The sequence below is a fragment of the Periplaneta americana genome, chromosome 9 (assembly GCF_040183065.1).
Source record: "Periplaneta americana isolate PAMFEO1 chromosome 9, P.americana_PAMFEO1_priV1, whole genome shotgun sequence".
In the NCBI taxonomy this organism is placed as follows: Eukaryota; Metazoa; Arthropoda; class Insecta; order Blattodea; family Blattidae; genus Periplaneta; species Periplaneta americana.
Window position 1 is genome coordinate 95,832,963 of NC_091125.1, and position 72,089 is coordinate 95,905,051.

Genomic DNA, 72,089 nt, shown 5'->3' on the forward strand with positions numbered 1-72,089 from the left:
AATGGTTCTTTTACTTATCTCCAGAGATGAAAATTTCTTCAATGGCACGAGGTTGCCTGCGCTTCAACCATACAGTGTGGGTGTGTGTGATCTCTGCACATGGTCAGATGTAAAGAAGAGCAGATTTCAGACATGCAAAGTATAGTATACTTTGGTGGAACATGAAAAGTGCACACTACCTGTTGGGAACATTTGGAGTGAAATATAATCAATGTAAAGTTGTTACTCTTGGTAGTCCTCTATGGAGTGTACAATTCAACTAAAGCCTACTAGAATGACTATATATAAAGTAGTGACAACACTGCACTATAGGTTAGAAATCGACTTGCTCACTTACTACCGCACTGGACATGTAGCCCCATAGTTCAGCACTGTTGCTGTAACCAGACAGTACAGAAAACTATTCTAAACCCTCTCTCTCTGATGTTATGTACAATACTCAAGTCACATATATGCTGGTATCGTGTCAACGAAGGAATAGTTTCATCTATGGCTTCATTGCCAGATGCAAGGCACTAGACAACAACTTTTCTTCCATGAAACCATGATGTTGATATTGCCCTTCAAATTCTTGGCTTTGTTTGGATTTGAACTCGCGAATCTCATCCAACAGTTAAAATGGTATCATTGGACCACTGAGAATGTAATTGATCTGCTGGAGATATTTCAGAGATATGAAACTAAGACTATGCCATTGGAAAATTATTTTCGAAGTGAAATTTTTGTGAAGTATGGCTCATTTGGTAAGGAACTGCAATTGTTTTCAATATGTGGACTTCAGTATATGATTTATTGGGAACTACTAGGTCATCCATATATCATTGCACCGGAGCTGAGGTGGGTTCCACTCGGCCGATAAGCTATTGTTTCCCATCATCTAGCTGGGTAATACAAGACCCTGATGTTTAGCAAGCTGGATTGACTGCCTAATCAGTTCTAATGCACTTTAAAAGTTATGTACTCACCCATGTCACTAAAGGAGATTCTGGAACTGCCTGTTTTCTTCATTTTCAACACATTTCTGGCATCTTATGAAATTGCCCATTACTTTTCTGATCTCTTGGCGAATGTTATCCTTAAGCCCGTATGAAGTGTGTGGATTCGTTTTATACGCTTCATCTTTTAATGATCCCCCAGAGATGTCACAGGCAGTTAAATCAGGGGATCTTGAGGTTAATATGTTATTGCTGATAACTATTGTCAAACACTTGTCGAATTGCCTGCAATGAAACATTGGCTGTATGAGCTAACCCCGAGTCCTGAAAAAAGGCGAAACTACGTTCCCTCTCAGTTGATTCAACAAAAAGGGGTTGCAAAATGTTCTTCACATATCTATCACTGTTATTGTGTTCTCGAAAAGAATTGGACGTATTCTCTCACCGGAAACTGTGCTGTACACCCCAAATTTCTCGTCCTGAAGTTCCTTATGAAGCAGATAAGGTTTTTCAGCACTCCAATGTCGGCAGTTTTGAGAATTTACATATCCACGTAAATGAAACATTATCTGAATAGAGAACGAGATTAGGATCAACTTCATCATGAATTTTATTCAAAATCTATTCACAAAATCTAATCCTACATACAGGATCACCCTGTTTAAATTATTGCACCACTGTACAGACAGATTTAGTCCTGACAGCTCAGCGACGCGAAAGAGGGGAAGTAATAGGAGTAGTGGGGAGAGTTCTGGAGTAGAGATAAGGACGAGCGGTCAGTAAAGGAATGCAGTACAGCTTAACTGTACTGGAAACAACGCTATACCGCATGCGTGATATCCGATCGCTCTGACTTCAGGCAACAGACTAACCTGAACATCGCTTGGCATAACTTAATGGACTCTCCTGACCCATGTGCAGATTGCTGGCGACTATCAGGACTAAATAATCGTTCTGTACGTTTATAGGGTTTTAACTTGAGTAACTTCGTAGCCCTTTGTACGGAATTGTAATAAAGTCCCGTTTGGTGATAAAGATTGCGAAGAGATTTGTTAGGGGAATTTTCCAAGCATTGTCCAATATCAAGAGTTTCTTCTGTGAGCATTGTACATAGCCTTCTTTGTTTCTTATCAAGAACACTTCCCGTTTCACGAAATTTCTTATCTATGAATGGTCCCACTTCGAATACCTGGGAAATTCTCTTCAAATCTCCTCACATCACAAGCGGATTCTGTATGGACATACAAATCGTAAATAAACACCCGATGTGGAATATAATAATTAGGCCTATTATTTGCCATTACTCTCACTTCACGTGTTGCTCCCACTGAAATACAGAACAAACTGCGTTGCGAGACCTCGGATAAACCAGCCCTCACAAACGTCTTGCTGTTTTCGGCTGAGCTGCTTCACACAGCTCCGGTTCCAAGATGCATGGATGACTCAGTAGTAAGAAAGCAGTAAAGGATTGAAGTTGTACAGATCAACTGTTTGTATGGTAAGTATGAAGATAATATCTGCGCCTGAGAGGTATTGTATAAGCCCCTTCTGTCATCTTTAGGATATAGGGAAGAAAATTTAAAGTTCTCATATTTGGTACCTAGTTACAAACTTTTGTGGGGGGGGGGGGTGTACAGTGGAACCATGGTATACCTAGAAAATTATGACAGACACAGAAGTAAATAGTTATGTAGGATGTATCGTAGTGTCCATAATATATTTTTTTTTATCTTTAAAAAAAACTACATGAAGTACGAAATGAGTCATTCCAGGACATACCTTCAGATCTCATCTTACGGAATCCAGTAGTGCAGTGGTCAGGAAAATTTTCAGCCTGTCTACAGTGATCGCAGTAAACATAGCCGATTCATCTCGTATGCTAAACCTGTCTGCAGGTGAACTAGAGGGTGGGGGGTTGAGAAGTCGAGTTCTAAATGTACATTTTGTCGATCGTCGCAGTAGTGCAATAATCTCAGAATTGAAACCATTTGTACTCGTACTTTCACACAGCCTCTGAGGTATAGATATGATTATACTTCCTGCATGCAAATCACTTAATCAGTTAGGCAAGAAAATAAAATTGGTAAAAGCAATATAACACTACGTGACAATAGGAAAGATTGCTGAATTTACTCCACACGAATGGCATCTAGGTGATTATTGTACATTTCAATATTAAGAAAAATTGTATCCAGAAATTGTGTCGATGAAAATAGAAATAAATTAGAGTCTTGGAAAAGACTGACTTTAGTTAGAAGTAGAGGGAACAAATGAATACGGATTCTTTTGCAAAGAATATTATTCTGGTAAAGATTGAAATATTTTTGGAATTTGGAGTTGAAAAAAAAAGTTTTTCTTTCGAAAAGAACTTCATTTGAGGAATATTGTGCATGACTTCTGGAAACTTGTTTCCCTCTGATTTTATTATATATTTCTTGTCAACATTAAAAGTGAGGTATTAATTTGTTTAGCGATGTGTGAATGCATTGAAATAGTATACCGTATCTGCATAAAATCTCGTAACATCAAATCAACCGCGACATCAAGCACCAATGTGACAAGTATCGATACGTACATAATGTCTAGGAAGCGGTGTTTCATCTAATTTCTTGTATTCCGAATTGGCAGAACGGGTGTGTGTAATGTTATTTCGGATGTTGAACCGGAAATATATACAACGCATATTTGTTTCATTTACGTTGGCATTTTTGCGTATACTGTAAATTATCCATAGTCTGTAATTTGAGAAAATTATTTTAGATTAAAATGACATACAGATCGGCTGTTGGTAATGTGTAACCTTTTGTTGATTTCGTAGTAGGCCTATCTGTCGAGTAGTCACCATTTTTCTTGTGAACAGGTGTATGACATCGGTCATAATATTTGTGTAAATAGTAAAACGAACACTAGCTGTGAGCAAAATGGTACGTCTTACTTACTTGTGTTCAACTTATATGTGTGCTATTTACATGGACAACTTATTTTATGTCGTACGTTTATGTATAAGATTGAAAATAATTTTCACTTTATGCAGGTTCACACCCCTTTCCTGCTTTTGGGCTTCTTTGTATTTGCAAGCATGTAGCAACGTCTAATACAATTACAAATTGCTTGTGCCTCAGCTGAATTTTGAGATATTATTGGTAACAAAGGATCATATGTGAAAATCGTAAATAGTAATTAAAGTGTTTAATAACCTTACCTGTTTAAGAGGATAGTACATAGGCCTATTTGTCAGTATGGGACTATTAATTTAGAAGGAAATGTTGATTGCTTACGTATGTGGGTATTACATATCAGGTTTTAATTACAACATTTTTCCTTGTTACATAACGAAGTGAGGAGAATGTTCCTAACAAGTTTGAGATATATGTGGTTGATAATCTCTATGTAATAATGTATTTTGTTTTTTTTTTTTTTTTTGTATCTACTGCTTCATTCTGCATAGACGGATCAACAAATGGACTGTGCGTTAGATTTGATGCGACGACTGCCACCACAACAAATAGAAAAAAATTTGAGTGACCTAATTGACCTGGTACCCAGTCTGTGTGAGGACCTCCTATCGTCAGTGGATCAACCACTAAAAATTGCCCGTGATAAAGACATGGGCAAAGACTACCTCTTATGTGACTATAACAGGGATGGAGACTCGTACAGGTGAGTCTGTGAACGGGATGCCTTTAGGCTTAAATTACAAAATTCATTATGCTTATTTTTGTTTTCTGTGAAGATTACGTATTATCTAGTAACAGAGATTAAGTGAAGTGTAAATTAGCTGCGTTTACTCGTGTGTAATGAGTGTTATTTTATGAAATGATGTATTTTTGTAACCATGATAAGCCATTCTTTGAAACAGTTGCGATAGTAAAATTGTCTGTATGTTCTTAATTAATTGTACCATATTATTCTTCTGTGAGGAGAAATTTTTGTCATGTCATTAGTGCATTTGTGGAGCGGTAGTTGATAGTTGGTTCCTTGGAACTTCTCTATGAGGATGCAGTATACAGCAGTCAGTGCCTTGTAGCCAAATGAATTGGAGGAGATGCTGATGTACATAATTTTATGTGAGACAGGATTTTGTTCGGCTTTTTCCATTGCTTGTTAAATATTGTGAAATACAGGCATTGCGATGTTTCGAAGGTTGAATCTGTTTTCGTAATCATGTGAAAAAAGAGGTGATAGAACTGTCATATTCCAGGAACTGTTGCAGTGAAGTTCAACATTCATTTAATACCCTTTAGAGACTATTTTGCGTTGGGAATGATATCATTGTAAATTGTAAGTGTTTTTTGGGTTGCTGTATTCCGTCGTTTTTGCTTTAATTTATATTGCGCAGAACCTTTAGATTTCAACTCGAGATTTAATTAGAAAGTATTGTTCATAATAAATACTGGATGAATAGATTAGCCACGGATGTAGCTGAGACATTACATTTACATGCTATTCTAGAGTTGTGCTTTGGCTGATAATCTGGTTGGAGATTTTTTCTAACTGAGCTAACTGTAAGATGAATGTCGGGTAATTCATGGCGAATCCTTGCCATCTCTCTATCAGCAATTACATTGATGCTAAATAACCTAGTAGTTGATTTAGTGTCGTTAAGCAACAAAGAAAAGAAAGAACGAATGAAAGATTTTTCTGTAGTTGGTGGAATTTATATCCTGTATCAGTTTATTTTTCAGTAGCAAGCATTTAATTTCTTGCCATTGAATGTCTCTACCATATCTCATGATAGAAGAAGAATCGATCACCTTTTTCTTTTCTTCCTTTCTTCTTGCAGAGGTTCCTATTCTCAAGCTTGGAATCAATTTGCAAATGTTCCCTATGTATTTTTGCTGTGATTGTATCGTTAACAGTAATAATAATAATAATAATAATAATAATAATAATTTATTTATTTATACTGGCAGAGTTAGGGCCATAGAGCCTTCTCTTACATTCTACCAGGTCACAAAGTATACAAGCAGTGAAAATGTAACAAAAAGTTATAGAACAGCCTTGAACAATTAAAGAATAGTTCTGGGTTGGTTAAGATTTTAATGAAGTTACTTTCTTCAGAGAGTTAATCCAAGCCATTGGTTTAATTTTTAAGCATTCTAACAGTACATGTTGGAGAGCATAGGAATTTGTTGCTGCGTTTCTCATACTTGCTCTTGACCTGTAGATTTGAATCTTTCGTTCTTTACGGTACCTGTTTTGATACAGATATCATTTGAAGATTTTTTTTGTATTATATTACGGTCTTCCAGAAATTGAATTTTGTCATGATTTTATTTATATTTGAAGGCATTTGTTTATTTTTATTCGTGGTGGATCTAAGAGTTTTATATTCATTTGAAGCTTTTACATCTTCTTTGGATATTATATAAGCAGTGTAGTCTCGTTAAAAGTGAATTTATTAACACAGTTCGAGGAGTTAAGATTATTGTCAGTTCATAGTATTCAGTAAAATAAATTTGTATCACATTGAGTACATGTCAACAAATTAGTAAAATGTAAGCAAATTTCTGCTTTTAAGGAACCAGCTGCTTGAGCACCGCATCCATTTTAATCTTCGTCATATCGGGAATCAAAATTATACATGGAATACCAGCTGGGGTGCAAGTGCACCCCAAAAGAAAAACATAACATTATAGTGTTTCTATTGTACTACACACAAACAAATCTGTTTTAATACATATAATTACATATTAGTTTGCTTATTAAGTTGCTAATTGAAAGAATTCAAACATTTTAAAATTTGAATTTTTAGTGCTTTCTATCAGTGTAATTATTGCAAAATCATAAAAGGGGTTATGGTGATCTAAACTGACACAAACCAGTTTAAATACATAGAATAAAATGAAACACAAGGATGCAAATGGAATGGAACAATACTGTTTTCATGAAAAACAATCTCAAATTTGAATTTTTTTTAAGTTCAGACAGGATAATATTATAGCAAAGCAGCATAAAAGTAGCTAATACAGAAAAGTGTTATATTATTATATTAAAACAAAGTCATGAAGCAACAAGCCTCCAGCTTTCCCTGCAACAATTGTATGGCAACATTAGTTTATTTGGGGTGCATGTGCACCTCACTTGGTATGAGGAAGATTAATCTCAAAGTTTGGTTCCTATACTGGTCACAGTGGTTAAGGTGCACAGGAGTCTCAGTTGTAGGTTCGACACTTAACTTACCTGGTGTCTACATGAAACTTTCACATTGACAACGTGATGTTCTATGTTGTGTTGGATGAAGGTCTGTCATCATGTCGAACCCATGTCCCTGAAAATCCCGCCATTTGCTCTTATAGTATTAGGTATAGAAAATTGTTGATATGAGCTACCAAACTCTTTTTAAAGCAGGAATGTTGTCCATTCTGTGTGTGTTGTCTTTTGTTGTCCTATGTAGGACTGTACCGTATAAGTGTGGTGTAATAATTTGCATGTGAATTTGCTTTTATCTGATATAAATCAGAAAAATTGTGTTCCGCAAAAGTTCCGTGTATGATTGTATTTTATCTCTCTCTACTTAATAGATACAAGTGACATTTTCATTTTTCTATTCCACAAAAGTATTAGTATTGACGCCTTACTTGTATCTTTCACACTTTATTAGCAATTAAAGGGAGGTAATATTTTAAAGTATTATGAAGTATTTACAGGAAGTAATTTAATTAAGTGGTTCATTAAAAGTAGTGAAAATTGTTGGTAAAATTAAAGAGAATTATCGTGTATTTAGAGAAAGATATGAACTTTAATTTTGGCACTGTCTGTATTTAATTACAGTTAACGTTTTAAGTTAAATTCAGTAGAATGGAAGATCTTTTGCATGACATTGAACACATGTTGGGATACCCCACAAAAGAAACGAAACATTGTTACCTAGACCTCACTAACTACACTGTATACTTAATCATAGCACAATTTGAAAGTGTTTCAGTTATCTGGAACATGAAGAAAATAATTAATTATAATGTCACATGTCGGCTGTTAACTAATCATAAAGTATTCATAAATAATATACTTATATACAAGACGTACATTATTTTGTGGAACATAAAAATACAACTTCATTCTTTACAAGAACTTCTTTATTTAACATGTAAATTATTACTCCATACTTTTTTGTAGCATGGGCTCATTGTGTCATATTACCATTATATTGAGAAGTACAACAATTAAATTAATCCAAAGAGAGGTTACATATCATAATAGTTCTCCAACAAAAACTCGCATGGAATTCACATATAAATAGGACACTGAACAAAGCAGGAATAGCATCACGGATATGCCACCCTTGCTTTGACAGAACATGGGGGACTAAAACCATAAATTATGTATTGGTCTTATTTTGCGGTGTTCAGATCCATAGTCACATGCTAGCTTGGCATGATGGTGAAAAGCAGAAGAAAAGACACTACTAGTACACTACAGAAAATACAGAGGCTTGTACGACGAAGTGTGTGTACCCGTCCTACATCAGCCATAGAGGTGATGAACTTGCTCACCCTGTATTTACAGGTCAAGAAGGAGGCTAGAATAGGGCAACGAATTTTAAATAAGGAGATATGGAGAGCCACCTTAAGGTCCTAGAGGATGTCAAAAGCAGGCAAATAATGAAGGTAATGTCTGAATGATCAAATGACATCAGCATTATTATTTGACAAATCATTTCAAATGGTACTAACTAGCCACAATTTTGGGAAACAGTTGGATCCACTTACAGAGATGGTTCACTCGTTTGATGTATGTATGAAACAATGGAGAATGTTGGAGCTGGTGTGATCATTAAAGGATCAAATTTTACCTTATCAAAAACCCAATAATTGCAGATGTACTTACAAGTCATAATCCTCTCAAGTATTGTCTTAAGAAGATGGACAAGACTGATTGTGATATCTTCCAACTGTGTCTGTGCTACAGTTATTTACTTACATTTGTGATTAGTAGAAAATAAGATTTATTCACATGGTTATGGATCCGTTAATAATAGAAGAATTAGAAATAGCACTAAAAACAAACAAAAACAAGAACAGTTAGGAATTGCTGATATAAAGTACCAACTCAAAAATGATACAATTACTTTTCTGAATATTTTACATATAAGCTGAATGACATACTATATATCAAAACAATGAAAAGTAGTCCTGATTTTGTTTTTTGTAGGAAAGGAGACCGTAATAATTGATGGGTGGGTGGGAAAAGTGCATTCACTCCATAAAATTTGATATTAATATTAGAGGAGAAAAATTCGCTCCAGCGCTGGGACTCGAACCTGGGTTCTTGATTCTACATACCAAGCACTCTAACCACTGAGCTACGCCAAAGTTTAATCCACACCACCGGATCGAATCCCTCTCCTCTAATGTTTTTCCCTTTGTGGCCTTACTCCATGTTCGATCACCAAATCACTCAATTGAGCGCGCTCCATGTATAATGGCAATTCACTTAATATAATATGTCAACATATATGTAGTCCCCCAATCGGATCTCCGGGCGGGGACTACTTTAATGATACAGAATCAACTAAACATCTTACAATGGAATGCTGGCGGTATAATGCCCATTGTGCAACTCAAACCAAGAAATGGATTCGGAACACCTCAAAATCTGTGCTTCAGTGGCTGGTCATGATAATATCTTTGAAAAATATTGGAGTGCAAGAGGTCAAATGACTTTATTGTCAAACGCCTGGCATTAGAAAGCAACAACAACAACATATATGTCGAACATGGAATAAGGCCACAAAGGGAAAGACACTAGAGGAGAGGGATTTGATCCGGTGCTGTGGATTGAACTTTGGCGTAGCTCAATGGTTAGAGCACTTGATATGTAGAACCAAGGACCCGGGTTCGATTCCCGGTGCCGGAGCGAATTTTTCTCCCTAATATCGATTATCATAACAGATAGATTCTGTAGGACAAAAAATTAATCTTTCCATAAAAGTTGTTTTCGAGAAAAATTATTTTTAAAGTTTAAATAATTCCCCAAAAATCTCGTTTCTGTATTTTTACTTCGTGATCCTCTTATAGTGTTTGCTAGAGTATTGTTAACCTTTCTTAAAAATGTCTGGTCAATTTTAATTTAAGAATTTGAGTTTAAATGAAAGAGAATGCTGTGAAAAATTGAAGTTAATGCACTTTTCCCACCCACCCACCAATTGTAATAGTTATTGAGGTGTATGTTTCCTTAATGTTCCATACAAAATATATATGTTAGTCTAAGCTATTAGCAGGATGGCCAAACTGAATATCAAAATCTTTCATAAGAGGAACAACATTGATTTGGAACAGGAAAGTTCTGTTTCCACCATGTCTTAATTCTGAAACAGATTCTGGAAAGATGAGATTTAAGTCTTCAAACTCATTTTCTATTTTCAATTATACCAAATTCAACATTATACACAGAGAAAAGCTCGGAAATTATGAAATATAAAAGATACCGACTCCACTCTTAAAAACCTTAGAAGCTGCATGTGAAATACAACAGTTAGTGTAGGCAAACTATCACAGAAGAGAGAAATTATTAACCAAAGCATTTTACAGGAATGTACACTTTAATCTCGTCTATTTCAGATACTTTTTTTTTTGTTGTTATTTTTTCAAGTTCTGAGAAAAACCTTCATATTACACAAAGTTATAATTTAAAAATTTCAACAACTAAATACAGAGTTACGGCTATCAAAGTTAACTTTCCAATTAGATAAAAAAATTGAAAAATTTTGTTGAATGATGACATTAAGATCTAGAATAGAAATTAAAATTCCAACATATTGTATAATATGTGGAACTTTTAAATGACAATAAAAAAAATAGACAGAAATTGTGCAAAGTTTAGGTGGCCACTTAGTACCTAGGATAATGAAAATTAGGTTCTGAACAGAATAAAAAGAAGAAAAATTGAATGAGCAGAGATACGGTTCTTACTAGGTATTGGATTATTTATAGTTTGGTAATTAAAATAGCTCTATAACAATTGTTGCAGCATATTTAACTTATCAGATTCTTCTGAGTACATCAGCTGTTACAATACACCACAAGTTCGACACTGTTTGAAGAACAAGATTACATTGGGAGTATAGTCTCTGAATCAGAACAAGCTAGAAGTATATCCATGTATCAGAAGAAGAAGAAGAAGCTATTGTTCCCATTCCACAGCATTTCCAAGAAAAGTAATTTAAAGTAAAATATATTATTTGTCAAATAAATCTCTGCTTTTCCAAGTTTCATTGTCATTCTCTTATATATTTTAACTCCACGTTTACTGATCTCACAAGCTCGTCAAGATGTTCTGCATGTAGCGTTACCAAACTTTCACTAACTTTCTGTGATGACGAGAATTAACAAAGTGATAACCATAGGAATGCTTGCTTCGATTCTTGATTTTGGTGCAGATTCTGAACATTTCTTAATCTCAAATACAACATCAGATAGTATTATACATCATATAGCCTATAACAACTTGTTTTCACTTACTTCAGCATCAGTGTTAGTTTGAATGTTTGTGAGGTAGTGGTGATTAGTGAGGAGGAAAATTTACAGGGAGAGAATGTACTGTTCTTTCTTTAGTTTGTGATTATGTCTCTGTTTACTTGCTGTTTGTCATGTGATGCAAATATTTTTTTTATTAGTAACATTAGTTGCAATGTGAGAGGTTCCCTTTTGTTTTGAAAAAATACAAACTTTGGAAAAAAAAATGTTGACAGTAATGACGAGGACAACGATGATAATCATCATCATCATCATCATACTCTCCGCGAAATTTATCTGGGCAGGTAAAAGAGAGACGTGCGGAGGATAGAGAGGTCCCTTCTAGCAGTAGCGAGGTAGGAGAGGAGAGGATGGTCTACGAGATGGGTTAAGTACATTTTCTTGCTTAGTGTGATCGAAGAGTTCATTGTACTTGCAATAGTTTCGCATTCTGTGAAGATATATTTATGCAATGACCAGTAGTAATATGAGATGCAACACGGTTATACACAGTAAGATGAGGGAGATAATAAGGTCAGTGGTTGTTTGTTGTGATCAAGAGACAAAAAAGAAATGTGTAATGATAATAATATTAATAAGGCAACCAAGAGAGCTGCCAGATACACAGGTGTGAGTCCAGGATCTATACTCAGAATAAGGAAAGATGCACAAGAACATCCGAACGAGAGACTAAAATCTCCTGGTGAGAAGAGGTAGGTTAGCACAATGATATTAATTTGTGTATTTTTTTAAATACTAGGGCATTCGAAAAGTAATGGCAACATAGTTACTGTTTCACACTAACGAAATATGCTGTCAAGAAGGACATGATATCATGGCTCGATAAGAAAGACATTCCTGTTTCATCGTCTAAGGGAAAATGTTATTTGATGGATCTAATTAACACACACAAACAAATAGAGAAATTATTCACAGTTGATCAGTTTCTGAAACAGCATGGCCATTGAGTACTTCGACTCCCACCATACATGTGCGATTGCATGGTCCAAGATTAAGCACTATGTTCGTGAAAACAATCCTGCTGGTGACCTGCCACTGAAGACATTACAGGAGACGACCAAAGTTGATGTTGACCAGGTGATGAGTGAAGACTGGGTAGATTTCTGCAACTACATGGTGCATCTCGAACAGGACTACTGGAAAAATGACGCAATGATGGAGGACACCATTGACGAATTTATAATACGTCTAGACGACGATTATGATAATGAAGAGGCAGAAGAGGAGGAGGAGGAAGAAGAAGAAGAATGTGAATAATAATGACTGTGTGAAAGTGAAGTTTTTTGGAAAACCAATCACTTCAGACCTATAGTGCTTCTACTTGAAAGACTTCATGTATTGCATAGGCTACCATCAGTAGATTACGGTCAGATACGAATTGTAATAATTGGAGTTTTCTCCATATACTGTATTGTACAGAGACGAAGAAAAATGTAATTTATTTATATTTTTTATTTTCTGAATTCATACACTTTCACCTAATGGAATGCACTGAAATTAAATACCGAATGATGTTTTTATAACTGCTGCAGCGACAGTCAGGTAGCTAGCAGATAGCTACAGGGCAGTGAAAGAGAGCACTAGAGAACCTAGCTGCCTAAATAAATTGCATGAACAGTAGAATGCCGCATAAAATAACTAAAAAAAATCTCATATAATTGGAAGGTATCCTATGAAATAAAAAGTTGGTAGATGAAATTATATTTATTATTTAGATTTAGTTCTATTAAAGGGTAGATTTGAAATGGAAGTTATCACTTTCGAAATAGGATTTATATTGCTGATATAGTTAAAATTAAGTTTTATTATTATTATTATGCCCAGTTAAGCTGTTTTAGTTGTGCTTGCTTGTTGACTATTCCTCATATAAGTCCAGAAGTTCTAATTTTGCGCACATATTTTCGACAGATGTTGCATTTACTCATCACTACTGTCTACTGCATTAAGACTGTGTTGTCAATAACATCAGTGATTTAAGGACCACTTGAAGAATATGGGGGATTATATTTATTGCATTAATATTGCTTGTATATTACTTACTTACTTACAAATGGCTTTTAAGGAACCCGAAGGTTCATTGCCGCCCTCACATAAGCCCGCCAGCGGTCCCTATCCTGTGCAAGATTAAGCCAGTCTCTATCATCATACCCCACCTCCCTCAAATCCATTTTAATATTATCCTCCCATCTACGTCTCGGCCTCCCTAAAGGTCTTTTTCCCTCCGGTCTCCCAACTAACACTCTATATGCATTTCTGGATTCGCCCATACGTGCTACATGCCCTGCCCATCTCAAACGTCTGGATTTCAAGTTCCTAATTATGTCAGGTGAAGAATACAATGCGTGCAGTTCTGTGTTGTGTAACTTTCTCCATTCTCCTGTAACTTCATCCCGCTTAGCCCCAAATATTTTCCTAAGCACCTTATTTTCAAACACCCTTAACCTATGTTCCTCTCTCAGAGTGAGAGTCCAAGTTTCACAGCCATATAGAAGAACCGGTAATATAACTGTTTTATAAATTCTAACTTTCAGATTTTTGGAGAGCAGACTGGATGATAAGAGCTTCTCAACCGAATAATAACACGCATTTCCCATATTTATTCTGCGTTTAATTTCCTCCCAAGTGTCATTTATATTTGTTACTGTTGCTCCAAGATATTTGAATTTTTCCACTTCTTCGAAGGATAAATCTCCAGAAGTTCTAATTTTGCGCACATATTTTCGACAGATGTTGCATGTACTCATTACTACTGTCTACTGCATTAAGACTGTGTTGTCAATAACATCAGTGATTTAAAGACCACTTGAATTTGAATTATATATTTATTGGACCAATAATGCGCTCATATTTCCGCTTTATTCCTCTTCCAACTCTTAAGTGTATTCAATATAATTAGTATTGTAAATTCTTTTCAGTGCTATTTTTTTTTTTTATTTGTATTTGAATTGTTCTTTAGGCCAGGTCACCACACACTCTACCCGCCATTAGAATAAATAAATATTTGTTGCAGATAGTACCTTGACAAGATTTGCAATTCAGTCATCATCCACAGTTGCGTAATTTTCATTGCTAAGCTAGTATAAACGACTATAATGTATGTAGTAATACATATATAGCTAGTTGGCGATGTACGCAATAGAGGGGGGAAAAGAACTGACTACATCTCTTGGCGTAGTTGTCTCATGAATGATGCCTTTTTAGTGTCATTTGTCATTTGTGACAGTTGACTAAACAAAAATGTATGTAGAATGTATGCCACTATTGAGATTTGAAAATGCAGTAACCTCAATAAGACACGCCCGCTTATTACACCATCTCGTGTAATACACTTTTTTTTTTGTCCAGTTCCTGCACATTTCATATATAACACCTTTATAAAATACGCCATTTGTTGTGCTCAAGTCCTGCATAATACACTATTTTTATGGAATATTTTCGATGTTATTGTTGTTTTCTAATCCAGGTGTTTGACAATATAGTCATTTGACCTCTTGCACTCCAATATTTTTCAAAGATATTGTTATGGCCAGCCACTGAAGCACAGATTTTGAGGTGTTCCGAATCCATTTCTTGATTAGAGTTGCATAATGGGCAGTTAGGGGACTGATATATTCCAGTGCTGTGCAGGTGCTTGGCCAAACAGTAATGGCCTGTTGCCAATCTAAATGCAGCTACAGACGATTTGTGTCGTAAATGGGGAATTAACTGTGGATTATGATGCAGAGAGTTCCATTTTTCCCTTGAGATTGTGTTATCAAATTTTGTTTGTTGAAGTCTAAGTATGTAGATTTAATAAATCTTTTCACAGAGTAATACGTAGATTTAGTAACAGGTCTGTAAGTAGCAGTGCTGCCCTTCTTTGCTAAAGCATCCGCATTCTCGTTTCCAAAGATTCCACAATGGGATGGTATCCATTGGAATATAATTCTTTTATTTTTCAGTAATGTACTGTAACAGCCACGAAACATTTTGGGCATTGAACTCACTGGTGACATTAACGGTATTCGACCCTTTACCTGCGCATTTAAACATTCATACTGTACAATACCCCACCCTCTTGTTACGCTCTCTTATTCGACTCTTTACCTGCACGCTTAAAGCCTGCATACAGTTACAATACTCCACCCTCTTGCAATAACCCTCTCTGTCAAACAACATTCCTCAGTTGGCTGTAATAAAATTCTGGAAATTTTTGCTGATCAGTTTGTTGTCCTTAGTGTATTGAAGTGTCTGTGGGTGTGATTACAATGAGTGTTAAACGAAAAGCACTTTCTGTATCGGAAAAATTGGAAATCTTTCTTAAGTATGATGAAAAGAGTACTCTTAATCAGAAACAACTCTCTGATTCATTAGGAATCCCATCATCGACATAAGGACGATGTTAATAATAAATCGCAACTCAATCATTGCAGCTGCAACGTCAGGAGAATGAAAGTGCAGGAGAGAAAAGTGTGGTAAACATGAGGACTTGGAGTACACGCACACAGCAAACAACTATAAATGACTTTTTTTCGAAAGAATTAAGTACAGTTGTTGTTTAGTCAACTGTCCGAAGACAGGTTTACATACAGTATTGTAAATGTCTTTGACGTACAGTATAGTAATTACATAATGGAATAATACTGTATTATCTTTCATGACTCGTGTATTTCAATAAAGAAAAATGCTAATAGATACTGTATATAACTCAAAATTAGTATACCTGCCTAATACATGGTTTACACGTAGTCACTTGAACAGCAGCTTATTGGGGCTTTACTGTAGTACATGTATGTATTGCTGTGTTGATTTTGGAATTCGCTAATTGTTTGGAGGCTGTGTAAGAGAATTTCCGTGAGAGGCGAGTCTTGATATGCAAATGAGCAATAATACTGTCTTTGATATCTTGTCTCTAGTTATACTTGAAAGCATTCGTGATAAAAACGGATTAGAAACTCCAATTGATAAGATTGCAAGCTGTCTGCTGTGATAATGCGTCGTCAGCAATCAGTAGAAAGTGTTTTGAGTTTGGTATCGTACAATATGTTAAATAGTCTTCAGTTTGGCAGATATTCTGTTCTTTACTTATATTTTATATACATACATAAATTGATGGCGTACCTTATTTTGTAACTCTAGCATAGTCTACACTATTTATCTAAATAGGAAATTATTATATTCACAATATTCTCTATATGATCATTTTCCAAATTAAAATTTGAAAACTTATTGGCGTTATACATATGCTTTGCATATACTGGCAAGATATTGGCGCATTAGTATTTAGATTTACGTCCCCCCCCCCCCCCGGGAACTATTACGAGATCTGCCTTCCTGTAATGCAGTTTTGTGCCAGCTGTTAACCTTCACATCAGACTTTAGAAATTGTATTGATTCAATTCAGGATAGACCTGCAGTGTGGATTAATGTAATGTAATGCATGGTGTGATAGCCCATAAAGGGCCAAGGCTGATCAGCCGACTGCTGGCCTCATGTTCACATGCCTGAGTAGAGGTGAACGATCATCCAACCAATATGGGGATAACATAAAGTAATGAATTATGTCTATTAGTAGTGGGATGTAATTGTTATGGTGACTCTTCATTGAACAAAATATGAGTCTTAAGAATGGTGAATTAAAGGAGTCGTCAACATGTCCTTTTCTTCACCATTCTTTGACAGAACTTATTTCGATCATTAAAGTTTTTCAGTGAATAACAGTTTGATGTTCCGCACATTAAAATCTTTGGCCATATTCATGCAGTTGGCAGTGTCTGCTGATTGTCATATATTATGTGAAATGATTTTGTTTTGCATTTTGTAATTCTCCGAAAAAATTAGTATCTTAGCCACACTTTGTGTGCTTACTCCAACTAAGACTTTTACCCACTCTAGAATTATTCGAAGTTACACCATCAGCCTTCCTGTTGTATTTCATGATGGTTATTGAAGACATTATTAACATTTTACCAATTTTTGGCCAAGCATCTGCATAGAATTGGAATATATCAGTCCCCTAACTGCCCATTGTGCATCTCAAATCAAGAAATGGATTCGGAATACCTCAAAGTCTGTGCTTCAGTGGCTGACCATGACAATATCTTTGAAAAATATTGGAGTGCAAGAGGTCAAATGACTTTATTGTCAAACGCCTGGCATTAGAAAACAACAACATTTTACCAATTTGAGAAATTGATTTTTCAGTCTTGATCGAAGTTTGACTTTTTAATCTTGTTTGTTCTCGTTTCATTAGAGGTATGACAACCCAAACCATTAAACATTAATAGTAAGCAATACACACTGATATGGGTATCAAGTCAGTCTGAAATGCAAAGATTTGAGTCTACATTGAATACCTAAGTATGAGCAACAAAAGTTTCTGTTATGTATTATACATTTTTGTTACATGTTTCTAATTAATAGAGTCGAGAAACTGGCCCCTCAAGATAATTTCCTCTCTTCAAATAAAAAATTGCATTCATTTTTGTAGATAGGTTACTTATTCCTTTCGACTTATGCTTACAACAAAAGCCTGTATTCTCCTCACTTTTTCGAAAGCTTTAGAAAAAATCGTACACTGACAGCTAACAGAAAATCTGAATGAATATAAACTTTTAGATATATTTCAATCTGAATTCAGATCAGCTATGACACAGCTATGGCTCTACTCAGTGTAACTGAAGACATTTGAAATGCTATGGACAGAGGTGAGGGAACAGCAGTTTGCTTCCTTGATCTGAGTGGTGCTTTTAATACAGTAGATATGGAATTGCTCTTCGCCAAATTAAAGACTTTACGCCTTTCTGGTGGTACTATATGAGCTGAATGGAATTATTCTTGTTTGGCTGCCAGCAGTGCATCTCTAATGGCAATCATTTTTCTTTGTGATCCACAAAAGGGAGTGTTCCACAAGGCACAGTCTCTGTCTGCTGCTATTATGTTTCAATGAGCATAGTACATTTTTGCTACCATCTGTATGCTGATGATCTCCAGTTTTATGTACTTATTATTTATTTATTTCATACTCTAGACACTTGGAACAAAGCCATTTGTCTTGCACGAAGTGAGTTCATACTGGCACTGATGTTGAGAACACTGCACTTGATCACATGTTCACAGTCCATGATTGAATCTGCTTTATAGAAAACACTTAGGGGATGAAAGGCTGGCTAGCTTGTGAAGATAAGCAACTAGGCAATCATGTCCAGTGATTGTCCTTACAGCTGCAATGATATCTCAGGTTTTTCTCCAATAGAAGTCTGCACAATTTCTTGTTCGAACTTCGTTGTTTGAATTCATCATAGATTTCTTCTTTGGATGTTTTATTTACCAATCCGGTTCATTCGAGGCTTATTGTGAGATTTGAAAGCAGCTATAAAATTACTGCCCAACAGGTTGCCGGCCCGAAAGGATAGAACATTATCAGAACAACTGCATAAATCATCTGCATTGCATGCGTAGAGATAGAATCCCAAAAGTCGTGCTCCACTATCATCCAAGCGGGAAGAGATCTCTTGGTTGTCCAAAGAAGCACTGGATTGAAAATTCAACTGTGAGATCGTAACAGGCCATATCGCCTAATACTTGAAGAGAAGAAGAAGAAGAAGAAGAAGAAGAAGAAGAAGAAGAAGAAGAAGAAGAAGGATGTTTTATTTATGTATAATTTAGCTGAAACCTGATATCCTTCCCCATTCTATGAAGATTTTTTTTATATATATTGAGGAATGGGTTTCAGCAATCCAAGTTGATAGTTGAAATTCAGATGTTGCCAATGCTTGTATTGCTGATGTTGAGTGGCTAAGTGTAACAGCATTATGAAAGCCATTTAGGCATTCTATGTACTTTTTCGACCTGATATATTAAATTATACTGTCCACAAATTACACAGTCTTGATATGGACGTGCAGATTCGGACTTAGATTTAATGCAACTAATACTCAGGCCATAATCATCAGAGACAGAAGGCTGCTGAACACTTTGAATGATAGTCGTATTCTGGCTATTATATTTAATTATATTGAAATTCCATCGTCCTCTATCATGAAACTTTTTTTTTACAAGAAAGTATTTTCTTTAGACTGTTTTAATTTAAGTAAATATGTGTTATATGCATGACGTTTCGAAAATTATAGTTACACGTAACAACATGTATACAGAATAAATATACAGAATAAAGAATATAATTACAAACAAGAGAAATAAAATAATACAATCAATATAAAAAAGGAGATACAGTAGTATTAACAAAATTTGAGACCGAATGAGCAGCGCTCGTGTTCGGTCGCAGTTCAGATATAATATCTAGGAATATATTTTGATAACGAACTAAGTTGTAACTATGAAGTAAAGCAAACTTGCAGTAAAATCTTCTCATCTATTCACTTGCTAAGCCAGTTCAAGTATTTCTTTCCCATGCCACTAAAATAGACATTAGTTTAAACTTTCGTAATGCAGACTTTAGCTATTGTGATGTGTTGTTCAGTGAACTTACATACCGAACTCTCGAAAAAATTATGTGTATAGGATACGTGTGCAGTGTCTGACGGTCTGAGGTCAGGGTTATTTCTGTGCATTATGAATGAAAACCGTAAGTGGGACAGTTTTACCTGTATTATACATGGAAAATTGAAAGGAAGTTCAAAATGTGACACATTCGGAAGTGCGAAAAACGTACATGTCTACAGTGTATAAAAACGGGATTTTACTCTAGTTTTATTAAAATTTTAATTTTCTTAAGACTGGCTCGAATTACACGGAACCACGAAATATCTTTAGTACTGGTACCGTATAATGGGGATACTTGCAACAGATATGTGATTCAACAGCATTTTACACAAAACTGGAAATAGTTTTAAAAAAAGTTTTCTGCCCAAAGTTTAGTCCATACCAGTAGAATAACATGATATATACAAATTTTGTTTGTTCATTTTGGTTTTTTTAGAAATAAGGGGAAAACATGAATGTTGCAAATTGCCCTGCTGGTGAGGTAACTTGCAACAGTAATTAAATAATACTGTAATGTAAAATTAGCAGCTAAATTCCTTGCAATACTTAATACCTTTTTTTTATATTTATGAAAACACACAAAATTTCACATTATTAAATACGGTAAGTTCATAGAATTTGCACAGTGAAACTGGAACTTTTTTTGTTTCCTTGACCCCTGATGTAAAACAAGAAATCATTTTCCAAATTAACGTAAGCCTTACATAAAATTAGTAACACTTCCATATCACAACATGCATTATTATAGTAAAACTCTGAATGAAATTTGTTTTGAGTATTCAGTTAATAAAACCATTTGTTGAAATACTTTCAATTATGATAAGTATAAATCTATGATTTGCTCCACAAATTTCAAACACTTAAATACTAAGAGTAGGTGTGGCAAGTTACTCCATCAGAAGCAGTAATCCATAAAATTGTAAATTTACACATTATTCAACACAACTATAGGACAAAATATTTCTTTACATCATATTTAAACCATAATTACCAGATAAATGCTCTCCAGGTGCACTCTTAAGTATCAACAGCAGAAGTTTATCATATTTTGATTTTCGCCACTTCACAGTGATAACTTTTAAGTTTATAAAATAATCTCATAAAAATCAGAATTGCCACCTGAAACAATATGTTTGAGATAGAACACACACTGCTAAAACAAGTGACAAATGAAAAAGTTGAGGTTGAAAATAATAAATGTTGACAAGCATGAGAAATTAAAAATACACCTTCATACATTGTTGCAAGTATCCCCATACTACAGTATAAATATTAATTTTCATTCATTATTTTATTGGTTTCTTTGATTCAAATTGTCATATTTAATATAAAAATTATAATAAAATTGTTTAACTCTTAGAATTACATGTGTTCTAATTTATTATTGTATTGTTTTCTGTAATGCTATTATTTGCTATGTATTTTTATACTGGTTGAGTGGAAGAGAAGGTCTTATGATCTTAACTGTGCCAGTAAAAATAAATCAAATAAATAAAAGCTTGGCCTTGTAACTGACTATTGTTCACAATATGCAGAAGTAAACACAGATGGAAATTGAGTGCTTACTGTTTCACTGCCTACCATATTCCTTTCATTGGGATGTGCATACACACAAGTGACCCACATGATAGCATGAACCACTAAAATTCAAAGATTCTGTGCAAGAAAGGGAAAGTGTAAATAGAGTATTATAGTGTGCTAGTGTACCAGAAACATTTGTTACACTGTGTAGTGTTCAATCAATTATTATTAGCTTAATTCGGCACTTAAGTCATATGCCTAGTCAGTTTTGTAGTATCAGCAATGTTATGTAGGCTAGTTTACATTACTTAAGTGAATACGAGAAAGTATGTTTACTTTTACTGCCTGATTTGTTTTATTTTTTCTTCTGATTTATTGATTAGAAATATTGATACTTAAGTCAAAACCTAATAAGGCATTAAGATCCAACAAAGAATATGACCAGAAATCACTGAAATGATCTGTTGAGAATCAAACCCCTATCATCTGACTAAGGATTGGAAATAGATTTACTCTTTCTAAGGGGTGCTAGAATGATTATTATATAAAAACAAACAATATGTGTCTTTGTTCTAGCAGTAAAGAAGTTCAATTATTGTTGGAGAAGATGTAGGTTACATGAGTGTAAAGTTAAAATATCAAGAACTATGAATTGTGCTATATTACTATATCTAAAATAATAACACCGGAAGTGGTTGTTATCAAATGGCGATTAGGTTGTGTAATTTGCATATTTTCCAAGCATCACAGTGTAACACAGTGCCTTTCCTTCTTGTTCCAATAATACTTCAAGGTTTTCTCATATTAATAGATGTTTTCATTAAGTTTATATATCATGTTTTATGGCATAATGAATAGATACTATTTATGTTTTTCGTGTCACTTTTCATATTACGTTTGACTCAATATATAGGCTTATATGGACACACACTTTCCTCTGTAATTATTCATAGAAAGGAAATAGCAATAAAATTCATATTTCCTCACCATTATCAAGAAACATTTGTTTCTGTTTTCAGTTGTATTCAATTGCATACTGGTTCTGGAAATGATGGTTGCTTACAAATACATAATTTACTGTTAGATTATTGTATTTCTTGTGATAGTTCAGAGTGGAAAATTAGTCATTTGCGACTTTCTGTGGGTATAGATTGAAATTGGAAGACTCCATGACACTTATCTTACGTGCTACAAAATGTCTAATGTAAATTTAAATCTGTTATCAGTTGTATGGAATAATGTTTTTGTAAATAGGTAAACAAGTTTTAACTCGTTATATATGCTCAAAAACCCTATGAACAAGTTACATACTGCATATCCCAAGTTAATGCAAATAATGCTCTCTTTATTTGGATATAATGTTGTTAATAATAATAATAATAATAATAATAATAATAATAATAATAATAATAATAATAATAATAAGTGCCTTGTGGAGCTTCAGTTGCAATGTTATACATTCACTTGGCATAGGTAAATGACTTCATTCTGTATTTACTTTTTTGGTGTAATAATTCGATCAGAAAGAACCCATTTCAGTAGCATTATGTCAATTCATTCTTAGTTTGATAGCACATCGTAATACAGAAGTCTGATATTAAATGCACAGGGCCCTGAATATTGAAACTTGGATTATCATACACTGCAGTGAAGGCATGTTTAAATCTTAACAAAGTTAGTAAAATAAAATCTTTCTCTACTTACTGCAGATGAAGTGGGAACTCATCAGCATCTTGTTTTGGTGAAGTATCGCCAATTGGGAGTAAATTCATAGCATTGAATCTGGCCTTTAATTTTGAAATACTGTGGACGAGTACCGGGAATCTGAGTTTTGGAATACTGAGAATGAGGCAAATTCCATAGCACTATTATAAGATCCTATGTTTAGCATGGAGTTCTTATCAGATAACATTAATTCTCTAAGTTCTTTGTTAACCCTTGTATTCTTTACAGGAAGTAAACCATTGTGGCAGCTTGATGTGAAATGGTCCACTGTTTTCTCGGCCACGAAATGTTATGCCTGTCAGTGGTCGCAAACATTGTGCATTGGACCTTAAGTATGAAGGGAAATGTCTTTTTTTTTTTTTTCTCGATTTTGTCACAGTTCTGTGTGGATAGCTTATGCATTCTATACTGGCACCATCCATTCTAAATAAAAACATACAATCATGAAAATGTTGATTCCTCGCAATTGTTATCAATGCAGCACACTGTAACAAACTTGTTTTTACTTTATTTATCGATGCCCTACCAGGCACCTGTTGGACAATCTTGGTATGCAGAAACTGATAATTTGCTAGGAGACGTCATTACACATAAGCCAGTTTTACATTAAATATAAACATCTTTAGCACGACTTGAGAGTCCTCCCAAACTCTGAGATCTTCTCCTCAGAGCGTGAGTCCTTATAAATTCGATCAGTCAAGGCCTACTGTTGTAAATAATAATTATTTATGGTACAAGTTCTTAAAGGTTTTCTTTTTGGCTCAAAAAATTCAAGCCTTCTATTTCAAAATAGTTTCCCGGCTTATATTGATATATTTGTCAGTAAATAGGAAATATCTATAGTTGGTCATGCAGCTATTTCAGCACTTATTTAATCACTCTGGTTATTTATTGCAAATGTTTTGCTTCCTAAGCTTGGGGATAAATTCAGGTTCTATGGAGAATATAGTAACACATCTTAGCCATTGTTAGTAAGAGTACCTTGACTTGCGTGATTTTTGTGCAGTGAAAATGGATTTTGTCATGGAGGATGATACCTTTAGCTCAGGAATGGAGAACTCTTGTTGTAAACAGAGCAGTAAGCATGAGTATTTACATACAACATTAACTAAGGTAGCAGGAGAAGCTGAGTTGTCTGAGAGAGGCTGTTTCCCATCACTGCTTTAGACAATTTTCATGCATTCTGTTTGCCTTTCAAAAGACTACAATACTATGCTATGTTTGTTGATCTCAGTGAAGACTGTTTTCTTATAATTTTACTTTATCCTTTTTTAGTGATGGTAAATCTCAGTGGTTCCATTCTTTGCAGTCTTGGTTTCTGGTGTTTTCATCAGTTGACACAATTTTATCCAGGAACTTAATGACCCTATTGGAGATGTTAACATCAAAGCTCAGAGCTTTCTTACTTTCTTTTCTTGGATCGGATTTCTGGGAACCTGTCTTGAGAAGTTTGGCTGTAGGTGGTTAATTTACTCAGTGCTACTAACACTGATATCTACTTTGTTGGTCATTTGACAGACACTAATTTGTTGGTTTTTCCGACTAAGGAATTCAGTGCTTTGATTTTTTTTTTTTTTTTTTGACAAGTTGCAGGAAATGCAGTATGTGACATTTTAGAGACTGTAGTACTCCTATTTTTAAAGCTTCGCACAACTCATATACTACTGAATTATACAAATAGTTTTTCCGGAATTATGCTACAGATCTTCAATAAATTTAAAAACCACCACTTCCTTCTGTATAGAGAAACTACATAATTCACTGTGCAACAGCATTTCAGTCACATATATCTTCTGTGTCTGTTTTCTCCTACATTATTGATAGAAAAATATAATAGCAATGGAAAATAAAAGCTTGTATAATAGACTAGTTGCAACTAGAATTAATATGAGTGGACATTTGTATGCATATAAAAAAAGGGGGAAAAACGAAGTCCAGATCTAATTGAACCACCTTTTTACATTTCGTCGGTTTCTTGGTAAAAGTGACCAAGTCACATTCCAAGGCTTCCAAGCATTATGAAAATATAAGACATAATTTTATACTAAAAACTGATAATATACCACATTAACCTTTAAAATGACTTATTACTAACATCTAATGAAGTACAGTTATCTTTGAATGGATAATTAAACCTTTAAATGCCTTTTCCCAACAATTTTGCATTTTGGACTTTGTCACTTTTACCAAGAAACCGACGATTTGCACTCATATTAAATATTTATTTTTGTTTATAAATTCAAGTTACAATAAAAGTCAACTGTCATTTTGTCTGTGGATTAACATAGAGCCATCTCTTTCTCATTGAGATTGAGCGGCTCTCTTGAAAATAATGCAGTGTGAAAACTCTTAAAATTGTAATTGCTTCTTGCTCATTTTCATGCAGTTTTTGATTAATTTAATGTGCTCCATAACTGGTGCACTTCATCATGATGTATTGTATTGATGCAGTATTATTGCATGAATTCATTCATACTCTGTAGATATGCAGTTCATTAATATGCATTTTCTGTTCTCAGGTCACCATGGAGTAATACATATGACCCGCCACTAGAAGATGGTTCTATGCCATCAGAACGCTTGAGAAAGTTGGAAGTAGATGCAAATCATGCCTTTGATCAGTATAGAGAAATGTATTTTGAAGGGGGAGTGTCCTCGGTATACCTTTGGGACTTGGACCATGGATTTGCAGGTATTAGGATTAGAGGAGAATAGATTGGTGTTTGGTTGTCAAATTCATTGAAAGCAACAACATTTATATTTTCACTTTGTGGAATTATGATAGCTCGAATATTATCATCTGTAAAAAGATTATCATAGCATTTGATTATTATTCATATGTATATTTAAGCAGAAGTGTTTATTATATTGTAAATTTCATATTGTAAAAGTATTATTTTTCCTGGAACATATATATATATATTTTTTTTCATTGGTGTATCACAGTGGTATTCAATCTATGGTATGCGTACTCCCAGGGGTACATGGGGTTCCAACTATGTCTGTAAAAATGTTGACATATTTATTTTATTATACTTGTTGACAATTTTATTATTACAGTTTACATATTTTCTTTTACAATATCAACTCTTGTTTTTTCTTGGTTCAATAACATTTACATAATTCATTACTATCAGTACTGCATCAATAGCTACTACTCTATACATAACAGTAATAATAATAATAATAATAATAATAATAATAATAATAATAATAATAATAATACTTCTTACAGGCTTTTAAGGAACCCGGAGGTTCATTGCCGCCCTCACATAAGCCCGCCATTGGTTCCTATCCTGAGCAAGATTAATCCAGTCTCTACCATCATATCCCACCTCCCTCAAATCCATTTTAATATTATCTTCCCACCTACGTCTCGGCCTCCCCAAAGGTCTTTTTCCCTCCGGCCTCCTAACTAACACTGTATGCATTTCTGGATTCGCCCATATGTGCTACATGTCCTGCCCATCTCAAACGTCTGGATTTTATGTTCCTAATTATGTCAGGTGAAGAATACAATACGTGAAGCTATTATTATTATTATTATTAATAATAATAATAATAATAATAATAATAATAATAATAATATTTTGCATACAACATAAACTTCAATCACAGTCCTTTTTTCTTTGTTATTTATAATTCGCGGGTGCTCGTGTAAAGGGGGTTAAGTCAAATTGCAAGGTTTGTAAACTTCTCTCCTTTGATACTGAACAAAACCCTTTTGTCGCAAAATATGGAGCACTGTAACTGCATCATAGATGGAAGAATGACTTAACCCCTTTAATACAAGAGAAAAGTAATTGTGGATAGTTCAAATCTGTACTTATTCCAATTTAGCCAAATCAACTTAACCCCCTTTACACGAGCACCCGCGAATTGCAGTGCAGTTTGGGGGTACGAAGGTGAAGAAGAATGTAGTTTGGGGGTACGCTAGCAAAAACGTTTGAATGACACTGGTGTATCACACCACTTGCAATTCAAGGCTATCATCTGTAATGCTTCTATCATGGCTCCCTTTTTAAATTATATTCAATATTATCATGATATTGCTTTCTAATAATTTTTTAGTTCTTTCATTCAAATTCTTGCTGTCACATTAAAAATGTTAGTGATGTTGCAAAGTGTACCATATTCATCTTATTGTTGAATTTATGTAATTTTTATGTTTTTAGCTTCTTTACTGCCTCATTATCATCATTCATTATATCATAGAATTATTTTTTTTGGAACCTCTCTTCTTGAACCAGGTGATGTGCCCCTCTAATCTCTAGCTTTAATTTTGAGATTGTATTTCATTCTTTACTTCTGTTCTTGTGTTGTGGCTGTTCTTTTATGGTGAATCTATTATCGGTTGTTTTAGTATTGCTTTCATTATAATTTCAATGTCCCCTGTGTCATTCATGTTCTACGCTTTTTGAATTTCTGTACTTAAGTTTTGTCTCTTCAGTTTCTTTTCTGCCCACCACCAATACAACTACTGATACAGTCGTGTCTTATTGCTAGTCACTGTTACTACTACTACTACTACTACTACTACTACTACTACTACTACTACTACTACTACTACTACTACTACTACTACTGCTGCTGCTGCTAATGCTACTACTACTTAAGTTTACTACTACTACTACTACTACTACCACCACCACCACCACCACCACCACCACCACCACTATTACTACTGATACTACTGTCATGTTTGCTGTTCGACTATCACTACCACTGTCATTGCTACCACCACCACCACACCATTACCATTACCATTACATATTGCTATGACTGCTTCTTTTCTGTTGCTATAATTGCTGCCACTATTGGAGCCCATGTGCTGCTTTTAAGATCTCCATATTTTTCATGTCTTTGTTGCCCCATTTTCATGAAAATAAATTGACATAACGTCTTTTGTGCACTGGATATTTTATAACTGTGAGGTTTGAGGATGAAGGTAGTAAAATTGTTATGAAAATTGCTTAAATGTTGGAAGGAACAAGGAACTCCAAGAAAATACAGCTTCATGTTGTCTTTATGCACTAAATATTCATACTTAAACTCTGGCACGTAAAATGCCATTGAAATTGAAACTGATGTACGATACTTAAATTTATTTTACTAAATGCTTAGTGTGTTCTGCTTGTAGGTGTGATTCTAATCAAGAAAGCGGGTGATGGCTCGAAAAAGATCAAGGGTTGCTGGGACTCGATCCATGTGGTGGAGGTGCAGGAGAAGACAAGTGGACGCAGTGCCCACTATAAGCTTACTTCCACGGCCATGCTGTGGCTGCAGACCAACAAGCCAGGATCTGGTACCATGAACCTGGGTGGCAGTCTCACCAGACAAGTTAGTTTTGCATGTCTCTATGACATTTCAACAGAAGTGAAAGATCGTCCTTGGTGGTCTACTGATTTCTGTATTTTCTTCTGGGTCCAAATATCATGATGAGTTAACCCAGCTGAGGGCGATGGATTTTTTCAACAAAGAAAATCCAAATGCAGCTTTCTTTGGGAGGGAGCTAACACTGGGTGTCCTATGCCACACTGTGTTTTAGATCTGACTTAATCATGGACATCTGCTACACTGATCAATCTTACCCTACCCATGAGGTATTCACAGTCACTATCAGTATATATACTTCTGGACAAGCCTTAACATCCTTGCCTCATCTCTCTGCCCGAAAGTAGCTTTGACACGTGCCAAACTTCAGATTTTACTGAGTTGCCACTTCTTTTACTAAATACATTATAATACTATGTTATGAACCCTTCGATTGTTACAGTCATGTTGTTTAGGAATTAAAATTTATTACAGACAAATTAAGAAAGTGCATGTGAAGATTAAAAAATGTAAACCTAAATACAAACCATTTATAGCAAAAGAATGGAAACACGACAAATAAATTAGCAGGATAATACAGATAAGTACAGTTTAAAAAATTCTGACGTTTTCAATATATGTATATATAAATGTTAACAGTATTCATAAACTGTTGTTAAATATGGCCATAAAGTCATTTAAATATGCGCTCCTGCATATATGACATATGTCTAAAATGCAGGTAGTAGGTCATGATGATACAAAAGGAGGAGAGTTCGGCCAGCACCGTGGATCATGTCCTGGCACAGCTCAGTTGGAAAAAGTACTCAGCATGCAGAGGTGAGAGGTCCCGAGTTCGATTCCCCGTGCCGGAACGAATTTTTCTCAAATTAATAGACATCTAGATTTTGTAGAATTTGTGGAGTTATTGATCAAATATGAATAATGATCCATTGTTGCAGGTGGAAAGTGACGCGAGTGTGAGTGAAGCATCACCCCACATTGCCAATATTGGGCGGATGGTGGAGGAAATGGAGAATAAGATTCGCAACACGCTCAACGAGATCTACTTTGGGAAGACCAAGGACATCGTGAATGGGCTGCGCAGCATCCAGCCACTTGCGAACCAGCAACAGCAGGATGCTCTGCGGCAAGATTTGGCGGCGGCGCTGATGAGGAGGCAAGGTAAAGGCGACGCCAACTGAAGTGTGTGCCGGCGAACTGGACGCAAACTGCCGCGTGCAACTTGGAGTGGAGTGAACCGTGCAACTAACATGTCCATACTGGCATGTACTCTGGACATATTAGTTGGCACGTCATCTGCAGCCTGACTTGCTTCTCTTTGTTCGGAACTGCTCCCTCTGTGTGCTGAACTGATCACTTTCCTCTGCCTTGAGTGTGGTTCATTTGAGAGATGCTGGAAATGCTGTCACCACATTATTTATCCATGGGAAAGTTCACTAATTCAGCGAATTTGTTTCATAGTTCTGAACAGAGAAAGAAATGTCTGATCTATCATTGTGATGGCGTTTTGTTTGGATTATTTAAATTGTTGGAAATACATGTAAAAAAAAACTTGTGATGTTTCAAAGGTTGAATCTGTCTTCATATGGAAAGAAAGGACACTTATTGTGGCCTGAAGATGACAGATGAAGTTAACTTTAACCTTCAAAACGTCTTGTGTTCTTATATGTATTTACAACAATGTGAAGTAATATAAAATAAATTTTTCCTGTCTAAAGATTTCATAGTTCTCGTTTAAGCTGAGTCATTAAAACCCTGTACTCTTCGATATTAACATTAAAAAGCTGAGATACATTATGTGAATATGACTGCTGCTGGGGAGCAGAGTGGGAGGTGGATAATTTTCTTCTAGAAAGCAGGGGCAGTCAGGGTTATATACTTAATATTACTTCATTAGTTATTTTCAGTCACAGTACTGCTCTCTTTGTTATAGGAACGTTGTTATGACATTTGAAGCAAATATTGTCTTCTGTATCCAATTCTGGAAGTATTATCACATTTTATACATACATTCTACCTACTTTTATAATAATTATTGTTATAGGTTTCAATATGAAAGGCCTTGTAATACAATCTGTCTTGACATGAATTTCTGTAATTATATACTTCTTTCAGATGAATTTCTATTTTGTATTTATATCTGAGACAAGAGAGTTTTTGTCATCCTTATTATTTGGACAGAACTGTCATCTATGTTACGTACAGTTTGTCCCAACGTTTTGTTTTCCTTATAAGTTGTAATTATGGGATTTGCTGGAAAAAGGACACACAGGTCATTTGTCATTGGTGCATATATGCATATTTGCTGGAAGAACAACATATATACACCAATAACAAATGACCTATGTGTCCTTCTTCCGGCAGATCCCTTAATTATCGTTCTTTTTTAGTGATTTGTATAGTTGCCTTGCGTGTAGCATCTTTTCATTTTGTTTTGTCTTTCATATTATTGGTGCTTGTGATATTTCTTCTTTTATATCCATATTGTGTTTGTCCTACATTAAATAACATGCAGTTCTTTAAAAAATGTCAGGTTTTGATCTTTTCTTAGTGTTCAAGATTCGCAGCCATATTGTAATAAAGGTAGACTGCAGCCATATTGTAATAAAGGTAGACTATTACTCATTACTTCAAATATTTTCATGAGTATTTTATTTCTTGCAATTTTTCTTGAGCTTCATTCTAATGTCTCATAGAATAATTGGATTTACTTTCTCTCCTAAATCTGGATTTTATTCTCTTGGGCTCTTGTGACCTATTCGTTTCAATTACTTGATATTTAATTTTGCCAGGTTGATTTTAAGTCTCTCTCCCTTACCATAACCTTTTTTAATTATCCATTAGTGTGTTTGAATCTTTTATATTACTGAAGTATTTTTTCTGTAGACATTACTAATATAAACTTCGGCAATAAAAAAAAATAAATTCATAATGCTTCAAGTAATAAGAGCACAGTAAGAAACAAATCTGCTGAAATACAGTATACGGTATGTTCGTGAAGTTGATTTGTCAAACAGGAGAAAAGCCTAATACTTATCTCGACTTTGGTCGTGTTCTCATCCTGTAAAGTTGTCAACACTTGAGAAAAGTGGCAGCATTCCAGCAACTGTTTTACTCTAGCAGTTGTGGACTTGAGTTGAAATGGGTATGTTTAGTAGGGACTGGTGAGTAAGTGTAAAGAGGCCTGAGGAATGGAGTGCAGTCTGTGGCAAGTGTTGTCTTCCGCGCCCATATTCCTGGGGAGGAGCCAAGGCTAGGTCTCTTGTACTGTTGTTGTTGAGCATTGTTAATAGCCATTTTGCTGCACTCCATTTTCTTCCGGCTCCTTTCCTCTTGCAAATCAGGAGTTTTGATAGGTGCAGTAGCATCTAATGTTATGAATAATTGTAATTTACACATATGCACAGTTGTCTGCAGGACTTGCTCAGCAAGTAGGGTGGAAGACATTCATTTTCTTTAAAATTGTTAAAAGTGTTTTTATTGGAATTGTTAGATTGTGAAAGTGCAGCAGAATTTTGGATAAATGAAGGCCACCACTGTTTTAGATACAAAAGTATTAAAAAGTTGTAAAAGACCAGTCTTGTCTAATGCACTGAAACCTGAGTATGGTTTTCAAAAAGGAAAAAAACTGAGAAGTCATTTGAGATATTCTCTTCATGTAATTACTTTGTTTGTAAGTGTGTTTAAAAAAAAGTGACTTTTGAAAGTTGTCTTGTATTTTTTACACGTAAAGAATACTCAATACCAGTGACACGTTTGAAGTTGCCATCTTGCTAAGATGGATAATCTGGAAACATACAATGTTCATTAAAAAATTTAGAGCCTGGTGAACATTCTAAGATATAAACATGAAATATTGACACATGCACAGAAGTTACGAGAAAATACCTCAATACTTCATGCTGCTTAATTCCACCTGTTGATTGTTGAAGACTCAGTATGGTTCATTGAACTTCTTGTCTCCATAGGATTTATAATTCTGTGATATGGCTTCGACATTGTTGGGCGAAATGAAACACAAATATAAAAGTACAATTCTTTGTGTGAAGTGGAAATTGTTACTGTTCCCGTAATTACAAGTCTGATACACTGAGCATCCTGATCATACAGAGTGGCAGATGACTAACTGCAGACAACAGTGCGAACACCTGGCGTGGGGGCAGATTCGTGCCTGGGGAAGTCTGTCATTTTGAGATGCAGAGAGCAAGATGTTCGTTAAATAATACGCCATTTCCTTAACATTGGCTCTTGGATTCTACTATCGCTTTCACGAACATAGACTTTCTTCTCTGAACATAACTGCAGTGTATACGTAATAGTTGAAAAGTATTGTGCTTCATTTTCCAGTGACATTGATTGGTTTTGTTCTTAAATTAGTTCTATGTTTTTGGAAGCAGTAGTAGGGAATGTTGTGGACTATCTTCGATGAAAAAGGCATTTTTTATATTTAATAACTAAAAGAAGTCCTAAACTAAGGACTACTGCTGCCGAAGCTCTGTGGGCTATGTAGATAAGATTAAAAAAGAGTTGACAGAAACCGATTGCTACATTAAAACATAACAGTTAAACAAATTGCATGAAATAATCTCCTGTGGGTTTAAATTTTTGTAGTCTGAATGCAGACAAATGAGAGAGCGAGAAAGAAGGAAAAAAAAGTGGTGATCTTGGTGATGATCTTCCTAACAGACGTCACATGATTTGCTTTCTTATTCCATAAGTTTGAATAATTTTGAAACCTCTTGGTGCTTTGACTGATGAACAGGATGTTGATTAAATATTTACATAATAAAATAATTATTTGAGAGTAACTAGATTGAAAATTTATTTGTATTGTCACAAATCACTGACCTACCTGAGGGTTTACACCCATGAACATCTGCTTCTGTGTACTGGTAAGGATAGCATTTTCATCAGTCTGCCTGCTTCAGGTAATTATTCTGCTGGTTATTTGCAGCCTTCTTTCCTGTAGGAGATCACCAGGATTCTGCAATTGTACCAATGTGCCACGAGAAGGCTCCTGAAATATAACCTTATGTTATTTATATCTGAAAGCTATAAGAACATAAAATGTTTAGTTAAAATAATCACCAACTCTTGGGGAAGAAAAATCGTGATATTTTGTTCATCCTTCACTCCTCCTCTCCCACCTAAAGCAGGGTTGCCACACGACCTCTAGGGTGTTGATGTACTACTGCTGATCTAGGGTTGGAATGATAACAATTTTTCCACACTTACCAGGTATACCAAAATTAGAATTCTGAGACCTGATACTTCATCCTAATCTATCAGAAATGAAGTGTCAGAGTCATTAAAGGTTCAAGTGAAATTATATAATATACAATTTCCTACATAGTTGCCTGTCATTACGCAAATAGTGTAATTAATAAAGTATGTAACAAAATTATAAACTGTGAAACGAAAATTAACTTGTTACATTACAAAATGAAGTTATTGCAATAAAAATATTTTGTGTGTTACTAATCAAAATTCATTTTTCTGAGCTTTCAACAGTTTCATGCCATGCCATTTATGAGTCTTGTGGCCAGTTTTACCAACGTTCAGATTTTGCTTGACAAGCATCAACTCAACAGTTACCGGTACCAATTTTTAGATGTTTCATTAAAATAATAACTGTTTCATGAACATTAGAAACAAATGCTTGATTTTTTTTATATAAATAAACTGTGAAAATTAATATGATAAAAAAGATGTACGAAGAATGTAATTTTAAACACTAAGGGTAAGCATAGATAAATTTAATTGGAATATATAGACACATTAATATAAAAGGAATGATTACAAAGCCTTAAATACAAAGAACTTGTAAGGTAAGAAGTAAGATCAGATAGAACCTTGTGCAAAGAATCGTAAAAAGTCAATTACTCTTGATGTGAACAAATAGATTACTCATTTCTGTTGCTGAATATTTTAGTTTTAGTTGGACATTGTCCAAAATTTTAAACATGATTTCATGATACAGGTTTGTCATTATCCAGCAAATTATGTCCACCGTTTTTATTTGGTAAACAATTTTTTTTTTTTATCTAATGGCAGGCACTTGACTTCTGTCATTCACCCAATCATCCCCATTGTGGATGACACACCGAAGCTGTACTTTTTTTAATCACTAGTAGGCATTGCTCTTGCTGCACCATGGAAGGCTAATTACAAAGCACCATATGATGATTATTATAAATAGAGCAATAGGGAAATGGGAGAACCCTGTAAAAACCTACCATCAAACACTGTCTTTGTCCACAACGAATTCCAGTTGGGCTGCCAGGACTTGAATGCAGGTTACCAGCGTGAAAAGTCTATGCTCTAGCCATTCAACTAATGGTATGCCACTTCAAAATTATCTTTAAAAATAAAACTTACAATATTTGTGTAATAGGTTAGAAAAAGACACTTTACTTTCATCCAGTATATACATGATGATTAACTGCATAATACTCTTTTGACAATAGTCAATTCAGATGATGGACTAAAATTCTAGCTTCAAATTTTGCCATGACTATAAGGAATATCAGAAATTTTGAACACTGATGAAGTGAACAGCTCTGTGACAGTCTGTAAACATTTTACATTTGTGAACTTTTCCTGATCCTGCTTGGTGAAACCAGCCATTGGAATGTTACAGAACTTTCTGAAATAACTGTCATTGAATGTTTGTGCAAAACATATTGCTATTGAAACGAATGCATTTATTATGGGCCAGATTCCTAAAAACAGTGATAAAAAAATAAATGAGAGTATATTTCATTCACCATTGACGATATATGTCAAGTATCAACTGTATTGAGAGAGTACCATCATCTTATGCCTATGTAAGATTAAGATTTCCACAGTGTTCGACATAATGTGAGATTTTTTGGTTTTTACACTATATCATAGATGCAGAAACTTTAAATATTTCATCATCAGGGAAGACAAGGAAAGGGGAAACTGTTTGTAGGGTATTACTGAAAGCTATTATCCAGAATAGATCCAATACAGAGTTTCTCCTTTCTTGATGTTGGAGCTGATATGTTTCTTCAAAATGTTGTGCATCTACTGAACAGTGCAAATTTCCAAAAACCTTGCATAATGAATGTCGAACACTGGAAGTCTCGAATCACAGTTCATTAAACTTTATGGGGAGGATGTTTATAATAATAAAGTACGAAGATCCGTTCCTGTAGAATAACTTTTTGTAATGGGCTCAAGAGTTAGCTTCCACTTTGCTTGCCTTCCCTGATTCTGAAACTGATATGTAGTTCTAAAATGTTGGATGTTTCTGCATCTATAACACTTGGAAAATCCCAAAAATCTTGTACCAGTTATAATTCTGCTTAAAATTTTCTTCCATGAATGTTCAAATGTTTGCTGTTGAGTGCTTCAAATTTGCAGTCATGTGCAATTGTGATTGTGTTTTGTGAGGAGTGGTACTCTTGTGAAGAAAGAAGGCTGTAGATCACATACCTGCTTGTTGCTGTATAGTTGGAGCTGTTGATTTTGTTTGATCTTTCATAAAGCTTGGAGAAATCTTTTCCTTGGTATGTAAATATGTTAGATATATTAATGTGATTTGTATGGAGGAATCATACTGTGAGCCTGTCAGCCCTTATGTTCAATTAGACAGCCACGCAATCAGCTGCAAACTTGGTATGGTGACCATCATTTGTTGCACTTACTCCAATCCCTGATATTTCCAAAGGAGAAACAAATGCTCAGCCATGGCCATCTGTTGCTAACACAATTCTGCAGAGTGTCTACGAAAGAATAGCTGAAACCAAGACTTAACCCAACGAAATAAGAAAATACGCATTTTAAATTAAATTCCATTTGAATTCACAACATCAGACTTCATTCCTATGAAAATGATCATGTTGTTTCAGGAATGAAACAAATAATGATGCTAGTTAAAGAAATAATATGTTTTTATTTTAAATGTTTGAAAGAAGTTAATGTAATATGCACAGTATTTCATTGTTCAGGAGTTTTCTTAAGAGCCTTTTTAATTGTTTCAACAAGATTTTTAACTAATTTTTCAGATATTTATGTAATTATAGCTAACTTCAGATTTTGTGAAAATCCTTTCTTTGATACATCCAGACCAATGATAGTAATGTTAGGTCATTCAAAAATGCTCGGAACTTTTCACAAATCCCTTGTCTTTTTCATGAATGGAATAACTGAAAGATCCGTGCATTAATGTATGATGTATACATGTTGGTGTAGTGAAGAAGAAATGTGTGTTTTATGCCCACTTGATGAATTCGAATAGAAAACGAAGTTTTTTTATAATGGAAAATTGTGATGACTCATAAGTTTTTATTATCAGAAATACAGATTTAAAGTACTATTAAAATCATAACGAATATCAGTCAGCCTTTAAAAATAAGATTACTCTTGCCAGATTCCCTATTAAGATTTTTATGCCATCCTTCTAACCCTCTTTCTTATTCATTGATCATCTACAGCTTAAAATACATTTTGGTTTCAAAATTGCAAATATATTTCGAAATTGAGCAGTGGATAAAGATTGCTTGCAGGTATTCTGACATTTGTATACAAATTTAGAGTCTGGACGCAATGGTGAACTTGTGTAATGTTTGTGATGTGACAAAGAGTGCAAGAAATTCCTGCCATTTTGGCTTGCAAAAGTGAGAAACTTGTTCTAGGATAGCATGAATATAATGTGCAAGGAGCTGTATTCTTTAACTGATGTTTGATGCAATAGTGCATTTTTCTCCTTAGTGTTTAAAGATAGGTAAAATGTGTTTATTTTATTCCATTGTCGCATAAAAAATCCTTATATATCTTTGTCTGTGGAGAACTTCATGATTTTCATGCCAGTTCCTCCCAAACTCAATAGATCCACTGAGCAAGATACGAATTCTGACAATTCTTTTGTAGCTGAAGTGTTTGCTGAATTTTTGCATTTGGATATCCTCCATTCCCACAGTAAACATTGTGCTTTTCATTTTATAACTAATATTTTGTTATTAATGTTTTATGTAACCACACTTTTGAATTATCACACTTATTTGAGAATAATAATTGATAATGAAGAAATGGAGTGAAAATTGCAGGAAAACAGAAGTACACAAGAGAACTTATATCTATACTTCCATTATGAATCTTATGATATCTGCCAGATGTTGTTTTCTAATGCAAGGTGTTTGACAATAAAGTCATTTGACCTCTTGCACTCCAATATTTTTCGAAGATATTATCATGGTCAGCCACTGAAGCACAGATTGCCAGATGTTGAACTCCAGTTTTTTTTAATGAAAGATCATCGTATGAATTTTATTAGTGACGTGAATAGCTCATTAATTTTCAACCCAGAACAAAGGCCTTAGGGATTTCTTCATTATTACATCCAGTGGAAACTAAGAATGGATTTTATCAATTATTGTAATTTGTATAAACTGTCAACCTGCAAGTAATGAAAAAGAAATATGTATTGGGAACACTATTTGTCTTGTCTTGTATGGGAAACAAAAGTGCTTATTTTAGGCAATAATTTTATTTTATGATTGGTTGGTTGGTTGATTACTAATGCTCGACACACTGGTACTGGAGTTCTTTTTATTTGCTTTCTTGCTTCTCAGTATCATAATGACATCTGTAGCTGTTAAATTTTTACAGTTTTGAGGTGTATCATATCCATTATAGTATTATCTTCTTTACAAAGTAAGCAATTAGATGCATTAAAAGGAAATTTAATGTAGTGAAAGAAATTATAATTGAATTATTATCCAGAAGAAAAAATAATATTGCAAGAAATCCCCCTTCAGGAAGTAAATAAAGGAAAATGTTAAGCTACCAAGAAATTTAATAAAAATTTTTAATGAAATTACTATTAAATACAAATACAGTTGTGATTATTGCTGCCAAATACGTCTCAATAGACCATTCTTGGAAACTATCTTCTTCCCTAGCCCTCAGTGATTTTATCGAAACATAAAATAACACAAAATAAATAGAAGAGATAAAATAAGCTTTTAAAATAAACAATTTCTCATTTTCCAATATTATTAACTGATATTCATCTTATAACTGAGAAGTTACACATCAGTGGAGCTTGTAGCTGTCAAATTATGGGTTGGAAAATCGAAACATAACAAATAGAACAGTAAAATTACAGAAACTATTATAACTTGTTAAATTAACTATTCCTCACTTCCAAATATATTAATAATTGATATTCAGTTTGTAGATAACACATTATGAGATGCAAAGATTTCATATAGGCACTATGCGACAGCTTTCACAATCAAGAATAGACTTTTGGATATTCCATCATGTCGTGAAACTTAATATTTCCAACATTTTGGAACTACATACAGATTCTGTCATAAGATCTCTGTTGGGCTCGTTATGTCTGGATACTCCAAACAACACAAGCCCAACAGAGTATGTGACCCATCTGGTCATACTTATCTGCCATGATGACGGAATCTGTATGTAATTAAAAAATGGATATATTGAACTCCAGTAGTCTACATATTTCTGATCACATTCACTGTGAAAGCCTAAAAACTTTTATAACCTTTATATTTATGGTTTTACAGAGGATTATTGAATCAAAACTGATATGAAAGTAGAGAAAGAAGAACCTCATAGACTAAAAATAATCTAATAGGACCTTGACTTGTAAAATCAGGAAAATATTTCGTGATAATGTGTATGCCACTAGCATCAAGTTGAGCTCATTCAGTGTCTTAAATTCTTGACTTGTCCAACAGCTTATAGATATTGAACAATAATCTTGTCAGTTTTATTGTCATAGGAGACAACAGACAGCTTCAGATCGTTGAAGGAATAATTGATTTCCTTCATGATAGCTGAATATTAGATTTGTGCTTTAGATTCACAAATTTATAATTTTTCTAACAAGTTTTCTGTATCCATTTACAATTAATATCATTGTACCATAACGAAGGTCAGAAACTTTATCTTGCTCACTAGTCCTCTTGTCTTCTTCTTCTTCATTGCCAGTGCCGAATTTAGATATTTTCCTCAGGTATGGAGATGTAAATACATGAGTAAGGGAAATTGACTACTATAGTCTTTATTCTTCATTTTCTTACACCATATGACCATGAATACTGTGACGCTCAGAACAGTTGTCTCCTAGCTTATCCAATAAGCGAGCACTGTAGTGCTGGTAGGTAGTAGTCACGATAGACATTCTTTCCACAATAAATGAACGGCATGGCTCAGTTGGTTAAGGCGTTTGTCTGACAGTCTGAAGTTGCGCTCGGGTGCAGGTTCGATCCCTGCTTGGGCTGATTACCTGGTTGGGTTTTTTCCGAGGTTTTCCCCAACCGTAACGTGAATGCCAGGTAATCTCATCAGGTCAGGTAATCAGGTCTAATCGGCCTCATCTTGCTATCACCAATCTCATTGACACTATTTATTTTTTATTTTATTGGGTTATTTTACGACGCTGTATCAATATCTAGGTTATTTAGCGTCTGAATGAAATGAAGGTGATAATGCCGGTGAAATGAGTCCGGGGTCCAGCACCGAAAGTTACCCAGCATTTGCTCATATTGGGTTGAGGGAAAACTCCGGAAAAAACCTCAACCAGGTAACTTGCCCCGACCAGGATTCGAACCCGGGCCACCTGGTTTCGCGGCCAGACGCGCTGACTGTTACTCCACAGGTGTGGACTCTCATCGACACTAAATAACCTAGTAGTTGATACAGCATCGTTAAATAACCAACTAAAAAAAAAAAACTAGTATTTTCCCTGGCTCAAAAGGTTCGTGTGAATATAGACGAGTATTTTTCCTTAGACCAAAAGGAAAGAAGACAAGGACTGTGACAAGTTTAGAGTGGGTTAGATAAAGATACAGTTAAGTGACAGGAGGCGAGATTTCCCATCAACACAACAATGCTACAAATTTTCAAATGTTGGCAATATGACATGTCTTCCCTAAAAACTGCTCTAATAGTATGTGTCTCATACAGGCCAATTAGGGCACATTTAATGAATGCTCGTCCTAGTTTGCATATAATTCTTCTGTAAAAATGAGTGTGATATTCAGGGCAGCACGTTTCTAGAGGAAGGATCTCTCAAGACGATTCTGGCAACAGGAACTGAAACTGATCATGAATATTTGACTGTACGTAGTTTATAAGTCCCTCCAGAGAGGAATTTATTTTCTCTGGGAGAACTCCTCAGAGCCACCCTTTCCATTCATCTGTGGTCATTATCATAGTCATCTGTGCAATCTGAAAACTCAATATTTTAACAAAACTCATATCAAATTTTAGGGTTTGAAGAGCGATCTCAGCCACCAGTGTAGCTTAGTTGGCAGAGGTGCTTGCCTTCTGATCTGGAGCTTCACTTGGGAATGGGTTCAATTCCTACTTGGGCTGATTACCTGGTTGGGTTTTTTTAAAGTTTTCTCAGTGAGGCGAATGTCAGGTAATTATGGCTAATCCCAGCCTCGTTTCGCTATCACTAATTCCATCGACACTAAATAACCTAGCAGTTGATACAGCGTCGTTAAATAACCCACTAATAATAAAAACAAAAAAATAAGTGATCTCAAACACAGATCATAGGAGCAATGTCAGGTCATTATTGTTCATCAGTTACAGTTTGCTAGAAGTCAGCATAGTTGAATGGATAATGATGTAGACTGGTATGCGTGAGAGCCCAGAGTTGAATTTTCGTTGTTTTAATTTATTTTTTTATTTTACTAAAAAGGAAATGTTACAGTAGAAAATACTAAGGTTAAAAGTTGAAATACAGAGATTTAAACCAGAGTCCTGGTGCCTACTAGCCTATATCACTATCTCTTCAGCTATACTGATTTCTGGCAAACAAATTATTGTAACCAACAGCATGGATATTTTTATTGGCTGACTACATTCAATATACTGTAGGTGTATGTGTGCGAGATTTCTTTTCAAATTCTACAATTTGTTATGTGTGTCATTAAATTTCACCATTCGAGTTCATGAACTCGATATTGTCAGTATTTTTTGTCATCTGTCATGTCCATGATGACATACACCCAGATTTAGCTCAGTATTAACCTATTAAGGGGCAGAAATTCATTCACTGGCACATAACATTTGTGATGGACAAAGTGGTTGAGAGGGAGATTTTCTCTTCAATTTTCATTTCACCAATGTTCCAATATTGGCATATTACTGTCCTCTTTTGTCTAGAACAATGTATTAAGTGATGTTAAATATAGTCCTAATTACCATGAGGAAATTCCTTATCTTGCTAACATATCCTCAGGCATATAATGGAGGTTTCATACTAGACTGGCAATTTGAGCAAAATGCAGAATTTATTAATGCTGTGTCTGTGATCTTACATATACTTATTCAGTTTTTGTGTGTGTAAGGAAGGATACATGTTGAATTCGCAGTTTCATTGTTTCGTGATGCAAAGTCTCCACAGCTTCATGCACCAGGTTTTACTACTACTACTACTACTACTACTACTTTGTGGTGTATATTCCTTGCGAATCTAATGTGGAATGTGTGGTAATGTGCCCACTAATGCCCTGTTTCTTTAATTAAAATTTCTCGTTTCATTCAGATTTTTGTGTAGAAAATTTAAAATGGATGATTGGATAGGTGTTCGAACTTAAGTTTTTTTCAGACATAGAGAATGTAGTTTGTCTCTTCACTGTTATATACAGATCTTGTGGAGTTTCTTCTTTGCTATATGCAGAGTAAGGAAATAAGTAGGCCTACTGTACATTAATTTTTTGATATGTAATTTTGAAAAAGTAAAAAAAAAAAATAATAATAATAATAATAATAAAAAATTGATATCTGATAAATTAAAATAAACAAACATTTAATTATCATTTATTATTGAAATTGATAATTATCATAAATTGAGTCTTGAAGCAGGGCTGTCTTAACAGCATTATAGGCCCCTGCCTCCACAACCACTCACAGAAGTAAAAATGTAAATTATCTATAAAATAAACTTCAACGAAATCAGTATTTTGATATTAAAAGAATATGATGTATCAGTACAGCAAAGATTAGTCAGTACAAAGGTTTGGACAATATAATATGAGCCTTGAACCTGAAAAACAAAAATTTCAACATAAAAATGGTACTCGATTGGTAAATCATACTGATTGAGATAACACAGGTGCACATTATGAAATTATAGTGGTTCAACATAAAAATTTGCGAAATATCTTTATAGAGAATTTCTTGAAGTCGATGGTCTTCAGGATGTCAGACATGCCAACTCTTCACTACAAGTCGTAATTTTTCTTCTTATACCGAGTTAGCTGGAGGTTTGAATGTTCAGGCAGGTGACTGGACTATTAGTGTTAAATTCTGGTCTGTGCGTAGAATAGCATGGGGACCCTGGGCAACTGCCCACCATGTCCATGCATTAATATGGCACTGTCGTACAGAGGAGGTTGAACTGAAAGCATTACAGTGTTCTTATTTTATAATAAATTTAATTATTAACTAAATGTTAATAAGACATGAATTAAATCGAAATGTAACTCCCTGCTTCAGGTGCCAATAATGCAAAATATTTCTTACGAAAGAAACTGGGGTTTGGTCTCGTGCAGCCCCTGTAAAATCTGTTGTGGACAAAGCAACTTCTGTCAAATTTTCTTTGATTACTTCAATTCCCTCTACTGTTATTGATTCACCATTGCTTCATTATTGCCATGTCATTATCTCACTACCTCAAAATATCCACTGTAAAAGTGATGACAAATAGAGATTTTAAGTTCAAATTACCACAAGAACCATGTTAGCACTCTTTTAGAGGAAAAGAATGATACATAGTCTTTTGAGTGAGTGGAGTCACACAAGCAAAGTAATCATTATAATTCATATCATTGCCACACTCCTGCGTGTTAAAGTAAATAATTAAGTTATTATTATTATTAAATTTAAACTATGCATAATTATATAAAAGCGAATTGTATCTTGCTAATGTTTTCCTCCCCTGTTAGTCCTTTGCTATACATTTTCTTTGCTTCAATTAGAAGGCTTTTTGTCTTACTTCTGTGCACTGCATCCTTTGCTGTCTTAATTGTCACTTCAGGTTTCGTTCAACACCATATACATCACCTTTTGACAAGACATTGTTGCATGAGCAATCAGCAATGCTCATAATATGATATTATTTAGTATGGACCTAGGAAGTTTGTACTGGCATAAACTGAACTTTTGACGTTCAGATGCTCGAAAGTTTTGTTATTGAGTTCTAAGTACGTCATTACCTATGGTTTTGTTTAAGAATATTATTTAGAAATACTTTGATCACGACCAGATATGAAGGGACTTTATTGATCAAGTATTGTAAAGGATTTATAACAGATTGAAATGATACGCGTGTAATTTTCGGCATTTTTACATTTATCTATATATGTAAGATTATTGACATTAAACTGTAAAATCGAGGTATATATACCTCATTTACAGATACTTGATGTGTTCAGAACGTAACAGACTTACTGATTGATCACTTTACAGTAGTTGAGACTTGTTAACTTTTATAAAATAACCTTGTGTGAGAGAAAACTTTACTTTTAACTAAAATCTCTTTAATTTGGACTGCCTTCTAATTAGTGTATGAATACAGTATAAGTATACAAAATGGAATTTCTTTTTTAGACATAAAATTATGCACAAATAAAACTCCATTGGTAAAAGCATAGTTTAAAGCTGATTGATTTTCTAATGTAACTGAAAAAAAAATTGTTTGAATAATCTTTTTGAGTTTTTTTTTTTTTATAATTCTTTGTAATTAATATTGTTTAACATATGTACTATGTGGACTGTGAATAGCATTTTTTTTTAATTTCTTTATTGGTCTGGAGTAATGTAGTGACTGCCATAAAAGAAATTGTTTTACTTCGCAAGTATTTTTGTGAACATATTTTTAGAAATCACTTAAATTCATTTCCCAACTCGAACGTCATGGCTATAAATTTTCGTACATTTACTGCTGGTCCCATCATAGTATTCAGATCATTTACCCAAATTCTTATTTTTGTGCGGTGGAGATTGACTTGCACCTTTCATTTCTACTGTAAAAGATTCAGGTCTTTATCTTTTAATTAAAAATAGTCGCAGATGCAGATGTATATAAAAAAGTTTTTATTTTCTTGCTTAAGTAAGGTGTTTAATGAAATAATTTCAGTTTTATATGTCTGCAGCTTATAACTATTCATAGATTCAGGCTTACTGGAATATAACAGTTAATGTCCTCAAACTTAAAATTTAAGTAGTTTACTTATATGGGATGGCTGCTAATGGCTTCATTGCCAAAAGCAAGGCACTAGACAACAACTTATATGGGATGGTGGCATTGGTCAATGTTAATGTGCTATAGTGTTTAGGAGTTTTATATTGAGTGGTTCATAATTGATTTCTTTTTGCGTTGACCTGAAGACATATCTCATGCAACAAGACAACACATCATGTATAGGTATCCCTCATTTTATGAAAATGTGTGCAAACATGCTCGTAATATCAGATATCAGGTTTATAACGACCATGAGAACTAATGTCCCAACCAAAAGTACCATAACTAACAGATTTCGTAAAAGAAAGAATTCGGAGTTGTTTCTTCAATGTACTGAAGCCTACATGTCATGTCATATTCACTATTTCCTTCTTCTACTTAATTTTCTATTACTACTACTACTACTACTACTACTACTACTACTACTACTGCTACTGCTACTACTATAACAGAACAAACATACGAGTTACTGACTCCAAAATAAAAAAGTGAAAAAGCTTTAATTTAATATTCAAATACCAGTAGCGGTATTCATATTGTGTGGATGTATGCTAAATTATAGGAGGCAACTGGTATATGTACTAGTATTCAGATTCAAGTCATATATTTTGTTTGTAGGGTCTTGATATTGCATCTTTTGTAGAGTGACTCTGCACATTTGTTTCTATGACATGTTACCTATTCCCTATTTGTAATGCTTCTATATATGCTTGAATTGATTTACAAATAATTTATGCGTTCATATCTTCCCCATCTTCTCTTATAATCGATTTCAGAAGTGATCTAATGGATACTATGCTAACAGTTTATTCCAAGATTCAAACCTGGCTGAGGATGATGGATTTTAAAGGGTGATAAAATCCTTAACTTGGCTGTGGGAGGCTTGTGTCATATACACAAGGTGATTCACGAATACTCTGAGGAATGATTTCTGATAAAATTGTGATGAAAAAGGTCACATAAATACATGTCATATTAAAATTTTACAGCCTCCTGAACGTTAAACATGAACATGGAAGTTATGAAGGTATAAGGATTTAAATGTCTAGGAAAATGGTACTGGATGTATTATAAATTTATAAAAGTACATAAGTACATTGAAATTATTACTCACCAGAAAAATTTATATTAAAGTTGGTTTTCGAGGACCCCACCTTCTACAGCAATGTACATAGTTGCCCGAGAATGAACTGTGCGTGTCAACATGCGTGATTCTAACCATACCATGTCATTCTTGAGCCGAGGTCATGAAAGCATAGAGCTGTACTGTATCTCCATGACCAATATTCCTTCATGGCGAGTAAAAGGTGCGTTAGTTTCGCTGCACTACAAACCGGAAGTTCGTGATTTCGATTCTCAAGGAGATTATGGACTTTTTTCCCATTGATCTAATCCTACTCACCGTATTATGGCCCATCCCCTAGTAATAAATCAAAATTGTCAACAATGGACCCAATTCGCAGTTCGTTATGAATTTTCATTGAATACTCTGTCCCAGTGTTCCAAGCAGTATGAGTTATTTACAGTAAAATATAATTAATCTAAATCCTCGAGCAAAGTTCACAAGAATCTGTGTTACCGAAGCAAGAGCCGTGATTATTTACAAAACTACTCAAAATCGTACATATGTATATATGATTTTTTCTTCATAATTATATCAGGAATTATTTCCTAGAATATTGCACGATTTTCGTAAATCACCCTGTATTTTATGGCACGTGAAAGAACCGTGTTCTTGATAGAGGTCTCCAGATAAATGGTCATTTCTTGCCTACATTGAATTTCGACACTCAGTAACCTCTACAGTTGATTGAGAGCGTCATTAAATAAAATACTATTCCTATTCTGAAGGGGGGAAGTTAATTATAAATAGCATTTAACATTTAATAAGTTGAGGGACATCTCTGCATTTTAAATATTGCATTGACATGTAGCATATTCTCATTTGTACCAATCCTGTATCATCTGATGTAAAAACTATTTTCAAGTTATTCACTTTCAGAATTTTATTTAATTTTAAGATTTCAGGTTTTGTGTGTGTGTGAGTGTGTGTGTGTTCAGGAAATACAGCAAAAAAATTTGTACTTTGTGATTTTCTGCCCTCCCATAAACCTTCTGGTTTTTTTTCCTAACAAGCAGAATTGTGTACTTTTTTTTTTAGTTTTTTTTTTTAACTTAATATTTATAAAATTTGAATATCCATCAAACTTTCAGTTTCCAGAGGTCACATAATTATCAGTATGTTACTAATTGTCGGTAATCTAAAATTAATGTAACTTATAGTATCATTAAAATTGATGAAATTTCGTTTCCTATTGGAGAGTTGGGTCTTGATGATTGTATGACTGGATGAACTGTCTGCCACTAGATACTAGATGACATGATAATAATGAGCCACACAGGATCCCTGTGACCACTGCTTATTTGTCAGTACGTAAACATTTTGCTTATGTTTGTATAAAATTCTTCAAAGAAACCTCTGTCACTTGGCCTAGATCACCAACTTGAATGGTGGCATGTTTGTATTGTCACCAAAAATGTGAAATGATTGACGATGACACTGATGTACAGTTCACTGAATCACTACGAAATGTAATGTAACGTCATCAAGGGATGGCAATGGTTGCTCAATGGATGTGGAAGGAGATGCTTTCATTATAGTAAACATATATGCAATGGAGAGCAAAAGGTCTAGAATGAATGCAATTTGGAAGTAAGAACAGAAATTACTGAATGCAGTTTCACTGTTACTTAACCTTGAAAGGACTAGAGCCCTATATATGAAGATAATAACTTTCGTATGTAGGCTTTTGGCTGTAATTTCATGAATATCCCGTCCTTGAAAGGTTAAACATTTATCAGTATTGTAAATTTTGCCAGTTGGGGAACTTGGAAACTAATTTTGCCACCTGTCTGTAAGTTCCCAGCAAGATATATCGTTTGTATTCAGAACATGGTTGTAAATATTTTTTTTATTTAAAAAATAAATTAAACTTGTTTATCTCTTAAATTAGGTAAATAATTTTTTTAAGAAATTTCTCTTTTATTTTATTGAGGAAGTCTACAACCTGACTTGAAGAGCCCGAGTTAGAGCCCAGGAAAATGTTTCATCTTATTATAAATTACAGAATGATTGATGTCTACTCATCTCCCATGAAGCCCTAGTAAAAGGTGACCGAAGCCTGATGTGCTGACCACATCACCTATGTGTAGTGTGGAGATCCAAAAATATGGAAGCTCTGCCTCCCTATCTTGTCTTCACCATAATTGCGTGTACATGAATACTTTTTTAAGAGATGTATTTATAATTTGTTAAATTAATCTTTCATATTAAAATTTGAGGTTTTCATATTGACTTGATATTTAATATCTCTGATGTTTCGAAGCTATTACACGTCATCCAAACATCGTAAGATGAAGATTATATTTGTAAAGTTTCTTTCCACCCATAAGCAGTGCTGACTAAGATCAGACGCTATGGACAGTACTCTATAACAGAGTCGCCAGTATGAAAGGATAATTCCGAGCGTTTGGCGTGAGACAAACTCGATAGCTCTGTGGTAGAGCGCCTGACCGGAGAACAGGAAGTCGCAGGTTCGATTCCCGCTCGAGGTTGTGAAATTTTTCTTTCATACCATGGCATGATTGTGACTATAATAGTATTAATTCATTAATATGTCACATCAACGGACGTATATACGTCATCCAAACATTGTAAGATGAAGATTACATTTGTAAAGTTTCTTTCCACCCATGAGCAGTGCTGACTAAGATCAGATTCTATGGACAGTACTCTATAACAGAGTCACCAGTACGAAAGGATAATTCCGAGCCATTGGCGTGAGACGAACTCGATAGTTCAGTGGTAGAGCGCCTGACTGGAGAACAGGAAGTCGCAGGTTCGATTCCTGCTTGAGGTTGTGAAATTTTTCTTTCATACCATGGCATGATTGTGACTATAATAGTATTTAATTTATTACATATTCCATCACCACCACCTAGAAGAATGATCTGCTTGTTTGGGTCCATTGCATCTGGTTAGTCCCAACAGTAGGTCATATAGGCCTACCTTCCACACCTTCTTGAATGCCATCTAGTTCAGTTGTTTGGGCCAGCTAGCCGTAACAGATGCAACAGAGTGGGGACCCTTCTGGGGTTCGAGTGATACGACCCTCTTATTGAAACTTAAAAAGTTCTGACATGTCGGTGATATTAAATCTGAGGTCATGGGTGAAAATATAAAATTCTCTTCATAACTCAGTTGTTTGGAAAGAATGAAATAGCTTTTAACAGAAAATATTGATAATTTTCCGGAAATAATAAACCATTTTTGGTATAAAAAACAAATTATAATCTGTATCATTAATAAATTCTTCACGTCACTATAGGTAACCAGGTTCCGTACTTCAGTTGATAGAGAAGCTGGCTATGACTAGAAGATCCCGGATTCAATCCCAAATGGTGGCGTGATTTTTCTCGTTGCCAAACTTCCAAAATGACTCCGAGGTCTACTCAGCCTTCTATCAAATTGAGTGCCAGATCTTTCCTAGAGTAATAAGGCAGTTGTCATGTCATGCTAACAACACCACCTTGCTCTCATGCCGAAGTCATGAAAGCATAGAGCTCTGCCTCTTATGCGCCCTCACAGTTTGTAAGGGGGAAATATTTACCTTCGCCCACGTTTTCATAGGAACAGTAATCAAATCAGGGAAGAAAAATTGTTTCCCAGTTGTAATCCAAGACACTTGAGCAGTAGTGTCCTAGGGTACAGAATAGGAGAATTTTATTATTTCTGGGTTAATCCCACTGCATCCAAGATAGGTGGCAATCTTATTAAGATCACAGAACCTCATTGGTTGAATGTATTAGATTGAGGAATTTCTTTTTTTGTATTTTAGATCATTGTTGGCACCACTGCCAGTGCTTTGCCATCCCTAATAAGATGACATTTCCCTTGAACCAGTCCTCCCTTATGTATGTACGTCTGATATTATCCGTATGTGGAGACATACACATGGGGTGGAGCTCCTGTGTACTGTTTGGCAAATGAATCTGTGCTCCTGACAAAAATTTCAACTTCTAAATAATTCCACTTCCTCCTGCATGTCAGTTTTTACCACTACTACTACTACCTGAAAATGCTATGGGTGAAGTGAAGTAACCTTCGCAGTTCCTCGATTTCATTTTGCAATGTTGTCAGACTGAGAAGTAGCAATTAGTGCCCCATACTTGAATTTCTAAAGAAAAATTGTAATCTGTGCCAATATCGAAAATATAACTAATTATGCTTATAAACACATACCGATATCACGTCAATAAGGTTGTCATTACTTATTTCCATGCTATAATAGATTTCAGTCATTTTGTGTGAATGACAGTTTCAGAAAGTTTGGCATCAAATTATGCACAATCTGTTGGAAGCTGTGGGAAGTGGGATATGAAAGAGACAAGATGAGAAAGAAGATTATACTGGCTCTCGAAGGGTCTGATTCATTTGCTAGACAATATGATAGTTGAACTGTACATATTTCTAAATATGCTGACATTATTTTGTGCTCATAATATAATGGCAGTGACATGGCAGGCCTCGCTTGGAGCCTGCAAACGCTTGCTGTTGGTAGTACAGCGATGATGGATGATAACAACAGTATTTTGTTAACACATACAATAAATAAGTCTATCGCCTAAATTTTTATGTTGCATTTCCTATTGATTATGTACATCTGTTGTGAGGTGCACTCCAACGGAGATGAACGAGACTATCATATCTGTTATTATGAATCCTTATGGTTGGAAGGTGCTCACCTTCATAGATAATGGGTTGACAAATAAAATTATTTTGAATGAAAATACTTTGCTCTTGTGCAGTCATTTCGCAGAGCTTCAAGATCCTTGTGTATTGTTTTCCTGTTTTACACAAGTTCACATAAGAAGACAAGTTCTTTTTTTCACAGTTGAGCTGTTGAGAGAGGTAAGTTGACCTACTATGGGAACACAAAATAATTATGAATATAGAAAAAAGCTCAATATGCTCGTCCTACTAACGTTGCATAGAGACTACCATGAAGGTAGCTGTCCAAACTTCATGTTGGGAGGTAGTATCTATAGTTAATTTACGAGCTACACACGAGTGATTAAAAAATGAATTTTAACTACTTCACTGAATAATTTTTCATTCATTATCATTTCTGTAAATCTAACTATAAACATATGAAGAGTACAGGGGAAAAACAATCAAAGTCACAATTTTCTTCTAATTCAGTATATTACTGCAAAATTTATTGCTGTTCCTAATGAAAAAGTAGGAAATGATGGCTGTATCCGTGGAGATAATTCTCCTTTACCAGTTTTGATAAGAAAAACACATAACCTTTTCAGTAGTATACTGAATTACATGATGACATCACCCTTGTGAGAATTGTGACTTTGATTACTTTTCCCATGTGCTCTTCATTATGTTAAGTTCATATTTTAAAGAATTACTGATTAATCTATAGATGTAGGCCTAACTGCTACCATCTGATCCTATATAAATTAGGTGTGTTTTGTGCTTTTTATTCATAACGCAACAACACTATTACTTTTTAAGTAACACCAGTTAAAAAACACACGTAGCCTACATTGAAACACGAAAAAAAATGTGACAGCTGAAAGATGAACAAACTATTATTATCGAGGTCTCAAAAAGCATGATATTGTGACGTCAACATATCACATGTACAGAAAGCTTCGATAAATACATTACTGACTGTTTTGGGAAACTCGATTGTTTGAAATTTCATAATTTGAACAACAGCCTTTCCTATACACAAAGCCCCGCATTAGTGACACCATTCATATCCTGCAAAAAACCTAACACAGCTATATCAATAAATCAAATGAAGATAAAGTAAGCTACATTTAGAGCCAGTACGTGACGTGAACCACGGCCCTCTGCACAACACTACGAAATGAACTGCAAGTTGTACTACGGTATACACTTTGCTGTGACGGACGCACATATTTTTAAAATTTAAAGCTTTTTATGAACTTCGCCATAAAGCATTTAGATTTTCCCGCAATATTAATATTATTAGCTTTCGATTGAGACATCACACAACCTTAAAGGATGTATAGTTTTCATAAAATTTTCCGCCACAGTTCGAATTAAATATATAGATGGCTCATATGCGGAGATGAAGAGGAAAGCAGAAAATAGGAAAGACTGGAGAATGCAGGGTTTGCAGTGAAAGACCTGCATTTGGGCAGAACACTATGAATGAATGAATCATATACCTATCTAAACTTAATACCAAAGCAGTAACTACTTTTAATACAATACATATCTAGACTAATAACTATCGGATACAACTGCGACAAAGGAAATGCCGTACTGATAATGTATCAATAATAAAAAAATGTAATAAATGTTATGAAGACGCGTAAATTGATGGGCTATTTATTGCTCAGTCTCACTATTAACTATTTTCTAATGTGACTTAGAAAAATACACTTACACAATGTTGCTGCTGTAGCATGATTATTTGTCAGCTTACTGAGCAACTATATACATTATATCTGGTTTGAATGTATTGCTTTTAACAACTGCTGCTGTCCAAAAAGGAAGTCAGAGAATTCGACACAGCTGTAATTCAGATTAAGCCTTGTGATCAACATATGTTTTAAATTAAAGTTTTTGGCTCCAGTCTAGATTTTTCATCTGTCCACGTATTATTCACTGCTGCGAAGTATCTCCTGTTGTTTTCCTCTTCACTTATTTTCTCTGAGAAAACAGAAAACATAGAACTTTCGCCTTAAATTTTATTTCACAGGACTTTTAGCAGGACAAACTTAGAGCATGATATGTATAGGGTTTTCAAGCCCTTATGCGAGCTGCAGGATAAGGGGCTAAAAAAAAAGAGTATCCTGCGAAAAGTAGTTTTATAAATCCTTAGGTAATGAAGCTACAAATTTTTACGGAGAAGCTGAAGCTATCTATTCGACACTTCAAAATCTATTGTACCTTATTTCTTATTTTCAATAAGCGTTATATTCTACGATTCTAAAGCAGCTATTTCTGATGTAACAAAAGTAAAAGATAACTGATTGTTGTGAATATGTCCCATATTTATTATGTGAAGGAGCTCTTCTTTATTAAGAAAGTACGGTACACACTTTGATTTAAAGCTGATCAAATTTGCCGATTTAACTCTTTGTCGGCGTCACTTCGTTTAATTATCTGTGTATGAACAGGGTTTTAATCCCTGTAACCTACAGTTTTCAATTGCAACGGCTTTCGATTTTTGTGTGCTTAGCTTATATGACTTTTCATGATTTTCTAGTTTTCTTGTGAGTCCAGTAGCTTTTCTAATGAAATGAATTCTCAACCTATTTTTTTGTATTGTTGTAAGATCATAAAAATGCATGTCACAGAATCTGTAAAAAGACATTACTATCTCGGTTGCCATCAAGGTACAATGAATTTTACTTGCACTGCCAATTTTGTTGGTACCAGTACTTAAACTCCTGACTACTGCTGAACAAGAACATTTTCTTCGGAAAGATTTGATGATAGCACTCTCTTCATTAATTATTGTTAAATTATGTAGAGTAGGGCGAGTAGGCTAACAGAAAAGCACAAAATATTTCATCTTTATTTGCAGTTACATTACCTTTATTAGATCTTCTGCAGATCATCATCTCTTAGAAAAGAAAGTACCATACTGTACTAGTTTTATTTTGGCATTGCGATAAACATGAAACACTTCTTTAGTTGTAACTGATACTTCTTCAGATACTCTTCGTAAGCAGTGGCGGATTTAACATTCCTGCATCCCTAGACACAATGTATAATACGAGCCTCCTCTCCAAACATAGGCTATGTTTTAATACCTACGTATATAGTTTCAAAATAACCAGGAAATGCAGTAAGTTGTCAATAAACAATGACAAATTTCAAACCGAAAACTTCAAAACAAAGATGAAGAGAGGAAAAAACTCACCACTCACTAGAAGTTTGCGTCTGGATTTGATGGTAGCAGACTCATTGATCATAACTTCATAGTTGAGACGGTCGTCAGTCAGGAGGTTGGCTTCGATGTGAAGAATGGATGAGGCGTTCAATCTCCTCTTAGACAATGTAGAACGCAGGTATGATTTCATCCGAAAACGAGCGTTCTGCTGTAAGTAAGTAAGTATAGACACAAAATTTGTAAGTCCTGTACAAAAAAATATTCTAAGAGCAATGTCAACATTTGGAAACATAGACTGTAACTGCTCTTTTCGTAGAAATTTACTCATTTCGACTGGAACATCACTAATCCCAAAGACTTCAGAAGTGCCGTGAAGAGTACACATTCGCTTGGGAAGGTTGGTTCTATTTCAGTTTCATATGACACTTGGTTTTTCTGCGCATTCAGAAATATCGTCTGGTGAACAGTGCTGTCATGGAGGCCATATGGGACCATACATCTTCTGGGAACCTACAATGCTTTAAATCAAGCTTGTTGTACAATTAAAATGTAAAGCAAAACAATTTCTTTACTTCTTTAATATTAAAAAAAAATCATTAAATGACAGTCGGAAAGATAGAGAGAGGATAGTAATACATATTTCAAGGGAGAAAACAAGGGATGGGGCGTATGGCCAAGAGAAAAATTACCATGACAGCACTGCTGGTGAACTATCCTTAAGTTTACTGAAAACTATGAAAGATTCTGACAATATTTTATAACTTTCCTTTCTTCTCTTTAATTCAGTGTGTAACTTGTCGAGTATTGGGAAAAACGTTTTGACTCTAAATTTCTCTTAATCTTTTATAGGTGCATTCGTAGTCCATGTCAGTCATCTCCATGAATTTTTGTTCATAATAGCTGAACATACCACGAATAGAGCTGATGGAACCAAAGTGACTTCTTTAATCCATTCACTAATTCAATATCTATGTTTATATTTTGCATTTACATTCTTAAATCTCTGAAGTACTGGTACCTAGCTATGTCCTTCCAAACTGTCATGCATCATGAATACTGTTTCAGTAAGCCTGAAGCCTCATTTCGCACCACAGGTATTATTGATAACATGTGTGAGAGCCTTGATAACACTCTTCCAATTTTCATTTAGACTTAATGCATGCTTCCTCTCTTGGTGACCAATGTGTTTTTGGTAAACTTGTTACTGTTTTGCTTCCTGGTTCCATGAAAGAAGAAAGTAATCCCAGCATTATGTAGAACCAGAGAACAAATTATGCACTAGACCAGGACTGGGCACCAAGAGCGAATCCAAACTCTAAATGGGGACGCTTAATATTCATCTGTCACAGCATCAACATTGCGCGATGTTCGGCGGGGGAAGAAAGGGGTTGAAGAGAAGTCATATGGCTCCCCATGAGAGAGTAGAAATTGCCCTTGGTGTCCAGCCCTGTACTAGACTGAAGAATGAGCATGCTTCCTGACAACAGCTTACAGCATTAGTGCCAACTAGATTCAAAGACTGTAGGCTACTGCACAGGACACATAATGTGCTTTCGGATTTGATTATGTACTGTGTGCCTGTAAACTTACGTAGGTTTCGGACATATTAGAATATTTATTGAAAGCTTCTGTCTTTGACTTATCGATAACTATTCTAGTGCCAGTATGCATCTGACTTATCAGAATCACAATGCCAATTAAATGCCCGACATATTGCTTGCATTGTCGTAAGGCTGGCCTCTACAGTCAGTAATGACAATGGAATAATTATGTAGAAACTTTCAATATGGCTTCAGGTGGACTATTATACTTGCTATATACCTATTCACAGAGACTGAGGTTTCAGCTACAGAGACCCATATGTAAGAATCATCTATATCCTCCCGAATGGATGCTAGTTTCATTGTAGCCTACATCCTGTCTAAATAATTTTTTCTTAGGATAGATTCAGAGGGGATATTTTGTTTGCAGTATTTTTTTTTTTAAACTCTCTTAAAACCGGATTATCAATTGCATTACATGAAATGTTGGCAGCAACAAACGCTCTGGTTAAGTCTGCATAGAAATTGCTGCTGAAGTTGGATGAAGAAGGCTGTGTCAGTAGAGTTAGTTTCATTTGATTTTTCTGCTGAGCTTTTGCCTTATGTCCCACTCCTTGCACATGTTGTCTCAGGTAGCACTTCTTTTCACGCGAAATCTAAAAAGTGTAGAAGTTAAATGAATTAAAATCCTAAATGTTGTATTGCCGTATTTCTATCACAAACTGTGATTAGCTACTTGGTTCGAACAACCGAAATCTCAATGACCCGCAAACACTTTTAACTATCGAAATTTAAAATCTTAATGTAGCCTTAGTTGTCTTTAAAAGAATTTAACCTCAGCATAGCTCAGTAAATGTACAAATATTATAATAGGCCTACTCATTAAAATATATTTCAACTATTGTTACATAGCTTACCTGTTTGCTACATATCTCGCAGAATATTGTTTTTCCATCGAAAGTGAATTGTAGAAATTCTGTTAGCCATTGCCGGATCAGCATAGATGTTGCACATTTATCTTTCGGCATTAAGCTGCACAGGATAACGACCTACTACTTAAAACTTCTCAACACAAATAAGGAGAGGGAAGGAGGAACAGCTAACAGACATTCAAACTAACCGTTATACAGCATTGTTGTTGAAATTCTATTTGACGAAAATACTGTGACGGTAGGCCGAATATTCTCGGCGCTTCGGGGAACTTCGTGCGCGTCCGGCAGAAGAGAGGGGGGCGCGAGGCAGCGCGGACGTGACGACGGTAGAGGGGGAAGTAAAGCAGCTGGTGACTGAGGGGAGAAATCCAGAGAAGTCGAGAGGCGCCATCTTCTCGGCATCTGTAGAAATTTCGAGCATCGAGGAGACGCAAGTGAGCTGGCAGCACTTGTTGCTAGTTTTTGGTCAGCAAGCCAATTAGTCTTGTGTAGCAGTGAAGCCAGCTTCGAGACCGGAGTTCGACTTGAGTGTGTCCACAACTGTTGGGAGCGTCCTGGCCAGTGGACTGTCGCCGGAAGTACTGAGTTCGAGTGCAGTGGACCGCAGTTGGGGGATCTGAATTCGAAGTTCAGTGGACTATCTCTGAAGGTCTCGGGTTCGAGATACTGTGAACTTGAGTGACTGAGCTAGAAGAAGTAGCCAAGGCAAACGAACTGTGAACTGACAGTTTTGTGTTGTAAATAGTGCTTTGTGAGCATTAGTTGAGATTAGCAGTACATTGTTGTTTTCAATAATCCAAGTGAATTGTCATTGTCGTCTGTGGAGTGCAATAACGAATACTGTGTTGCTGTGTGGGTTGGAAATCCCATTGTTGACGGGAGTATTTAAATTAGATTATAGAAAGTGATTATTGTTCAAACAAAAAGTTACATTATTGTTTTGAATAAAAGTTACAATAGGTTTCATCCATTGTTGCATTTACTGGTAGTGTTTATCCATGAAAAACCGACCACTGTAAACTGATCTTTAATATTTTTTATATGTATGAGCATGTGAGTAAATAGTGAAATAACGAAACTTTACATTGATTTAGGCATTTTAAGCCCAATATTAATACATTAGGCTCTAACAAATATTTTAGGGCATTATCAAACTCTATGAATAGCTTTCAATATTTATGAAACGTAAATATTAATAATAACAATTGTTTCCTTTCTCTTAAAGGAACAAAATAGGCATTTGCCCTAAAATCGATTTCTGGTATTAACTTACGTAACAAATTGTAGGCAGATTTTTTAAGTGTTTATTAGTAATACCTTACGCGACAAACTGTAGATAGATTTACTGTGAACTTCCTGACACTGGTTCACAGCAATTATCTGCTTGACTCGCCCAAGACCCCACTATAAAAAGTGGGAAGTGGGCGCGTGGATGATTGTTCACCCAGTATTATTAAGCGATATCATAGTCGTAGTATTTAGAGAAAAAGGTTTATTTTTAAAATTTTCTTAATTGCGATTATGCAATGGGATTCGATTTCGCACTTCCTGCAAGATTTGCTGTAGATACGATTGTGAGACAGGTATTATCTACCATTCTCGCCATAACGTTACTATATTGTCGTCCTACCACTATCGAATTGTCTCTGTGATGTCGTTGTAGTTGAAAGGGGACTTTAAATGAAGTATTAACAATTAACAATTTTATTTTTATTTAAATTGGCGCCAATTTAAGATCAGCGCTGTGTGACCGTGTGCGCAGATGATGAACTGTCGCCAAAGCAAGCTAAACCGTGGAAGCGCAAGGTGGTCGAAGGTGGTGGAGTTGAACGTGCTGGAAGGTGAGAATTTTAAATCTTGTAATAGTAAGCTCTGGACTAATTAGATTTGCCACTTAAGGATATCTTATGTTTCGGAATTAAGCATATTTCTCATGATCGTTCAGACGCATAGAGTATGTGTGTTATACAATAAAAGAAATCAGGTTTTAAATTCCTTTGACATATCCAGTTAGTTTAGCCTACATCTAAACAGAACTACATGTACACTGTTTCTAATGTCGAGATGAACGCAGGTGTGCACAGTGAGTCACAACATTGGATTTCGAAGCAGAAAAGCATGTTTCATGATTTGTCAATACGAATTTTTTAAAATAGAACTTAGTACATATTATAACCTGGTAAATCAACTGCGGTAGTTCGTGTTGTAAAACTTGTGTAAATATAAACAATAACATTTTCTCGTCTACTTGATTACAGATTACCAGACACTTCTTAATCAAGACAAGTTATCTACGTGAGCCGCATTGGATTGTCTGTGGCAGCTTTATGTTGTAGTGATTAGGTTTTATAGACGTAGGCTCAGAAAGAGTAAAAAGTTCATATACAGTCTAACCAAAATGCCAACCCAGTTGTCAGCAGATTCGGAGATTCCCGAAATTCGAGTGAAAACTGCCTATAATGGGTATGTATTACATATATATTATTGTGTACAATTATAAATGTTTCAATCACAGCAGAACTTTATGTTTGGGGGCCTAATGGTGATCGTTAGGTCCGATTTCGACATACAATTAGGTTAGAAAATTATTTAACATTAGAATCAGTTCAGCTAGCCTATATTAATGCATACCTAATATGTATATATTATTTCTGCATGCTAACTTACACGTCAGTTTTGCCTAAAGTTTATTTATATAGCCCTAGATAGAATTAAGTATCGTTAAGACACAAAACAAAATCCTAACAACAAGTAAATTAATGAAACTTTACTAATTAGTGACATATTTTGTTAGTTTGGATTTTCATTGTGTGTAGGTATCAGTGTGTGAGTGAGTATTTACGCCTACGAAGGTAAATAAATGTATAGAGATTATTTTTGCTGCAGTAGTAATGAAAACATACAAAATATGAATGTTATTTTTGTTATAAGTTATTTACTGAGTGTATATCATTATGTTATCTAAGGTCAGCATGTTATGATAAGGTTGATGACCAAAAAAGTCGAATTAGGCTATAGGAAATGAGAAATGAGTTGAAAATCAATATTAATTTGAGTGATCGATATACAGCTGAGCTATTCATAGGTCAAAATGAAAATGCTAATTTGACAATTTAGAGGATGGTGTGCAAATGGAATAGCGTAACTAAAATAAGGATTAACTAATTTAACAATGATACATCAGAAGCAAAATGATTTCACATTTTGTAAATATGTAGATAGGCTATACGTCATTATTTTTCAATAAAGGAAAGAGTAATGATTTTTTGTTCGTTCAAAAACACATTCTTTAAGACCATATGAGCACTTTTTAACTCAATGCTTTGCAGCAGCCTAGAAGCAGGCCGCATACAATGGCAGTTGCTCTGTCTTAGAAACATAGGCCTACTGCATACTTTCAGTAACGAACAAAACATTACCCACAAAACAAGTGTTGTACATTTCATTAATAAAACATATCTGTATCGTATTTTTAAAGAAAATTGGCATATTGTTAGTCGCTTGCGCTTCAAGTTCAGGTACGTAAACATATTTTTCGATCATGCCGCCATGGCAGTCCAGTGGCTAGAGTGGTAGACTCATAATCCTGTTGATCTGGGTTCGGTCCCCAGTGTACCCCAATTTATGACTTGTGTTGAACAAGCCCAGAGGAGACTGCCTTCAGATATGGAGGGTAGCTGCGAATATATTGAATAAGCACTCGTGGACAGCTGGTAAGGGGTGGTCCTCCAGCTTGGGGGTTGGGCGAAGGGCTAACAACCCATCACCGTAAAAAACAGCTTGTTACGAATCCATACAATAAGTCTCGGAATGGGATGGGAGGATAATATTAAAATGGATTTGAGGGAGGTGGATATGATGATAGAGAGTGGATTAATCTTGCACAGGATAGGGACCGATGGCTGGCTTATGTGGGGGCGGCAATGAACCTGCGGGTTCCTTAAAAGCCATTTGTAAGTAAGTTGAACAAGCCCATGATCAAAGTAAGAAAGGGGTTTGGATGTGCTTCCGTATAGGGGCAGCAGAATTTCTCTAAGGTTAGAGCCCCGTTTAGATGTGTGTGTATTAATCGAAAATTAGGGGCTAGAAAATATTGAGAATAAGACGCATGCTTATATGACATTTTTTTCGATTAATACACACACACCTAAATTGGGCTCTAACCTTAGAGAAATGCTGCTGCCCCTGTACGGAAGCATGCCCAGGGGTTTTGTCTGGGAGCTATGGTTTCTTGTCAAATCTCCATCATCTTATCTCTTTGCTGGTGTAGACCTAGCGTAGACCAGCCTCCCTATGGCACACCATGGGCAACTACTCTATTCGTAAATTGGTTTACAAACTGGCTTCATTAGTTAAAAAAAAAGCAGTCTAGTGCAAGACACAAGTTGCTCAATACCGACATTCAGTTTATATGATCATGCCGAGAGTATGATTACTGATAGTTTATAACAGCGATTGTTTAGGCTTATAGCTCTGTAAAAATTCAATTGTTTGGGGACAAAAAGAAAGGAAATTTCACAGGAATAATTGTTACATTACTACAGTATATGCAACAGGATCAAGATGTATGGCATTACAGATTGAACAAGAAAGTAATGTAGTTTATATTAAACAAGAAAATGGGAATGATCACATTGGGTGCTAACAGAGGAGAGTTAAATAAATTCATAGTACCTTTTCTAGTTCTATACCCTATAAGAAGAGGATGGAAGTGATACAACTGAGCAGATTGAAGTGGGCAATAGAATACATGAAAATAAGTAAAAACCTATCCTATTATGCGTTTACATTAAGTGCCTGGTTAATTAGAAAATCAGGCTGAAAGTCTGCGTAGTTTGGCAGTAGTGTATTACCGGTTCACCTACACACAGACACACATACTTGAATAACAGCACTTCATCTCTTGGTTATTAGAGTGGGGTTGCCAGACATCCTAATGGCAAGGAATAATGATGTGTTAGTTAATTTTCAAGAAAATCGCCCATTTTATTTAAAACCTTCAAAGGGTTAAATCATTTGTTAGCAGTTTCTTTAATAATAAGAGTAGAAATCAGAATTGTACAGATAATACTTATGGAGAAGAATAGTGTTAACATTTAGGAAAAATTATTTTTTTCAGAGAAAAATATTAATTTGGAACTAATGTAGTATTATAATTTTTTTGTACTCTATCCAAGGAATAAGCTGTTAAAATATGCAGATGTATATTATTTCCACTATATGTATGTATGGGGAAATTTAAAGAACATAATGTATCAGTAGGCTTGCCTTTTCCACATTTTAGAAAAATTGAAAGACAATTTTAGGAGAGAAATTGAAGACCTCTGTGTAAAAACAGTCAAGTCCAATTTTTTCCAAAATCGACATATTTAGTATGTACTGTACTGCATAGATAAATATATGCTGCACACTTTTGTGCAAGAATCCGTCAAGTCTAACTTCTAGTAACGTCTCAATAGTTGAAAAGAACTTGACTGTTTCACTGATTTGCGTCAAAAAAACAGACATCTTCCAGCTAGATAGAAATTAGGTCAATATTCATTTCCTACAATCCTATATTTCAGTTACCAGTTTTAACTACAGCTTTGGTCCCCCAAGATGAGATACTAGTAGTGCATTTGCCTGGTGATCCGGAGTTGCATTCAGGCACGGGTTCGATTCCTGCTTGGGCTGATTACCTGGTTGGGTTTTTCCGAGATTTTTCTCAACCATAAGGCAAATGTCGGATAATAATCTGTGGTGAATCCTCGGCCTCATCTTGCCAAATACCATCTCGCTATCACCAATTTCATCGACGCAAATAACCCAGTAGTTGATATGGCGTCGTTAAATAAAAAAAAACTGTTATAAGCTACTCTTATTGGCTCCACTAAACACTTAAGTTTCAAAATATAGTACAATAATAATTGTTTGAAAATATATAATATACATAAAATATATACAGTATATAATATATAATATTATAAATATGACTATAATATATATGCATTGAGTCAGCCTGGGTAGCGTAGTCGATATAGCGCTGGTCTTCTTTGCTCGCGGTTGCAGGTTCGGTCCCAGCTCAGGTCGATGGCATTTAAGTGTGTTTAAATGCGACAGACTCATGTCAGTAGATTTATTGGTATATAAAAGAACTCCTGTGGGACAAAATTCTGGCACACCGGCGACGCTGATATAACCTCTGCAGTTGCGAGCATTGTTAAATAAACCATAATTTAAATTTTTTATATGCATTGATTAACCCCTCAACGGGAACTGACCTGAGACAAGTAAGTTTCGTATATTTGTTTTCAAACAAAAAGTAAATTGAGTTCAAACATGACAGAAATCTGTTGTATTTTCGAGACAAAAACATTTAAGTCCACCATTTAAAAAAAAAAAAAGATTCTATGAACGAAAGAGAACTAACAAGAATATTGGTAACCACATAAAAAAAACCTACTAATTTCTCAAATTATTGTGTAAAAAATCAGTTTGAAATTTAAGCACATTCAATTTTTGTAGAAAGTTTTTTTTACCTTCTGTGAAATTTTCATTTATGGACTTGACCAGCCTTCAATTACTCTCATAAGCCCTAAGAACTTCTTTGTGCAAATTCGAACATTTTAAGGAGTTACCAGTTGTTCCAATATGCAACAGAAAATATTTTCAGCAATTGTTATGAAATGAATAAGTAGGCTTACTATTGTTACTGTATTAATAAAAATCTAACTTTATCTGTTTCTCTACCAAGAGTTATACTGCATGATTAGTGGTCGGAGTGATGGTCATTTCCAGTGCACTCACTGCCTGCTTGCAAGTTGAGTAGTGAAATTGAGTAAATTGTGTTGTAAATGTTCTGAAATAAGTTATAGTCGCACTTTTAAACTTTTGCGTGGAGTGAGAGTTACAGAATATTGAACACTAGCATAACAAAGTCCCTCTGTGGCACTGCACGTGATCGTATATGAACATGAGTTTTGTCGTACTACCATTTCAGTGTCGTTTGTCATTTGTTCTGTGTTTGACAAGTGTCTATGAATGATTCCATTAAAGAAAGACCCAAAATATGATCTCAAGGAAAGCTGTTCAAAAATTGTTAAATATTAATTAGTTGACAAGTTAGAAGTTAGATCTGTAATAGAATTAATAGGTTTAGAAAATTGTAATAAAATATGTAAATATTGAAATAGTTACATAGAAAATGTATCAATGGAAATGGTTTGTAAAGTTTTTGTAATGCATTTACACGCTTATAGTTTAGTTGTGCACTGTCACAGTTGGCAAGCCTTGCACTCAGCAATGTGTGTTCTCACCTCCACAGCGAAGTGATGATCACTTACATTGACCCACACATCACTGTAGAGCAGCTGTGCCAGGAGATGAAGGACATCTGCAGATTCACTCCCGACCAGGTGTTTACCATGAAGTGGGTTGACGAAGAAGGTAATTTGGATAGTTATTGTTGCCTGCCTTGGAAATTTTTTGAAACATTTATAATAAACTCATCTGCAGCAGGATTGATTTGCTAATTTGTCAATTGATTGATTGATTGGATTTTAGGAGGTACGTTACAAATATTATGATACAGTAGAATTCCTCTTATCTGGCACTAAAGGGACCAGGCTAGTTCTGGATACGAGATTTTGCCGGATAATTGAATAAATACCAGTATACACAAAAAAAAAAAGTTCGTATTTCCTGCTGCCAAATGTTGAAACTGCAGCTATGTGAAGCTTATTTCTCTATCACTTGCTCATAACTGAATAAACATAAGAACTATGTGGATTTTCTTTATTAAAACACATCACACAACACAAATAATACACTAATTTTAGGTTTGAATATTCACTGAAAACGAAAGTTCGTGCGAACTTTCAAATGTGGCAACACTGACAGCCCGAACATAATTAAATAAACATAAAAACCGTGTGGGTTTTCTTTATTAAACACATCACACAACAAAATAATACATTAATTTTAGGTTTGAATATTTACTGAAAATGAAAGTTCGTGCAAACTTCCTAATGTAGCAAAACTGATGGCCCAGACTGTGCCAATGTGGCAGATTTAAACTTTTTTTTTTTGGCCCAGCCAAAAGTGCAGTTGTTTTGGTATTGCCGGTTATTTGGATGCTGGTTACGAGGGATTTTACTATATATAGGCTGCAGGGACACTTTGCACATCCATTTTTTTTTCCTCCTAGTTTTGTGCTGCCAACAGCTCCAGAACTTTCAATAAAACATTAGGACGGGTTTCTTCTGAAGGATATAATTCGTCAGAAATAGATTATCTTGGTCCTTCCATACTCCATGATATGTCACCCACATGTGGGAAAATTCTCGAAAAAGCCCCATTACTTTGTATGTTCAGGAGTGATCATGTTCAGTAATTATCGAAAATTCTTGTGTGCCTTCAATTCTGTTGTATTAAGGATTTGATCAGAATGTTTTTGGGAATCTTAACCAAGGATTTTTCTAGTTATTGACCAGGAAAACTTTTCAATCATTTTTATATTCGTTTCTGGTCTCTTCATGGACTGCAGTCCCAGCAATGCTTCTGCTTATCACATCTGTCAGCTCTGGTCGAATGAAGGCAGTACTAGCTCCACAGTTTTATTTGTTTATCTGTGTCATCATTTTCCTTAATACCATTATATTCTGGCTGTCAACATAAGATAAATATATAAGAACATTTTTAGTAATTAAACTTACTTTACTTGGATAATGAGAAAACGTTGTCAATCTGGCCAAAGTATTGCTATAGTCTATTGTAACTTTCTCTTTAGTGCCACACTTATTGTAGGGTATTCTGGTAAGATGTCATAAGCCAAGAGGTTAACTTGAACTCAATGTCATCAAGAAATAGGCTATATAGTAATTTTGTCTTATTTATACTCTTTATTCTGAAAACTTCTATATTTGTCCATAAATATCATGTAGAACTGACTTAGGGCAAGTAACATCAATCCTTGTGAACTTTTTAAAATTGTTGTAGTCTGCATTTCAGTTGCTGGATACTTGTTTCCTAAAATTATGGAGATCTGAGGGTAGTTTCATAAGCCATGGCAACCATGTTGTATCTTCCGGACATGTGAAACATGGTTAGTCCAGTATATACGTTTGCCTCCACCAGATGGTGTCTTTGTGCATCAGTGGCTAGTTAACAGTCATACAAACCAAAAGTTAGTGTGCTGGCGACTGTGTTCCAGAATGGATGTATGTAAAGTTGAACAATGGTCATACGTGATAATTGCAGTTCTTCGTGACAGAAATGCTCATCAGTGTGATGTGAAGCTATGAAAGCGTTGGGTGATATTGCAGTGCTATATCGAAGTGTTGCATGTTGGGTGGAGGCCTTCAGACATAGACGTGTAACAACTGTTAACCTGCTGTGCAGTGGACATCCTGGTGCAAGTGACTGTTATCAAACAGTACTTAACAGAAGACAGGCTTTGGACTGTGCAGAAATTATCTGCTCATACAGATATTTCTGTGCCGACAGTGTTTCGAATTTTATGACAGGATTTGCAGGTGCGCAAGTTGTGTGCAAAGTGAGTACCACATCAGTTAATGAAGTTACAGAAGTGGACTTGGTACGAGACGTACCGTATCTGTCTGGAGTGATTTCATCACGAAGGAAATGATGTGTCAAAATCAAATTATTGCAATTGACAAAACCTGGGCATGATCCCGAACTAAAGCATCAGTCAAATGAATGGAGTCATCCTGCTTCACCACGAAGACACAAGTTTTGACAGAATCCATCACCCACGAAAGTCATTATCATTTTGGCTTATGACAAGGTTTTCTGGAGTGTCATCCTGTTTGTGAGGGCCACAATGTCAATGCCAAGTACTACAGATCATCTGCTGTACCATCTACTTCGTACAATTCAGAGAAAACGTCTAGCACTGCTGGAAAACGCCATAATCCTCCATGATACCGTTATAATCCACACTGCAAGAACCTTTTACAGTGGTGGTGGTGGAGATCTTAGAACATCCTCCCTACTTGCTCAATTTCAGTGATCTCATTCTAAAAAAAAAAAAAAAAAAAAAAAAAAAACATGGTGCTACAGCCCATGAAGGGCCAAGAGACCGACCAGCCGGCTGGTGGCCTCACATCCACATGCTGAAGCAGAGGTGGACGATCATCCAACCAGAATGGAGGTATTGTGTGATTAGCACAATGATCCGCCAGCTGTCATAGCTGGCTTTTGTAACTGGATTTTGTTACCTATCACAGCTCCCTAAGCACATCATGATGCTGGGTGGACAACAGTATCATACACTAGCCAAAATTTCATGAGAAAATTTCTTTCCTCATGAGGTTTCAAACCAGTGCACATTCTATAAGTCGAGTCCTAGGCAGGATACCCTGGTCACGGCTCAGGACGAATCTTTTATCTAAATTCTATCCATTTGACTAATGTTGAACTGAAATTGTAATATAAAAGAGTAGAATGAATACTGTACTAGAAATTACAACAAAACACCTCTGAATGTAGTGAGCTGAAAGAAAGCATTAAAGACTTGTTATATTAGTATGAAATCTTGCGAAATGTATGTGATACCCCAGTGAAAAACTTCGATTTTGTAAAGAATTGTTTGTGTGTGCTGTAGGTGATCCATGTACAATCTCAACACAGATGGAACTAGATGAGGCAATTCGACTCTATGAGGTCAACAGGGACTCAGAGCTCACCATACACGGTAAGTACTCTTTACATATGAATAATGCTCATAAGATTTGCTTTGTTGCACTTGAGATGACTTCCTCTTTGCTTAAGTTATATTTTGGTACTTATGATGGAGTTACACTCTTACAGCTCTGTTGTTTCTCGTTTTCAAAAGTCAGATGTAATCTATAAACACTATGTAAATGTCCAATGTTTATTAGCTAATGGCGGGAACTTGATTGTTCAAAATCTCTAATGTAGATTGTATTATATAAAGCGTGTAAATATCTAAACATTCAGTGTTTGACATATTGTGAGATTTTTTAGTTTTTGCATCATGTCATAGACGCAGAAGCATTCATTATTTTGGGGCTGTGTAATGGCTCCATCATCTTGGTAAACTGTTTGTAGGATCTTTTCCAAGAGCTATTCTCCAGGATGAATCCAACACACAGTTTCTCCTTTCATTGCCTTCAATGATGGAACTGATATGTAGCTCCAAACTGCTGGATGTTTCTTCATCTGTGAAACATCTCTTTGTTATGTTGCATGTTTCTGCCTCTGTGACGTCTTATAAAAATTCAAAAATCATTATTGTCGAATGCTGTGTAAGTTTTTAAACTTATTATTGATTCTTGCTAGCCACAGATAGTACTCTCTCAGTTTGTTGATACTTGTACATCATCGGTGGCACATAAAATACACTAGACACCTTTTCAATTTTAAAGAATTGCTGTGTTCAGGAACAGACCCATAATCATTACATTATTTTCAATGGCATTGTGCTCTTTGCAAACATTTAATGATAAATACAAGCATGCTATTAAAGTTATCATTACTGATTTCTATATTGTGACAGATTTCAGTCATTTTGTGTGCTCAGCAGTTGCAGAAGTTTGTTGACAGTCTTACTTTTTACTTTTTCTTTACAAAATTCAAATGCACTATGTCCTTCATGCATTTGGTAAAGCTAGAAGAGTTGATTTATGTAGTAACTTCAAGAAGTTAGTCTTGAGGTGCTGCAGATTATGTGGTTTATTGATGAGGCTTGTTATAATTTGAATGGGAACATAAAAAAGCAAAATATACATGTTTAGGCCAGTGAACACCCACATACCATAACGGAGATGCCATTACACCCCCGAAAATGTTGTTTATGGTGTGCAGAATCAGTATGGTGTTCTTCTTCTCTAAGTACTGGAACATTCATTGATGATCTGATAACTACTAGACTGTGCCTTATTGTATAACAATCGCATTGGTGATCTAGCAGCTACAAGACTGTGCTAGGGAGTAGATGATAGACATGGTAGTTCCCCATTGCTTCCTTGGATGATGACGACGACTGTTGGCAAATTGAGCTCAAAGATCAAATGCCGAAAGTTACGCAATATTCACTCAAAAAGATGAGGAAAAACCCTGAAAAAACTCAACCAGATAAATTGTTCCAACCAGGATTCGATCCCAGGCCTGCAAGTTTCGTAATCAGGCATTCTGACTACTACTCCAAGCAGTGGACTAATATTTTGACAGATACAGTGAATACTGTTTGTTATAACCAATTACTTGTACAAGACTTTATTCCTTTTCTCCAAGGAATAAGTGTTAAGCAGGATTGGGTTCAGCCACTTCAAGTGCAATTCTCAGTGAGCATTTTGAGTATAGAATGTGGCTGTTTTCCTGAATGATTTGGCTATTGATGCTCGTATTCACTAACATCTCTTACTGGCAATACACATTGTTATCCCTTTATTTTCGAACTTCTTTACCAAACTGTTTTTTGCAGACCTACTTGGTGATTCTTTGCATTAAAATTTCTCTTTAAATTCACGCTGTACTGTGACACCACTTTTTGATAAAAATGTTTCACAGTATACACCCGACGTTATAATGTGTATGGCATATTTTCTATTGTTGTATCGTGATTATCATTTTCTTACGTCTACTGATCATATGAACACAAAAAAGATCAGAAGTATTATGTAGTTTCGAAATGAAATTAAATGAAAACTGATCTTTGGATGAACGATGCCCTAGATCGTCGTAGTGTTGCCTACTAAACGGATGTACAGGAATCAATAAGACATTGCTGCATGTCCTCTGGTGGTGTTGGAACATTTCGATAGACAGCGTCCTTGACTGCTCCCCAAAGAAAAAAATCTAGTGATGTAATGTCTGGAGAATGAGCAGACCAACTATCTGATTTACTATGTCCAATCCACTTACTACGTTATTTTCGGCCCAGATCATGACGGGCTCTTAAGGCATTAGGTGCTAGACATTCGTCATGCTTGTACCAAATAACCATTCTATTCCTCAAGATTACTGATATGGCGTTAGAAATATAGGGAAAAAATGGTTCTTAAGAATCTGGCATATCATCTGCCATTGAGGATACCATTTATGAAACAAGGCCCAATTACGGTACTGCAGTGCTACGAAGTGTCATTCAGTGATTTTCAGTACATACACTATGAGTTCCATATGTTTTGCACTCCTCAATGTTTTGTTAGAATGGCACATTGTGATGCATTTTGAACAGACCTAAGGGGTTAAATTGTCATCGAATAAAAAGTCATTGGTGCCTTTTAAAAATGTAGTCATTACTCGTATCTCCTTAATGAACAAGGTTACAGGAAAGATATACCGATAATATTAATTCAACATTGTACTTAACAACTGTTGTTTAAAACAGTTTTTCATTTGGCACCTGAGAAGAAAAATGATTTTTGGTGAGCAAAATAAATGGTACATATTCTGTATGTTTCAAAGATTTCAACTTTTTCCATATTCGTAAGATTGTTTGAATTTGGATTGTATTTTGTAATATTTATACATTACATTTTTTACATTTAGTGTGAATCCTTATGTAATCTGCAAAATAGTTTGGAACACAAGAGGTAGTATTAATATAAATTTAATAACCAACAACATAGAAGTTATAATTCATGAAAATATTTATAATACAGAAAATGAAATAATAAATTCATTAATAAAATTATATAATCAACCAAAAAAATTAATTACAATTACATTAGTTACAAGTGCAAGATCTTATTAGAAAACGGTTATTTTTAATATCTTAATTTAAAAATTTCTTTAAAATCTGCAGTGAACTATTTTATAAGACCAGAACTCAATATGTGAGCATAAAACAAATATAGTATACTTTGCATACAATTTTCCATTGTCACTTATCTTTAAACTTAATTTTTTTCAACATTAGGTTTATGTCACTTAAATCCCTTGTGCTCTAGAGCCCTCATATGAAATTGAATTTCCCTTACAATCTCATACCTTGAGATTTGTAAATATGGAGAAATTTAAATAATAAAATGTATAAAAACTGAAAGACAATGTTAGAAGAGAAATTTATGTTATGAGCTTGCAAGAACATTGTGTAGATTCGAACTTTTCAAGAATATTCTATATTAATACAATAATTACAACTTCACCTTCTTTTGTATGGAGAGTTGCACTGATTTGTTTTTAGTGAAGCTACGGTTATTGCCAGGATAACCAGATTATGAAACTGAAAAACCGGGACACATTTTTTAATGTGTCATTTTCCCCCCTTTCCCTGCCAGAAAATAAATTTCAAATTATTGCACTCACATAACGTCAATATTACTCTCAAGTGTATTTTTCAGAACCATGGATTTGTTTCAGAAGCTTCTGGTTTTTCATGAGATAGTCGTAAATTCTGAACATGTATGACTGAAGTGTGTTTTAACAACTAGTACAGCCGTTAGAGTTTCTACATTAAGTCGACTTTTTTTCCTCGGACCAGTGCATATTCATAAGACTGAAGATGTGCTCAACAGATGCAGTGGTCCTAGTGGGAACAATCAATAAAAAATCTCTACCATTTTGGAAACATTGTCAACATTGATGTGAGATTCTTTACATGTTGGAGTATTGCTATCCAGCACTGAGACACTAAGTTTTCTTGTAGTCCAGTCCTGAATGTTCTGGAGGATGATGTTTCGTACATGGAAAAATTCATCAAGCAATACATTCTCATCTAAACATATCACAGATTCATAGTTCGAAAAGATCACAGCTGAACCTCAACATCACTACATTCAGAAACTTTTCTTAAACAAACCCAAGATACTTTCTTGATTACATCAGTATGACGACACCAATTTCTTATTATTCAACACAATTGTCGAAGAACGATACAGTCGAGGACAAGAACTTTTGCTTGGAGATGAGTTCTTCTTCGTCTACTTCTTGGAGAATGTTCCTGACACTTGAGGTGACAAATCTATTTGCCTTCCTGCTGATAAGAGTTTCACAAAGGTTTTCAGTCAAACCAGAAACTTCAACCAAAGAAAGCTCTTCTGACTACATTTGTCTTACAGTCCCATCATACACATCTAGTTGGTCAGCCAGGAATTTCAGCCATAACAAAGAAGTTCTGTCCGAAAAGAAACCTTTGAGAATGTGTGGGCAATTCTCAATTGACAAAGTATGATTTCAAATCATCAGACATAGCAATGACTCTGAAGTGCAGGAAATCAAGACATCCATCTAAGTTTTGTGTGGCTCAATAAAGATCTGTACTCAACCTCTGCAAATTGACAGAATTCCTTCAGAGACTCAATTCTAACTGTGTAGATATCGAAGTACTTGTAGATCTTGTAGAGGATAACGCAACATCTGTTGGAAGACAATCTGCAGCTATCTGGATGCTATTATGTAGCACATGTGCACTACATCCAGGTCCCAATATATTTTTTTTTGCAAGTTTGTTTTGCAGTCTTATAAAGACATTATTTTCTCCTTTTCCATCTATGCCACTAAAATTAGTGCTTGTGTAAGTGTTATCTGCTGCGAAAGCAATTACTTTGTCAAACAAATTGTACTCGATCAGTATTTTCTCTATGTACTCAATTTGGGTTTCTGAACATTCATTTGGAAGATTTGTTAGTTTGATTAATTTAGTAATGATACCTTCTCTAGGATCAAAATAACACTCAATTACTGGAACTATCATCACTGCTTTGTGGTTAGAGGTGTCTATTAGCATTGCTGTGTATTTTGCAGAATTTAAATTGGCTGCAAATCTTTCCAAGGCATGTGACGACAACACGTTTACAACAATTGCTTCGCATTTCGTTCTGGAACAAGAGAATTTAGACTTCTTGAATAGTTTGCGAATAACAACAGATGTACAATCCATTGAACGGAAACTGTGATTATGAAACACAGAATGATGGGCGAAAGTGCCTTCCTCAGCAGCTAACTGAAGTTCTGAGG

At 35.0% G+C, this 72,089-nt stretch overlaps 2 protein-coding genes across 3 annotated transcripts in view; both read left to right on the forward strand.

Annotated features, from left to right (window-relative positions):
* Positions 1 to 3,559: 3,559 nt before the first annotated feature.
* On the forward strand, positions 3,560 to 31,465 carry cpb (F-actin-capping protein subunit beta). Its single transcript, XM_069835420.1, has 5 exons — positions 3,560 to 3,859; positions 4,384 to 4,595; positions 25,663 to 25,835; positions 28,284 to 28,483; positions 29,419 to 31,465. The coding sequence occupies exons 1-5, from the start codon at positions 3,857 to 3,859 to the stop codon at positions 29,659 to 29,661; spliced, it is 831 nt and encodes a 276-aa protein (XP_069691521.1). The 5' UTR covers positions 3,560 to 3,856; the 3' UTR covers positions 29,662 to 31,465.
* A 26,471-nt stretch (positions 31,466 to 57,936) lies between these two features.
* LOC138706305 (atypical protein kinase C-like) overlaps positions 57,937 to 72,089 on the forward strand; it is a 789,643-nt gene continuing 775,490 nt past the window's right edge. For both annotated transcript variants that reach the window (XM_069835425.1, XM_069835427.1), the window contains exons 1-4: positions 57,937 to 58,006; positions 58,424 to 58,628; positions 63,469 to 63,590; positions 66,769 to 66,858. In XM_069835425.1, the coding sequence (XP_069691526.1) occupies positions 58,564 to 58,628; positions 63,469 to 63,590; positions 66,769 to 66,858 (277 nt within the window). In that variant the 5' untranslated portion in view covers positions 57,937 to 58,006; positions 58,424 to 58,563. The remainder of the gene's footprint in view (positions 58,007 to 58,423; positions 58,629 to 63,468; positions 63,591 to 66,768; positions 66,859 to 72,089) is intronic.

Coding starts and splice junctions, on each gene's coding strand:
- cpb (XM_069835420.1), top strand. Junction 4,596..25,662: donor AGGGATGGAGACTCGTACAG/GTGAGTCTGTGA, acceptor TTCTGTTCTCAG/GTCACCATGGAGTAATACAT. Junction 25,836..28,283: donor CTTGGACCATGGATTTGCAG/GTATTAGGATTA, acceptor TTCTGCTTGTAG/GTGTGATTCTAATCAAGAAA.